General features: G+C 45.0%; 2 protein-coding genes across 5 annotated transcripts in view; both read left to right on the top strand.

The window, feature by feature from the left end:
- LOC110531046 (ankyrin repeat domain-containing protein 12) overlaps positions 1 to 19,642 on the top strand; it is a 60,048-nt gene extending 40,406 nt beyond the window's left edge. For all 4 annotated transcript variants that reach the window (XM_090182936.1, XM_036986658.2, XM_036986656.2 and 1 more), the window contains 10 exons: positions 394 to 540; positions 796 to 999; positions 1,447 to 1,589; positions 2,586 to 2,733; positions 5,910 to 10,447; positions 11,028 to 11,261; positions 11,658 to 11,756; positions 14,236 to 14,412; positions 14,704 to 14,802; positions 16,502 to 19,642. In XM_090182936.1, coding sequence (XP_090039062.1) covers positions 394 to 540; positions 796 to 999; positions 1,447 to 1,589; positions 2,586 to 2,733; positions 5,910 to 10,447; positions 11,028 to 11,261; positions 11,658 to 11,756; positions 14,236 to 14,412; positions 14,704 to 14,802; positions 16,502 to 16,687 — 5,975 coding nt within the window. In that variant the 3' untranslated portion in view covers positions 16,688 to 19,642. The remainder of the gene's footprint in view (positions 1 to 393; positions 541 to 795; positions 1,000 to 1,446; positions 1,590 to 2,585; positions 2,734 to 5,909; positions 10,448 to 11,027; positions 11,262 to 11,657; positions 11,757 to 14,235; positions 14,413 to 14,703; positions 14,803 to 16,501) is intronic.
- A 13,480-nt stretch (positions 19,643 to 33,122) lies between these two features.
- Positions 33,123 to 70,326, top strand: LOC110530873 (twisted gastrulation protein homolog 1-A-like). Its single transcript, XM_036986655.2, has 5 exons — positions 33,123 to 33,470; positions 35,276 to 35,499; positions 50,967 to 51,066; positions 64,027 to 64,287; positions 67,281 to 70,326. Exons 2-5 carry the CDS (start codon positions 35,359 to 35,361, stop codon positions 67,460 to 67,462), a joined length of 684 nt encoding a protein of 227 aa, XP_036842550.2. The 5' UTR covers positions 33,123 to 33,470; positions 35,276 to 35,358; the 3' UTR covers positions 67,463 to 70,326.
- Positions 70,327 to 72,089: the final 1,763 nt, after the last annotated feature.

The raw sequence follows: 72,089 nt of genomic DNA, 5'->3' as shown, positions 1-72,089 counted from the left end.
GGTGTTATGAGCGATGCGTTGGTTTCACCAACCTTACACACTGTGCTGGCCCCCCTTTAAGAACGCTGTGCTCGTTAACCTTTTTTTTGGGGGGGGGGGCGGCGTGTCGTGATCGAGAGGTACGGTGCAAAAAATGGGGGGGGCACATCATCACCTTATTGCATTACCCTTGTTGTTGATCATCTTGGATGCATCCCAAATGGCACTCTGTCTCCTATATTGTGTGCTCTTTTTGACTATGGTCCATAGAGACTATGCTATATAGGGAATAAGATGCATTTTGGGATTCACACCATGCTCATTTGGCAGAATTTTAGGCGTGTGTGTGTGTGTTTTTTTGGGGGGGGGGTTTCTAAGTCTAACCCTGTTTCTTGTCCTACCTCTTGTTTGTAGATAAAGATGGCCCGGATAAGAAGAAAGTCAAGAAGGAGTCTGGGGGGAGTAAGAAGGCCCCGGTTAATCTCCTGTTTGGCTACCCGCTGTCGGAACGCAAGCAGATGGCCCTCCTGATGCAGATGACCGCAAGGGACAACAGCCCAGGTTAGTCAGAACACATTCCTGCCCTGTCTCCTCTCCCTCTCATAACCTCTTAGAGATGTGGATGGTTAATATATTTATCAGGATTCAGAGTCATAATGCCTTGTTGATAACGGGCCTCCCGGTACAACGGCCTTGTTGATAACGGGCCTCCCGGTACAACGGCCTTGTTGACAACGGGCCTCCCGGTACAACGGCCTTGTTGACAACGGGCCTCCCAGTTATTTCTCTCTCCCCTCCCTCCCTCCTCCCCCTCAGACTCGACACCTAGCCACCCGTCCCAGGCCCCCCCTGTGCAGAAGAAGCTCCCCAGCAGCACGGCCTCCAGAGCGAGGGACAAGGTGAACAAGAGGAACGAGCGTGGCGAGACGCCGCTACACATGGCCGCCATACGAGGCGATGCCAAGCATGTCAAGGAGATCATCAGCCTGGGAGCTGATGTCAACGTCAAAGACTTCGCAGGTAAAGGAACACCTGACCAATCGTTATAAACTAGAAAGATCAGAGTCACTTTTTAAAGATGTACATACACATTTAAATCATTGACCAGGCACTTTTATCCAAAGTGGCTTGCTAATAACACCTAAACCCACACACACATTTCACATCACCTTACCGTGGAATGCTTACTTTACAAGCCTTAACCAACAGTGCATTTCAAGAAAAATAATGTAAGAAAATATTTAAATGAATAAATAAATATAAAAATAACACAAGAAATTGATGTAAATATAACGAGGCTATATGCAGGTACTCGGTGTGCAGGTGCTCTTATCCAGAATGGCTTGCTGTAATGCTTAAACCCACATTCTCACTCCTCTCCCTGTGGACCCATAAGGGCTGCAACTCGTTAGGCGCTGAACTGTTCCAGTTTCCCCTTCAAAAGACAATTTCTTCCTTTCCCGTTAGGCTGGACCCCTCTTCACGAGGCATGTAACCTCGGTTACTACGACGTGGCCAAGGTTCTGATCGCGGCCGGCGCAGAAGTCAACACCCAGGGTCTGGACGACGACACGCCGCTCCACGATGCCTCCAGTAGTGGACATACAGATGTAGGTTGACCTCCCCGGCCTGACCTCCCCGGCCTGACCTCCCCGGCCTCACCTCCCCGGCCTGACCTCCCCGGCCTGGCCTCACCTCCCCGGCCTGGCCTCACCTCCCCGGCCTGGCCTCACCTCCCCGGCCTGGCCTCACTTCCCCGGCCTGGCCTCACCTCACCTCCCCGGCCTCACCTCACCCGGCCTCACCTCACCTCCCCGGCCTCACCTCCCCGGCCTCACCTCCCTGGCCTCACCTCCCCGGCCTCACCTCCCCGGCCTGACCTCCCAACGTACCGCCTTGGGTTCTCTTAACATGGGAGTCCTGCTTAGATTGAAACTTACTTCACCTTTTTATTGACTTTATTCAGGAATTATCTGGGATACTTGAGCTCTTGGAGATCAGAGACGATCAACGTTTTTTTTTAATTAATCACACTGACATTAATATTCACAAAGACGAACAAGCTGGACCTTGAGAGAGAGATATAATCACCTGTCCTATCCCTAAGAGAAAGATTATCACCTGTCCTATCCCCCGAGAGAGAGAGATTATCACCTGTCCTATCCCCCGAGAGAGATTATCACCTGTCCTATCCCTGAGAGAGATAATCACCTGTCCTATCCCCCGAGAGAGAGAGAATATCACCTATCCTATCCCCCGAGAGAGAGAGATTATCACTTGTCCTATCCCCGAGAGAGAGAGATTATCACTTGTCCTATCCCCGAGAGAGAGATTATCACCTGTCCTATCCCCGAGAGAGAGATTATCACCTGTCCTATCCCCGAGAGAGAGATTATCACCTGTCCTATCCCCGAGAGAGAGATTATCACCTGTCCTATCCCCGAGAGAGAGATTAGCACCTGTCCTATCCCCCGAGAGAGAGATTATCACCTGTCCTATCCCCCGAGAGAGAGATAAGCACCTGTCCTATCCCCCGAGAGAGAGATAAGCACCTGTCCTATCCCCCGAGAGAGAGATAATCACCTGTCCTATCCCCCTTCGTATAGATTGTGAAGCTGCTGCTGAGACATGGAGGCAATGCGTTCCAGGCCAACAAGAGAGGGGAGCGGCCCGTGGACATCGCTGATTCCCACGAGCTGGAGCTCCTCCTAAAGGGAGAGGTGCCCCTCTCAGACCCAGAGGACAGCTCCTCAGGTAGGTTGTCTTGTAGAGGACAGCTCCTCGGGTAGGTTGTCTTGTAGAGGACAGCTCCTCAGGTAGGTTGTCTTGTAGAGGACAGCTCCTCGGGTAGGTTGTCTTGTAGAGGACAGCTCCTCGGGTAGGTTGTCTTGTAGAGGACAGCTCCTCGGGTAGGTTGCCTTGTAGAGGACAGCTCCTCGGGTAGGGTGTCTTGTAGAGGACAGCTCCTCGGGTAGGTTGTCTTGTAGAGGACAGCTCCTCGGGTAGGTTGTCTTGTAGAGGACAGCTCCTCGGGTAGGGTGTCTTGTAGAGGACAGCTCCTCGGGTAGGGTGTCTTGTAGAGGACAGCTCCTCGGGTAGGGTGTCTTGTAGAGGACAGCTCCTCGGGTAGGGTGTCCTGTAGAGGACAGCTCCTCGGGTAGGGTGTCTTGTAGAGGACAGCTCCTCGGGTAGGGTGTCTTGTAGAGGACAGCTCCTCGGGTAGGGTGTCCTGTAGAGGACAGCTCCTCGGGTAGGGTGTCCTGTAGAGGACAGCTCCTCGGGTAGGGTGTCCTGTAGAGGACAGCTCCTCGGGTAGGGTGTCCAGTAGAGGATAAGAGTTTTTTTTGAGCGAGAATAAAGACGACTTTTGAGTAGTAAGACATGTATAAAAGCAACAGATACCGTTAATAAGAAGGGGCTAGAAACGTCTTATATGGTGAGCTACCAAGTAGACTAGTGGTTAGTGTTGGGGAGGCAGGTATTCTAGTGGTTAGAGTGTAGGGGGGGCAGGTAGCCTAGTGGTTAGAGTGTAGGGGTGGCAGGTAGCCTAGTGGTTAGAGTGTTGGGGGAGGCAGGTAGCCTAGTGGTTAGAGTGTAGGGGTGGCAGGTAGGCTACTGGTTAGAGCGTAGGGACGGCAGGTAGCCTAGTGGTTAGAATGTAGGGGAGGCAGGTAGCCTAGTGGTTAGAGTGTAGGGGAGGCAGGTAGCCTAGTGGTTAGAGTAGGGGAGGCAGGTAGCCTAGTGGTTAGAGTGTAGGGGAGGCAGGTAGCCTAGTGGTTAGAGTGTAGGGGTGGCAGGTAGCCTAGTGGTTAGAGTGTAGGGGAGGCAGGTAGCCTAGTGGTTAGAGTGTACGGGAGGCAGGTAGACTAGTGGTTAGAGTGTAGGGGTGGCAGGTAGGCTAGTGGTTAGAGTGTAGGGGTGGCAGGTAGCCTAGTGGTTAGAGGGGAGGGGCGGCAGGTAGACTAGTGGTTAGAGTGTAGGGACGGCAGGTAGACTAGTGGTTAGAGTGTAGGGCTAGTAACCGAAAGGTTGAGAGTTCGAATCCCCGAGCTGACAAGGTACAAATCTGTCGTTCTGCCCCTGAACAAGGCAGTTAACCCCACTGTTCCTAAACCCGTCATTGAAAATAAGAATTTGTTCTTAGCTGACTTGCCTAGTTAAATAAAGGTAAAATAAATCTGGATGGAGTTATTATAGGGGACAGAGAGCACAGCAAAATATCCTCAATTAGTTTGCGATCGTTTTAACGAACTTACACTACATGGCCACTGCTCGTCCAACTTCTCATTCCAAAATAATCTGCATTAATATGGAGTTGGTCCCCCCTTTGCTGCTATAACAGCCTCCACTCTTCTGGGAAGGCTTTCCACTAGATGTTGGAACATTTCTGCTATAACATCCTCTACTCTTCTGGGAAGGCTTTCCACTAGATGTTGGAACATTGCTGCTATTACAGCCTCCACTCTTCTGGGAAGGCTTTCCACTAGATGTTGGAACATTGCTGCAGGAATTGCTTCAATTCAGCCACAAGAGCATTAGTGAGGTCGGACACTGATGTTGGGAGATTTAGGTTTGTCTCGCAGTCGGCGTTCCAATTCATCCCAAAGTTGTTGGATGGGGTTGCACAGAATCGTCTAGAATTTAATTGTATGCTGTAGCGTTAAGATTCCCTTTCACTGGAACTAAGGGGCTTTGCCATGAACCATGAAAAACATCCCCAGTCCATTATTCCTCCTCCACCAAACTTTACAGTTGACACTATGCATTGGGGCAAGTAGCGTTCTCCTGGCATCCGCCAAACCCAGATTCCTCCGTCAGACTGCCAGAGGGTGAAGCGTGATTCATCACTCCAGAGAACGTGTTTCCACTGCTCCAGAGTCCAATGGCGGCGAGCTTCACACCACTCCAGCCGATACTTGGCATTGCGCATGGTGATCTTAGGCTTGTGTGCGGCTGCTCAACCATGGAAACTCATTTCATGAAGCTCCCAACGAACATTGTTGTTGTGCTGAAATTGCTTCCACAGGCAGTTTGGATTTCGGTAGTGAGAGTTTGCAACCGAGGACATACTATTTTTAATCGCTACGTGCTTCAGCACTCTGCGTTCTGTGAGCTTGTGTGGCCTACCACTTTGCGCCTGAGCCGTTGTTGCTCCTAGACGTTTCCACTACACAATAGCAGCACTTACAGATGACCAGGGCAGAAATTTGAACGTCTAACTTGTTGAAAGGGTGCCAATCATATGACTGTGCCACATGTACAGTAAGGCCATTGTACTATCGATGTTTGTCTATGGAGATTGCATGGATTTTATAAACCTGTCGGCCACGGGGTGTGGCTGAAATAGTCGAACCCACTCATTTGAAGTTTTGTCCACATACTTTTGGCAATGTAGTGTTGCTGGCAAGTCTCGCTAACTAGCTTATTTACATCAATTTGATGCAGCCAAGACCGACACTACCAGATGAGATTACCTATCGCAGGTACAAGTTTGTCTAACTTACTCCAGTTGGTTTGGCCACTTTCTCTCTCTGAAATCCAATTGTATTCGTCACCTTACCGTGAAATGCTTTCTTACAAGCCCTTAACCAACAATGCCGTTTTAAGAAAATATTTACTAAATTAACTAAAGTTAAAAAAAATAGTAACACAATAAAATTACAATAGAGGCTGTATACAGGTTGTCGAGGTAATTTGTACATGTAGGTAGGGGTAAAGTGAGTAGGGCTTTTCCCCACATGTCAGAGTACAAGCTTCCTGAGCCACCACGTGAGCAAGCTCGACAATCCGGACATCTGGAAAAAAATATTATATTATTCGAATTGTGAAATCAATTCAAGTGCCCGTCCCTACTTGTAATCAAACTTGATTAGAAAACAAGGCTTTTTATTCTGTTTATAAGATTGTAATTATTCTCTTTTCCTCTACAGAGTCTGAAGACCCTCCGTCGGTTAACCCCTCAAGTGTGGATGATGACAACATGGATGACTCGGACATGGAGAAAGTCTCTGAAGGCAAACGGAGCACCGTGAAGGCCTCACCCCCCATGTCTGGCCTGGACGAGTATGAGTTCAAAGACGAGGAGGAAGAAGAAGACCTGAGTAAAGCCCTGAACGACAGACACATCCTCCGGAGAGAGCTGAGGCAGGAAGAGAAGGATCATTTGGCCGTGAAGCAGAGCGGTGAAGGGGACGGGAGCGGCTCAGTCCAGTCCTCTAAGTCTAAGAAGACGAAGACGTCGTCCCGCGTCCTGTATTGCACCTCGGATAGTTCCAGTGATGAGATGGAGATGCCGTCAGAGAGAAGGAGCTCTCCGACCTGTTCCCACGGCTCGGAGGGACACAAGGCGTCTGACGCCAGCAGGACTAAGAAAGAGAACCTCACGACTTCCGAAAAGAAAGACAAAGGCAGCAAAGTAAAGAAGAAGAACAAGAGCAAGAGTAAGAACAAGGAGAACCAGGAGGACGGGAAGGAAAACAGCAAAGCTCTGGTGTTCTCCGTAGCCACCGTGTCTGTGTCGGAGACACACACGGACAAGAACAGCCGGGGACTCTGTGGGGACGAAGACTCGTTCAAGATGTCCTTCAGTCCCAAGGATGACTCGTCCGTCCACCTCTTCCATCTGTCTGCCACAGTCAAGTCCCCCAAGCTCAACCACGGCCTGGCCGACAAGCAGCCGTCCTCCAACCCGCTGAAACAGGAGAACGCCAAGACGTGCGTCTCGATTGCCGAAGGCCCCTGTCTGCCGGATGGTGTCAAGTACAACCACTACAAACCAGAGTCTGAGTTCTGCACGGAGAGCTCCAGTAGTAAAGGCTGCAAGCACAAGGAGAAGAGCAAGCACCACCAGAATGACTTCATCATGGACGCGGGGGGAGAAGATGGAGGCTCCAGTCCGTATAATAAAGATGGCGGCGTGGACATCTCTGAAGGTGGTGCCTTACGGAAGACGGATAAGGACGGCAAGGTGGTAAAGAAGCACAAGTTAAAACACAAGGTGAAGGACAAGCCCAGGAGGGAGTATGAGCCAGAGAGGAACCGCCACCGGCAGAAGGAGGGCGGCAGAAAGGACGGCCACAGGAACCTGGAATTCGACCGGGAGTTCTGGAAAGAGAACTTCTTCAACGATGACGAACCTTTGCCTCCAGGGAAAATGGAGAGGGAGGACTGTGGATCTCCTCAGAATACCTCAACGTCGGGCAGCTCTCCTGTGAAGGAAGAGAGAAAAGAGACGAAAGAAAAACACCCCTCTAGCATCAGCAGCAAGGAGAAAAGGCCGAGAAGAGAAGAGGAACGCTTGAAGAAGGAGAGGAAAGAGACCTCAGCTGTCTGTAAAGAGGAGAGGGGGGGTAAGGATGGGAAGCTCAGTGAGCGTGAGGAAAGGACTGAGTGCCTAAGCTCTGTACGGGTTTCGGTTCCTGAGGAGACGCAGTGTAACTCCACCAGTGTGAATGACGAACCGGAGGAGAAACCGGTAACGGGGACCACGTCTACAGCTGATTCAGACCAGCTGGATGCCTCTGAGAAATGCCGGCGGGACAAATACGACAGGAGGCCTTCTGTAAAGGAACGTGAGGTTGACAAGACGGATAAAAAGCATCCCGACAGAGAAAAGAAAGTCAAGATTGAGCACCCTGAGAAATCAGAGAATTCACAGAATTCCATGGATCGCTGGAAAGAGAGGGAGAAGGAAAGGATGGCATCCCCTGGTGACAAGAACCACAAAGAGATCGAGAAGCTCAGAGCCTTGTCCTCGACTAAAAAATACGAGGAGAGCAAGGACAAGAAGAGCAAAGACAAGCCAGATAAGAGGAGTGACAGGGAGAGGCAGGAGAGGGAATACAACGCGGGAGAACACAAAGACAGGACGAGCTTTGATAAGAAAGGAAAACCAACTTTAGAGAAATCCATGGACCACAGTAAATCCGATCGCTCTAAGGAAAAGGAGAAAGACAAAGACTGCGATAAGAAGAAAAGGGAAAAATCTAAAGACAGTGCTTTCTCATCTTCCTCCTCCTCTTCTAACCTGAAGCTCCTTTTGGAGGAGAAGGGCTATGTGTCTGAAAGTTGCAAGACATTACCAGCAAAACTACTAAAGACAGAGGACCTCCCAAAGACGCCAGAGAAAGACCGAGACAGGAGAGACAGAGAATCCAGAGACTCGGACAAGCACCGAGATCGGGACAAAGACCGTTCCAAGGACCGTTCCAAGGAGGGTAGCAAGGCCAGTAAGACCAAACTCAATGAGACAGAGACTGACCGAGACAACCGGTCCAAAGCTAAAGCCTCGCCTGCCACCCGGGAAGAGCAGAAGCCCAAAGAGAAACGTCTGGTCAATGAAGACCTGAGGCAGACCAGCTTCGAACGCATGCTGAGTCTGAAGGACCAGGAGATTGAACAGTGGCACCGGAAACACCTAGAAAAGATCAAACAGAAGGAGCGGGAGAGGATGAAACAACGGCCTTCCTCTACGACGACAGACACAGGGAAGCTCAAAAGCAAAGCCAAAGCCAAGACTACGTCCTCGTCTTCTGGAGAACTGTGCTTGAGCAAAGAATTGCTTCGCTCCAAGAGCTCTGAAGGCTCCTCCGACGTTCACTGTCGGGACAGAGACAAACCCCTTAAGGACAGCACCAGCTCCAGGACCATGTCTCTGGACGGGAAGACACTCTCCTGCCTCAGTGGGAAGCTGATGGCTGGTATGGAGAACAGCTTGAGCAGGTCACCCAGGCCAGAAAGCGAGCGGTCGGGTCTTATGTCCAGGTCTGTGTCTATGATCTCTGTGGCCAGCTCTGAAGACTCCTGTCAGGCTACATTGCTGACACCGAGACCTATTGAGTACGACTCTGATATGACCCTGGAAACCTCCCAGGACTTTCAGCTGCCTTTCCTCCTGTCTTCCTTCCTCTCATATCCTGCCGTTCACGACAAAGACGACAACAGTCTTCTAGAAGAGCCGGGGCAAGGTGGCCAGACTCCGCTGCAGAGCAGACACGCTTCCCCCTGCCTTAGGGCTATTCTGGACGAAGACGCTAACTGTGCGACGGCGTCTGAGTGCAAACCTTTCGAAACTCTGTCCAAGGTCGCCGTGGTGCCTGCTGCTCAACCCAGTGAAGAGTCCACAAGTGTTCAGCCTTTAGAAACCTGTGCGGATCCGGAGGAGAGCCAGAGTCAAAGTGATCCAATTCAGATGCTTCCGAATCTTCCTAATGCAAGAACCGATGCAGATCTCAACACTGAGAGCGAAGGGAACACCGCTTCGGGTGTCTATCGCCCACCTCAAGCGTCCAACACCAGAGATCCTCACGTAAAGGACTCCTCAACACTTCAACAGGCTAGTGTCCAACAGCTAGCTTCGCCAGAACAGAGAGGGTTTTCTTCCACCTCTGATCCTCTCCTAATACGGGACGTCCAGTGTATCCCTGTGGAGACTTCCAGTGCGGCGCCCGAATGTAGCATGAAAGACCTGCCCTCTGAGGACATGACGCCACTGGTGACATTATCTTCTCTATCCTGTCAACTGCCGTTCTCCAGCACCGAAACCACCTCATCTCTCTCTGCTAGCCAGTCACGGGAAACCTTTCCAAACACCAGTACTGTGACCTCACAGCAGACGAAGACAGAGATTGATGGAGATCTGGTTCTTGATTCTAAAGATAAAACTCCAGTTGAGAGTGGAGCTAGCAGCGCTGAAAACAGAGCAGCTGTAGAGAGCCTTCAGAGTGCGTTAGGAGCGTCTAGACCCGGATGGGTGGACAACCCAGTAGCCTCCACCAGCAAACACCCACCACCCAGCGCTAGCTCAGAGGACTCCACGATGACCACCAGCAAACCCAAGGACTCTCAAGAGGAGATGGACTCTGACGGGAACAGTAAAGACTGTAAGAAATCCAGATTCTCCAGTGACATTGTGGGTCCTAGCGATCCTCAGCCGGACAAAAACTATCCTACTGGCCAGCTTACATCATCCACTGTGTCGCGCTGCTCGAGCCCTGAACACAAGGAAGAAGAAGAAGCTTCTGACGCTCCTGAGAAGTGGAGAGGTCTTGAGGCCATGTCAACAGAAAAGGCTAGCTGTTGGTCTTCATCAGAGGGCAGTAGTATGGTCACCATCCCCGAGGTGAAGTCAGAGCCACGCCACGATCCTACCTCCGAGGAGAGACCAGAAGGACAGACTCCCTCGATTGTTGGATCAGACCAGACCCAGAGTGTTTCTGGACAAAGTTGTAACTTCCAGCAGGGCTCCCGGACAGACCAGAGTGGTAGTAGTGGTAGTTACAGCTGCAGTGGGTTCTCTGCTAGCTCTTCCCCCCAGTCTGGGGACAGAGACTCTGACTCCTCCGGGGCTAAGGCCAAGGTCCTCTCCTTAACCATGGAAGAGGACCAGGACTTCCAGCAGACCCACCCCAGGAAGAGAAAGATGCCCAGGTTGTCTACCTCCAACCAGGCTGGAGGCAGCATGCAGCAGGTGGGCTCTTCTGGTAGATAGGAAAAGGGAGAGGGAAAAGGGTACGTTTCGGAAAGGGTGAGGAGATGTTTTTAGGAGGGAAGGATAGAGGAAAGGGAAAGGAAGGAGGGAAGGATAGAGGAAAGGAATAGGAATGAGAAAGGATAGAGGTAAGGGAAAGGAAAGGAAGGAGGGAAGGATAGAGGTAAGGGAAAGGAAAGGAAGGAGGGAAGGATAGAGGTAAGGGAAAGGAAAGGAAGGAGGGAAGGATAGAGGAAAGGAATAGGAATGAGGAAGGAAGGAGGAAAGGAATAGGAATGAGAAAGTAAGGAGGGAAGGGAAAGGAAGTAGTGAAGGATAGAGGAAAGGAATAGGAATGAGGAGGGAAGGAGAGAGGAAAGGGAAAGGAAGTAGAGGAGTATTGATGTTTTGAAGAGAAGGGGGAGAGAGGGTAGGTGAAAGGGAGGAGGGACAGGGATAAGGAGAGGTCGGTCTAGTTGTAAGAGTGGACATTCGGGACAACATATCTTACCTTGGGGGACAGTAAAGTTATCTCCTCTGCCTTACCTTACCGTATTTCTCTTCTCTCCTACCTCATCAGGAGTCTCTGGCGTCCATCGTTGACTCTCTGAAGCTGGAGGAGATTCAACCGTACCAGACGGAGAGGGCCAACCCTTACTACGAGTTCCTGCACATCCGCAAGAAGATCGAGGAGAAGCGTAAAGTGCTGCTGAGCGTCATCCCCCAGCCGCCGCAGTATTACGACGAATACGTGACTTTTACCGGATCGTACCTGCTAGACGGGAACCCGCTCAGCAAACTCTGTATTCCAACTGTGAGTCTGGAGTTCTAAAAAATGTGTTTTAATCAACTGTCATTTAGTCGTCTCCTCTTATATGAGTCAGGGTTCAGTCTCCAGGACTTATTCATTTTGCTCTTTGACTAGAAAGCTCTACGGACACTTGAGTGCATCTCCACTCTTCTGTCCTTTTCTTTTGTGCCCGGGGTTTCTTTTCCCTGTGTCGTTTTCTTGTTGTTTCCTCCATTTAAAAAAAAATAAAAAAAATATATATATATAAGTATAGCTAGTATAGTTCTGGGAAATGTTTTATTTTAATTGCCCAAGTCCTTCGACTCAAGACATCAGCCTTAAAAAGGGTTTTATTAAACAAATCTTAAAAGCTTCACGATGTTGAACTTATTTGTCGTGTTTATTTGTCTCTCTTAACAGATAACTCCCCCTCCGTCTCTACCGGACCAACTGAAGGAGATGTTTAAACAACAGGAAGTCGTTCGTATGAAGCTACGCTTGCAACACAGCATTGAACGGGTATGTGGAGTGATTCAACTCAAAAGCCTATTCAATCTTCCTGTACAGCTTTGATCTACAGTCGGGTCCAACATGATTGTGTTTCTTGATTTTAAAAACGAGCAAAAGGGACAAAGAAATAACACAAATACTGAGCTACATGACCAACAGTATATGGACATCTGCTCGTCCAACTTCTCATTCCAAAATCATCTGCATTAATATGGAGTTGGTCCCCCCTTTGCTGCTATAACAGCCTCCACTCTTCTGGGAAGGCTTTCCACTAGATGTAGGAACATTGCTGCTATAACAGCCTCCACTCTTCTGGGAAGGCTTTCCACTAGATGTAGGAACATTGCTGCTATAACAGCCTCCACTCTTCTGGGAAGGCTTTCCACTAGATGTTGGAACATTGCTGCTATAACAGCCTCCACTCTTCTGGGAAGGCTTTCCACTAGATGTAGGAACATTGCTGCTATAACAGCCTCCACTCTTCTGGGGAAGGCTTTCCACTAGATGTTGGAACATTGCTGCTATAACACCCTCCACTCTTCTGGGAAGGCTTTCCACTAGATGTTGGAACATTGCTGCTATAACAGCCTCCACTCTTCTGGGAAGGCTTTCCACTAGATGTTGGAACATTTCTGCTATAACATCCTCCACTCTTCTGGGAAGGCTTTCCACTAGATGTTGGAACATTGTTGCTATAACATCCTCCACTCTTCTGGGAAGACTTTCCACTAGATGTTGGAACATTGTTGCTATAACAGCCTCCACTCTTCTGGGAAGGCTTTCCACTAGATGTTGGAACATTGTTGCTATAACAGCCTCCACTCTTCTGGGAAATCTTTCCACTAGATGTTGGAACATTGTTGCTATAACAGCCTCCACTCTTCTGGGAAGGCTTTCCACTAGATGTTGGAACATTGCTGCTATAACAGCCTCCACTCTTCTGGGAAGACTTTCCACTAGATGTTGGAACATTGTTGCTATAACAGCCTCCACTCTTCTGGGAAGCCACTAGATGTTGGAACATTGCTGCTATAACAGCCTCCACTCTTCTGGGAAGACTTTCCACTAGATGTTGGAACATTGCTGCTATAACAGCCTCCACTCTTCTGGGAAGACTTTCCACTAGATGTTGGAACATTGCTGCTATAACAGCCTCCACTCTTCTGGGAAGGATTTCCACTAGATGTTGGAACATTGTTGCTATAACAGCCTCCACTCTTCTGGCTTTCCACTAGATGTGGGAACATTGCTGCTATAACAGCCTCCACTCTTCTGGGAAGGCTTTCCACTAGTTGTAACATTGCTGCCATAACATCTCTTCTGGGAAGGCTTTCCACTAGATGTTGGAACATTGCTGCTATAACAGCCTCCACTCTTCTGGGAAGGCTTTCCACTAGATGTTGGAACATTGCTGCTATAACAGCCTCCACTCTTCTGGGAAGGCTTTCCACTAGATGTTGTAACATTGCTGCTATAACAGCCTCCACTCTTCTGGGAAGGCTTTCCACTAGTTGTTGTAACATTACTGCTATAACAGCCTCCACTCTTCTGGGAAGGCTTTCCACTAGATGTTGGAACATTGCTGCTATAACAGCCTCCACTCTTCTGGGAAGGCTTTCCACTAGTTGTTGTAACATTGCTGCTATAACATCTCTTCTGGGAAGGCTTTCCACTAGATGTTGGAACATTGCTGCTATAACAGCCTCCACTCTTCTGGGAAGGCTTTCCACTAGATGTAACATTGTTGTTATAACAGCCTCCACTCTTCTGGGAAGGTTTTCCACTAGATGTTGGAACATTGTTGCTATAACAGCCTCCACTCTTCTGGGAAGGTTTTCCACTAGATGTTGGAACATTGTTGCTATAACAGCCTCCACTCTTCTGGGAAGGCTTTCCACTAGATGTTGGAACATTGTTGCTATAACAGCCTCCACTCTTCTGGGAAGGTTTTCCACTAGAGGTAGGAACATTGCTGCTATAACAGCCTCCACTCTTCTGGGAAGGCTTTCCACTAGATGTTGGAACATTGCTGCTATAACAGCCTCCACTCTCCTGGGAAGGCTTTCCACTAGATGTAGGAACATTGCTGCTATAACAGCCTCCACTCTTCTGGGAAGGCTTTCCACTAGAGGTAGGAACATTGCTGCTATAACAGCCTCCACTCTTCTGGGAAGGCTTTCCACTAGATGTTGGAACATTGCTGCTATAACAGCCTCCACTCTCCTGGGAAGGCTTTCCACTAGATGTAGGATCATTGCTGCTATAACAGCCTCCACTCTTCTGGGAAGGCTTTCCACTAGATGTTGGAACATTGCAGTTATAACAGCCTCCACTCTTCTGGGAAGGCTTTCCGCTAGATGTTGGCTGCTTTTCCTTCACTCTGCTGTCTAACTCATCCCAAACCATCATTCTGTCTCAACTATTAAACCCAACTCATTCATTCCTTATTCTAGTCTTAACTTAACTCCCTCTTTTTTTTTTCCTTCAGGAAAAGTTGATCGTTTCCAACGAGCAGGAAGTGTTACGAGTCCACTACCGGGCCGCCAGAACGCTAGCCAATCAGACGCTCCCGTTCAGTGCATGCACCGTGCTATTGGACGCGGAAGTGTATAACATGCCTCAGGATGCCCAGGCAAGTGGCATGATGTCACGCGCCGTAGAATCAGTAAGTTTGGCATCAATCACATTTATTCCGAATTGATAATGTACTGTAGAATGGATAAGTTGGCCACAATCAACTAATCAAATTTATTTTTTAAATTATTTTGACAACAGCAGTTAGGTTTCCATTTGAGGCCTTTCGCTTTCATTCAGAGAGACTTACTTGTTGACACAAAGTGCTTTTTACAACAAGTGGTTTTAAACCATGATGGGTTTTAACAGAACTCGAACGACAGTTCTGAGTAACGTTGTACTAATGATGTTTACGTTTGTGTGTTTTTGTTTTGGTTTCCAGGGTGACCAAGATGGCAAGACGTCGGTGCGGGATCGTTTCAACGCCCGCCAGTTCATGTCCTGGTTACAAGATGTGGACGACAAGTTTGATAAACTCAAGGTAAGATTTCTCTGAAAAACAATATCCGTAGTACCTGCAATCTGGAAATATATTTTTGAGCCAATGGATCATTCATCCTGTATAACCACATGAGTTTTAAGATGATTTGAACCGTCAATATTTCAGAAACAACCTCAAATTTGCGAATCAAACATATCCAGTGTCATCCAATTGTTTAATATTTGATGTATTCTCTCTCTCGCTGTCTCTCTCGCTGTCTCTCGCTGTCTCTCGCTGTCTCTCGCTGTCTCTCGCTCTCTCTCGCTGTCTCTCTCGCTGTCTCTCTCGCTGTCTCTCTCGCTGTCTCTCTCGCTGTCTCTCGCTGTCTCTCTCGCTGTCTCTCGCTGTCTCTCGCTGTCTCTCGCTGTCTCTCGCTGTCTCTCGCTGTCTCTCGCTGTCTCTCTCTGTCTCTCTCGCTGTCTCTCTCGCTGTCTCTCTCGCTGTCTCTCTCGCTGTCTCTCTCGCTGTCTCTCTCGCTGTCTCTCGCTGTCTCTCTCGCTGTCTCTCGCTGTCTCTCTCGCTGTCTCTCTCGCTGTCTCTCGCTGTCTCTCGCTGTCTCTCTCGCTGTCTCTCTCGCTGTCTCTCTCGCTGTCTCTCGCTGTCTCTCGCTGTCTCTCGCTCTCTCTCGCTCTCTCTCGCTGTCTCTCTCGCTGTCTCTCTCGCTGTCTCTCTCTCTCTCGCTGTCTCTCTCTCTCTCGCTGTCTCTCTCTCTCTCTCTCTCGCTGTCTCTCTCTCTCTCTCTCTCGCTGTCTCTCTCTCTCTCTCTCTCGCTGTCTCTCTCGCTGTCTCTCTCGCTGTCTCTCTCTCTCTCGCTGTCTCTCTCGCTGTCTCTCGCTGTCTCTCGCTGTCTCTCGCTGTCTCTCGCTGTCTCTCTCGCTGTCTCTCTCGCTGTCTCTCTCGCTGTCTCTCTCGCTGTCTCTCTCGCTGTCTCTCTCTCGCTGTCTCTCGCGGTCTCTCTCTCGCTGTCTCTCTCTCTCTCTCTCTCGCTGTCTCTCTCGCTGTCTCTCTCGCTGTCTCTCTCGCTGTCTCTCTCGCTGTCTCTCTCGCTGTCTCTCTCTCTCTCGCTGTCTCTCTCGCTGTCTCTCGCTGTCTCTCGCTGTCTCTCTCGCTGTCTCTCTCGCTGTCTCTCTCGCTGTCTCTCGCTGTCTCTCGCTGTCTCTCTCGCTGTCTCTCTCGCTGTCTCTCTCGCTGTCTCTCTCGCTGTCTCTCTCGCTGTCTCTCTCGCTGTCTCTCTCGCTGTCTCTCTCGCTGTCTCTCTCTCTCGCTGTCTCTCTCGCTGTCTCTCTCTCTCGCTGTCTCTCTCTCTCGCTGTCTCTCTCTCTCGCTGTCTCTCTCTCTCGCTGTCTCTCTCTCTCGCTGTCTCTCTCTCTCGCTGTCTCTCTCTCTCGCTGTCTCTCTCTCTCGCTGTCTCTCTCTCTCGCTGTCTCTCTCGCTGTCTCTCTCGCTGTCTCTCTCGCTGTCTCTCTCGCTGTCTCTCTCGCTGTCTCTCTCGCTGTCTCTCTCGCTGTCTCTCTCGCTGTCTCTCTCTCTCTCGCTGTCTCTCTCTCTCTCGCTGTCTCTCTCTCTCTCGCTGTCTCTCTCTCTCTCGCTGTCTCTCTCTCTCTCGCTGTCGCTGTCTCTCTCGCTGTCTCTCTCGCTGTCTCTCTCGCTGTCTCTCTCGCTCTCGCTCTCTCTCTCGCTGTCCCCCCCCCCCCCCCAGACGTGTCTTCTGATGAGGCAGCAGCACGAAGCAGCAGCTCTTAATGCTGTCCAGCGTCTCCATTGGCAGCTGAAACTCCAGGAGCTGGATCCAGTCGTGTACAAGTCCACCTCCATCTTTGAGATATCCGAGTTCTACATCCCCCTGGTAGAGGTCAACGACGACTTTGACCTCACGCCCATATGACCCGTGACCTTTAGGCTCGGACCGGCAGTCAGGGGACCGATGATTAGGAAGGATCATCTAGTGGCCCATCTACCGGTGATGAAGAGATGAAGGGATGGAAACCGTGAGGCACTTGGAACATAGATATGTGTAGAGAGCACCACTATTGTGTGTGTGTGTGTGTGTGTGTGTGTGTGTGTGTGTGTGTGTGTGTGTGTGTGAGCAGCACTTCTCGACATGTGGCTGTTTTACCACTGAGCTCCTATGGTAGACACCACAGACCTCCCTCCCTCCTACACCAAGAGGCCTGGCCTTATCCTCCCTAGTGGCACACTGACTGCTTATTCTGTTCTGGACAGGCCTGGAGCTCCACCAAGGCTCGGGGGCCCAGACCATTCACTCACCCCAGGGGCCAGGGCCCGAGGCTGGGTAAAGGTTGGGGCAGCGCCAGGTGCTGCTGTCTGCTAAGAGGAGAGCGCGCCAGAGAGAGACCAAGCATGGATACTATTCCCTATATAGGGCACTATGTGAAGTGTATAGAAAATAGGGTGCCATTTCTGATGTTCCTTATGGAGTCGACCATATCTCTGCACCTCCTGATGTTTCCCTATGGAGTCGACCATCTCTCTGCACCTCCTGATGTTCCCCTATGGAGTCGACCATCTCTCTACACCTCCTGATGTTCCCCTATGGAGTCGACCATCTCTCTGCACCTCCTGATGTTCCCTATGGAGTCGACCATCTCTCTGCCCTCTACACCTCCTGATGTTCCCTATGGAGTCGACCATCTCTCTGCCCTCTACACCTCCTGATGTTCCCCTATGGAGTCGACCATCTCTCTACACCTCCTGATGTTCCCTATGGAGTCGACCATCTCTCTGCCCTCTACACCTCCTGATGTTCCCTATGGAGTCGACCATCTCTCTGCCCTCTACACCTCCTGATGTTCCCTATGGAGTCGACCATCACTCTGCCCTCTACACCTCCTGATGTTTCCCTATGGAGTCGACCATCTCTCTGCCCTCTACACCTCCTGATGTTCCCCTATGGAGTCGACCATCTCTCTGCCCTCTACACCTCCTGATGTTCCCCTATGGAGTCGACCATCTCTCTGCCCTCTACACCTCCTGATGTTCCCCTATGGAGTCGACCATCTCTCTGCCCTCTACACCTCCTGATGTTCCCTATGGAGTCGACCATCTCTCTGCCCTCTACACCTCCTGATGTTTCCCTATGGAGTCGACCATCACTCTGCCCTCTACACCTCCTGATGCTCCCTATCGAGTTGACCATCCCTCTGCCCTCTACACCTCCTGATGTTCCCTATGGAGTCGACCATATCTCTGCACCTCCTGATGTTCCCCTATGGAGTCGACCATCACTCTGCCCTCTACACCTCCTGATGTTCCCTATGGAGTCGACCATCTCTCTGCCCTCTACACCTCCTGATGTTCCCTATGGAGTCGACCATCACTCTGCCCTCTACACCTCCTGATGTTCCCTATGGAGTCGACCATCTCTCTGCCCTCTACACCTCCTGATGTTTCCCTATGGAGTCGACCATCTCTCTGCCCTCTACACCTCCTGATGTTCCCCTATGGAGTCGACCATCACTCTGCCCTCTACACCTCCTGATGTTCCCTATGGAGTCGACCATCTCTCTGCCCTCTACACCTCCTGATGTTTCCCTATGGAGTCGACCATCTCTCTGCCCTCTACACCTCCTGATGTTCCCTATGGAGTCGACCATCTCTCTGCCCTCTACACCTCCTGATGTTCCCCTATGGAGTCGACCATCTCTCTGCCCTCTACACCTCCTGATGTTCCCCTATGGAGTCGACCATCTCTCTGCCCTCTACACCTCCTGATGTTCCCTATGGAGTCGACCATCTCTCTGCCCTCTACACCTCCTGATGTTTCCCTATGGAGTCGACCATCTCTCTGCCCTCTACACCTCCTGATGTTTCCCTATGGAGTCGACCATCTCTCTGCCCTCTACACCTCCGGATGTTCCCCTATGGAGTCGACCATATCTCTGCACCTCCTGATGTTCCCCTATGGAGTCGACCATCTCTCTGCCCTCTACACCTCCTGATGTTCCCTATGGAGTCGACCATCTCTCTGCCCTCTACACCTCCTGATGTTCCCCTATGGAGTCGACCATCTCTCTGCCCTCTACACCTCCTGATGTTCCCTATGGAGTCGACCATCTCTCTGCCCTCTACACCTCCTGATGTTTCCCTATGGAGTCGACCATCTCTCTGCCCTCTACACCTCCTGATGTTTCCCTATGGAGTCGACCATCTCTCTGCCCTCTACACCTCCTGATGTTTCCCTATGGAGTCGACCATCTCTCTGCCCTCTACACCTCCTGATGTTCCCTATGGAGTCGACCATCTCTCTGCCCTCTACACCTCCTGATGTTTCCCTATGGAGTCGACCATCTCTCTGCCCTCTACACCTCCTGATGTTTCCCTATGGAGTCGACCATCTCTCTGCCCTCTACACCTCCTGATGTTTCCCTATGGAGTCGACCATCTCTCTGCCCTCTACACCTCCGGATGTTCCCCTATGGAGTCGACCATATCTCTACACCTCCTGATGTTCCCTATGGAGTCGACCATCTCTCTACACCTCCGGATGTTCCCCTATGGAGTCGACCATATCTCTACACCTCCTGATGTTCCCTATGGAGTCGACCATCTCTCTACACCTCCTGATGTTCCCTATGGAGTCACCCATTCCTCTGCACCTCCCTCGTCGAGCAGGGTTACAAAACAACAGGAGAAGGAGAAGGAAAAAAAAAAACATTTCAATTCCACTTTTGTTTTTAAGTGTTTATTACATCGTACACAGACTTTCTTTTTTAACTTATTTTCTACAGACAGATTGTGCATTTGTAAATAACCCATGTAATGATGGTTTGAAACTTGTACAGAAAAAAATTGCTAATAAATATTTTGATTGTAAAAAAAATCTTTTTTTTTTTTTTAAGAAGTTTTCGTCTGTTTTAATGGACCGAAGTTTATTTTAAATTTTGTATCGAGTCCGTCTTTCTCTCTGTCAAGGTCCTTGTTGTTGTTACTGTTGTTGAAATCAATGTTGTTGGCGTAACTCTTTGAGAATGTCGGGGTCAGATTCTGTTGTTCCTTTTTTGGTTCTATCATTTTTGTTTAGTTTTTTTTGCTTTTTATTCCCATCTGGAGTTGGATCCACGCAACCAACATCAACGTGTTATGTCTTTGACTGGTGATTTGGATGCTGTGCATGCTGTTGCCGTTTGTAGCTCTTATTTCCTGATCCCAGAAGAAGCTTCTACCGTGGACTGTTGTGATGGAGGTTTAACTGAAGTCACTCAGATCTTTCCCTTTCGTTTTGTTCTGTCCTTTCACAAACAAAGTTTGTGTCTAAAATGGTACCCGTTTCCCTATATAGTGCACTACTTTAGACCAGAGCCCTATGGTACCCGTTTCCCTATATAGTGAACTACTTTAGACCAGGGCCCTAACCCGTTTCCCTACATAGTGCACTACTTTAGACCAGAGCCCTATGGATCCCTATTCCCTATATAGTGAACTACTTTAGACCAGAGCCCTATGGAACCCTATTCCCTATGTAGTGCACTACTTTAGACCAGAGTCCTATGGGGCCCTATTCCCTATATATAGTGCACTACTTTACACCAGAGCCCTATGGGAACCCTATTCCCTACATAGTGAACTACTTTAGACCAGGGCCCTATGCAGGCTCTTGTCAAAAAGTATTGCAGACCTGCCAACCTGCGTGCAGTTTGCGTAACATAGTCCAAAGTACTCTGGTATGAAAAACAACCTCAAAATACATATGAACAGGCTTCTAGTTGGCAGAATTAGTGTGGTTTTTTTGTTGACTCGACTGTCTGACGTTGGAGCTGAGCCAATCAGGGGACTTGGGCGAATAGAACAGATTTTTAGCTTTCCCCCCTCCAGCAAGATGGCAGCTCTCCACTTGGTCTGTTGATATCACTGATGGATGAGGGAAAAAAACGGTATGAAAACATTTCCCGAAATTGTATGGTGTTAGTCAAGCACGTAACTATTATTTTGTAGTTGGCTCCTTCGCTAAGGGCTCACTACGGCGAAGATAGTTAGCTCCTTCGCTAAGGGGTCACTACGGCGAAGGTAGTTAGCTACAGCGTTTAGTCAACTAAGCGAGAACACTTTCTTGCCTGGACATTTTGATTTCCGTCATGGTAGTAGGTCGGGAGCACATTAACGAGAAAAGGGGAACGTGCGGTGTTGCTGAAGTTCAGCGCGCGTCGCTGTGTGGATGGAAACAGACATGGCAGAGAGCTGCTGTTTCCCCGCTGATACCGTCCTTCGTAGAAAGTTATGTCAGACTGTTAAACATTAGCAGGCATTATGTTAACGACTACATTGCATCCAGTAATTTCATTATTCTGAATTTTCTCCACAAACAAAATGAAGAAGCCCGTTTACATTTGAGTGACTATGGACATAAAGACAGTTATTTGTTAGAATAGTCGTTACTGGGGTGGCGCAGTGTAAATGGTCTTAAGGCTGTGCCACCAGAGATTCTGGGTTCAAATCCAGACTGTCACTGCCGGCTGTGACCAGGAGACCCATGGGGCTGCGCACAATTGGCCCAGCGTCGTCCGGGTTAGGGGAGGGGTTTGGCCGGGCAGGGATGTCCTTGTCCCATCGCGCTCTAGCGGCTCCTCTGGCAGACCGGGCGCAGTGCACGCTGACACGGTCGCCAGGTGTACGGCGTTTCCTCCGACACATTGGTGCGGTTTGGCTTCCGGGTTAAGTGGGCGTTGTGCCAAGAAGCGGTGCGGCTTGGTTGTGTTTCGGAGGACGCACGGCTCTCAACCTTCGCCTCTCCCGAGTCCGTACGGGAGTTGCAGGGATGAGACTGTAAACTACCAAACGACTGTCATTACCCCTAAATTGAACCTAGAAAAATGTGTTATTGAGACCACCACAATTTAATTTAAGAGCAAACACAATACTTCTTGTTTGATTATAATTTAAGACTAGGTTTCAGGAGATGAGTTACAGGTTTTTCAAAAAATGCTCCAATTTCCTGAGGGGGAAGTTGACAGACCCCCCCCCCCCCACCACCCCAACCTTAGTCCTACATCAGCCCCACCTTGTCAGAAAGCCCTGATTTTGTACATTTTAAATGTATTTCTAGTTGGCTAGTGAAAGAAAAACAGCTAATTACCAAGTACCCATAGCTGGCTATCGCCTACAATTCCTCTTGAGGCATCCAACATCATTGTTAGGCTAAAATCGGATTTGTTAGGCCTATGATTTGAGCAGTCTGGGTGCCGTTGGGGTCTAGAGTGTCGCCACAGCGCTGAAGTGGTACTCATTTAAAAAAAAATAATAAAAATATTCAGTTGTAGTGAACTATGCGGGCCCTGGTCTAAACTATATAGGGACTAGGGTACTGTTTTGGACACATCACTGTACAGTTCCTCAACCTCCTGTGTGTTGTTCTTTTTAGGTGGTGTGTCGCACACATTAAAAGAATAACCATTTTGTTGTGGCAAAATTCTTCTATAGAAATAGGAGATGGGGGAAAAAAAAAAAAAAGCTAAACTTTTACAGTTTCGATGTGAGATCACAACAACAAAAAAACTATTTTTTCAACATATTGCCTTTTCAACGATCGTTCTAAAAAAAATGTCTATTTTAATATTTTACTTATTACATGACATGTACATATTTGTAATATATAATTAAATACATTTTATTGGTTGTGAATTAAAATAATGTCTTGCTGGTTTTTTTTTGTGTGTCATCTCAACCTTTTTTTTTTTTTAGTGTCGTACTTCCAAACCGTTGCTACGTAGCGTTTTTATTAATTGCTACACTTACGCACTTTCCTCTACAAATACTTATATCACCCAGGCAGTTTACCCTTCAATGGATTCTTCCAGGTTAATTCTGAAATCCATCTGTATAACACGAGACGTTGTGAAAACCTTCACACTGCTGCACCTCACGCGGTCAATTCTCTTATCAGATACAGAGGTACCATTCTTATCTTCATATTGCCAAAACCTCAATAACTTCAAGCAAAGACTGGAGGTCAGCCTGATGACCCAAACTACTCAGTAATATCCTCCATGGAGACTGGGGGTCAGCCTGATGAACCATGAAGACTGGGGGTCAGCCTGATGAACCAAACTACTCAGTAATCTCCTCCATGGAGACTGGGGGTCAGCCTGATGAACCAAACTACTCAGTAATCTCCATGGAGACTGGGGGTCAGCCTGATGAACCATGAAGACTGGGGGTCAGCCTGATGAACCAAACTACTCAGTAATCTCCTCCATGTAGACTGGGGGTCAGTCTGATGACCCAAACTACTCAGTAATCTCCTCCATGAAGACTGGGGGTCAGCCTGATGAACCAAACTACTCAGTAATCTGATCCATGAAGACTGGAGGTCAGCCTGATGAACCATGAAGACTGGAGGTCAGCCTGATGAACCATGAAGACTGGGGGTCAGCCTGATGAACCAAACTACCCAATATTCCCCTCCATATAGCCTGATTTACACACTCCCACACACACACACATAATCAAACATGTTTTTTCTTGTATACTAAAGTAATGTACAATTTTATAATGAATATGATTTGTTTAACTGACTGAACAAACCTTTGTTTATTTTTTATTTTTTTGTACTTCTGGTCTTCCAACCTGCACACTGTTTTACGACATATCTGCTGTTTTGTCTTTTGCGAATAAATAAACCCTCAAATCTCCGTGCAATAAACGCTAGTGGGCGTGGCGTTTGGCCGCAGCGATGTTGACGAGTCGTCCGGCTGGTGTTTTATGTGTTCGGAGAAGGAGTGTTTATTCTTTTGAGCAAAATCTCTGCCGGTGGCAGAACTGTGTCTTTCCAGTAGGTGGCGACATACACAAATCATTCCACTAATGACGTCCCAAAATCTAGCTACTGTTCAAATCAAGTTGTATTTGTTTACGTGAGCCCGAATACAACAGGTGTAGTAGACCTTACAGTGAAATGCTGAATACAACAGGTGTAGTAGACTTCGCAGTGAAATGCTGAATACAACAGGTGTAGTAGACCTCACAGTAAAATGCTGAATACAACAGGTGTAGTAGACCTTACAGTGAAATGCTGAATACAACAGGTGTAGTAGACCTTACAGTGAAATGCTGAATACAACAGGTGTAGTAGACCTCACAGTGAAATGCTGAATACAACAGGTGTAGTAGACCTTACAGTGAAATGCTGAATACAACAGGTGTAGTAGACCTCACAGTGAAATGCTGAATACAACAGGTGTAGTAGACCTTACAGTGAAATGCTGAATACAACAGGTGTAGTAGACTTCGCAGTGAAATGCTGAATACAACAGGTGTAGTAGACCTCACAGTGAAATGCCGAATACAACAGGTGTAGTAGACCTCACAGTGAAATGCTGAATGCAACAGGTGTAGTAGACCTTACAGTGAAATGCTGAATGCAACAGGTGTAGTAGACCTTACAGTGAAATGCTGAATGCAACAGGTGTAGTAGACCTTACAGTGAAATGCTGAATGCAACAGGTGTAGTAGACCTTACAGTGAAATGCTGAATGCAACAGGTGTAGTAGACCGTACAGTGAAATGCTGAATACAACAGTTGTAGTAGACCTAACAGTGAAATGCTGAATGCAACAGGTGTAGTAGACCTTACAGTGAAATGCTGAATACAACAGGTGTAGTAGACCTCACAGTGAAATGCTGAATGCAACAGGTGTAGTAGACCTTACAGTGAAATGCTGAATGCAACAGGTGTAGTAGACCTTACAGTGAAATGCTGAATGCAACAGGTGTAGTAGACCTTACAGTGAAATGCTGAATACAACAGGTGTAGTAGACCTCACAGTGAAATGCTGAATACAACAGGTGTAGTAGACCTCACAGTGAAATGCTGAATACAGCAGGTGTAGTAGACCTCACAGTGAAATGCTGAATACAACAGGTGTAGTAGACCTTACAGTGAAATGCTGAATACAACAGGTGTAGTAGACCTTACAGTGAAATGCTGAATGCAACAGGTGTAGTAGACCTTACAGTGAAATGCTGAATACAACAGGTGTAGTAGACCTTACAGTGAAATGCTGAATACAGCAGGTGTAGTAGACCTCACAGTGAAATGCTGAATACAACAGGTGTAGTATACCTTACAGTGAAATGCTGAATACAACAGGTGTAGTAGACCTTACAGTGAAATGCTGAATGCAACAGGTGTAGTAGACCTTACAGTGAAATGCTGAATGCAACAGGTGTAGTAGACCTTACAGTGAAATGCTGAATACAACAGGTGTAGTAGACCTTACAGTGAAATGCTGAATGCAACAGGTGTAGTAGACCTTACAGTGAAATGCTGAATGCAACAGGTGTAGTAGACCTTACAGTGAAATGCTAAATACAACAGGTGTAGTAGACCTCACAGTGAAATGCTGAATGCAACAGGTGTAGTAGACCTTACAGTGAAATGCTGAATGCAACAGGTGTAGTAGACCTTACAGTGAAATGCTGAATGCAACAGGTGTAGTAGACCTTACAGTGAAATGCTGAATACAACAGGTGTAGTAGACCTCACAGTGAAATGCTGAATACAACAGGTGTAGTATACCTTACAGTGAAATGCTGAATACAACAGGTGTAGTATACCTCACAGTGAAATGCTGAATACAGCAGGTGTAGTAGACCTCACAGTGAAATGCTGAATACAACAGGTGTAGTATACCTTACAGTGAAATGCTGAATACAACAGGTGTAGTAGACCTCACAGTGAAATGCTGAATACAACAGGTGTAGTAGACCTTACAGTGAAATGCTGAATACAACAGGTGTAGTAGACATTACAGTGAAATGCTGAATACAACAGGTGTAGTAGACCTCACAGTGAGATACTGAATACAACAGGTGTAGTAGACCTTACAGTGAAATGCTGAATACAACAGGTGTAGGTAGACCTTACAGTGAAATGCTGAATACAACAGGTATAGTAGACCTCACAGTGAAATGCTGAATACAACAGGTGTAGGTAGACCTTACAGTGAAATGCTGAATACAACAGGTATAGTAGACATCACAGTGAAATGCTGAATACAACAGGTGTAGTAGACCTTACAGTGAAATGCTGAATACAACAGGTGTAGTAGACCTCACAGTAAAATGCTGAATACAACAGGTGTAGTAGACCTCACAGTGAAATGCTGAATACAACAGGTGTAGTAGACCTCACAGTGAAATGCTGAATACAACAGGTGTAGTAGACCTCACAGTGAAATGCTGAATACAACAGGTGTAGTAGACCTCACAGTAAAATGCTGAATACAACAGGTGTAGTAGACCTCACAGTGAAATGCTGAATACAACAGGTGTAGTAGACCTTACAGTGAAATGCTGAATACAACAGGTGTAGTAGACCTCACAGTGAAATGCTGAATACAACAGGTGTAGTAGACCTTACAGTGAAATGCTGAATACAACAGGTGTAGTAGACCTCACAGTGAAATGCTGAATACAACAGGTGTAGTAGACCTTACAGTGAAATGCTGAATACAACAGGTGTAGTAGACTTCGCAGTGAAATGCTGAATACAACAGGTGTAGTAGACCTCACAGTGAAATGCTGAATACAACAGGTGTAGTAGACCTCACAGTGAAATGCTGAATGCAACAGGTGTAGTAGACCTTACAGTGAAATGCTGAATGCAACAGGTGTAGTAGACCTTACAGTGAAATGCTGAATGCAACAGGTGTAGTAGACCTTACAGTGAAATGCTGAATGCAACAGGTGTAGTAGACCTTACAGTGAAATGCTGAATGCAACAGGTGTAGTAGACCGTACAGTGAAATGCTGAATACAACAGTTGTAGTAGATCTTACAGTGAAATGCTGAATGCAACAGGTGTAGTAGACCTTACAGTGAAATGCTGAATACAACAGGTGTAGTAGACCTCACAGTGAAATGCTGAATGCAACAGGTGTAGTAGACCTTACAGTGAAATGCTGAATGCAACAGGTGTAGTAGACCTTACAGTGAAATGCTGAATACAACAGGTGTAGTAGACCTCACAGTGAAATGCTGAATACAACAGGTGTAGTAGACCTCACAGTAAAATGCTGAATACAACAGGTGTAGTAGACCTCACAGTGAAATGCTGAATACAACAGGTGTAGTAGACCTTACAGTGAAATGCTGAATACAACAGGTGTAGTAGACCTCACAGTGAAATGCTGAATACAACAGGTGTAGTAGACCTTACAGTGAAATGCTGAATACAACAGGTGTAGTAGACCTCACAGTGAAATGCTGAATACAACAGGTGTAGTAGACCTTACAGTGAAATGCTGAATACAACAGGTGTAGTAGACTTCGCAGTGAAATGCTGAATACAACAGGTGTAGTAGACCTCACAGTGAAATGCTGAATACAACAGGTGTAGTAGACCTCACAGTGAAATGCTGAATGCAACAGGTGTAGTAGACCTTACAGTGAAATGCTGAATGCAACAGGTGTAGTAGACCTTACAGTGAAATGCTGAATGCAACAGGTGTAGTAGACCTTACAGTGAAATGCTGAATGCAACAGGTGTAGTAGACCTTACAGTGAAATGCTGAATGCAACAGGTGTAGTAGACCGTACAGTGAAATGCTGAATACAACAGTTGTAGTAGATCTTACAGTGAAATGCTGAATGCAACAGGTGTAGTAGACCTTACAGTGAAATGCTGAATACAACAGGTGTAGTAGACCTCACAGTGAAATGCTGAATGCAACAGGTGTAGTAGACCTTACAGTGAAATGCTGAATGCAACAGGTGTAGTAGACCTTACAGTGAAATGCTGAATGCAACAGGTGTAGTAGACCTTACAGTGAAATGCTGAATACAACAGGTGTAGTAGACCTCACAGTGAAATGCTGAATACAACAGGTGTAGTAGACCTCACAGTGAAATGCTGAATACAGCAGGTGTAGTAGACCTCACAGTGAAATGCTGAATACAACAGGTGTAGTAGACCTTACAGTGAAATGCTGAATACAACAGGTGTAGTAGACCTTACAGTGAAATGCTGAATGCAACAGGTGTAGTAGACCTTACAGTGAAATGCTGAATACAACAGGTGTAGTAGACCTTACAGTGAAATGCTGAATACAGCAGGTGTAGTAGACCTCACAGTGAAATGCTGAATACAACAGGTGTAGTATACCTTACAGTGAAATGCTGAATACAACAGGTGTAGTAGACCTTACAGTGAAATGCTGAATGCAACAGGTGTAGTAGACCTTACAGTGAAATGCTGAATGCAACAGGTGTAGTAGACCTTACAGTGAAATGCTGAATACAACAGGTGTAGTAGACCTTACAGTGAAATGCTGAATGCAACAGGTGTAGTAGACCTTACAGTGAAATGCTGAATGCAACAGGTGTAGTAGACCTTACAGTGAAATGCTAAATACAACAGGTGTAGTAGACCTCACAGTGAAATGCTGAATGCAACAGGTGTAGTAGACCTTACAGTGAAATGCTGAATGCAACAGGTGTAGTAGACCTTACAGTGAAATGCTGAATGCAACAGGTGTAGTAGACCTTACAGTGAAATGCTGAATACAACAGGTGTAGTAGACCTCACAGTGAAATGCTGAATACAACAGGTGTAGTATACCTTACAGTGAAATGCTGAATACAACAGGTGTAGTATACCTCACAGTGAAATGCTGAATACAGCAGGTGTAGTAGACCTCACAGTGAAATGCTGAATACAACAGGTGTAGTATACCTTACAGTGAAATGCTGAATACAACAGGTGTAGTAGACCTCACAGTGAAATGCTGAATACAACAGGTGTAGTAGACCTTACAGTGAAATGCTGAATACAACAGGTGTAGTAGACATTACAGTGAAATGCTGAATACAACAGGTGTAGTAGACCTCACAGTGAGATACTGAATACAACAGGTGTAGTAGACCTTACAGTGAAATGCTGAATACAACAGGTGTAGGTAGACCTTACAGTGAAATGCTGAATACAACAGGTATAGTAGACCTCACAGTGAAATGCTGAATACAACAGGTGTAGGTAGACCTTACAGTGAAATGCTGAATACAACAGGTATAGTAGACATCACAGTGAAATGCTGAATACAACAGGTGTAGTAGACCTTACAGTGAAATGCTGAATACAACAGGTGTAGTAGACCTCACAGTAAAATGCTGAATACAACAGGTGTAGTAGACCTCACAGTGAAATGCTGAATACAACAGGTGTAGTAGACCTCACAGTGAAATGCTGAATACAACAGGTGTAGTAGACCTTACAGTGAAATGCTGAATACAACAGGTGTAGTAGACCTTACAGTGAAATGCTGAATACAACAGGTGTAGTAGACCTCACAGTGAAATGCTGAATACAACAGGTGTAGTAGACCTCACAGTGAAATGTTGAATACAACAGGTGTAGTAGACCTCACAGTGAAATGCTGAATACAACAGGTGTAGTAGACCTCACAGTGAAATGCTGAATACAACAGGTGTAGTAGACCTTACAGTGAAATGCTGAATACAACAGGTGTAGTAGACCTTACAGTGAAATGCTGAATACAACAGGTGTAGTAGACCTTACAGTGAAATGTTGAATACAACAGGTGTAGTAGACCTCACAGTGAAATGCTGAATACAACAGGTGTAGTAGACCTTACAGTGAAATGCTGAATACAACAGGTGTAGTAGACCTTACAGTGAAATGCTGAATACAACAGGTGTAGTAGACCTTACAGTGAAATGTTGAATACAACAGGTGTAGTAGACCTCACAGTGAAATGCTGAATACAACAGGTGTAGTAGACCTCACAGTGAAATGCTGAATACAACAGGTGTAGGTAGACCTTATAGTTAAATGCTGAATACAACAGGTGTAGTAGACCTCACAGTGAAATGCTGAATACAACAGGTGTAGGTAGACCTCACAGTGAAATGCTGAATACAACAGGTGTAGTAGACCTTACAGTGAAATGCTGAATACAACAGGTGTAGTAGACCTCACAGTGAAATGCTGAATACAACCGGTGTAGTAGACCTCACAGTGAAATGTTGAATACAACAGGTGTAGTAGACCTTACAGTTAAATGCTTACTTACAAGCCCTTAACCATCAATGCAGTTTTAAGAAAATACCTAAAAAATATATATTAAAAGAAAAAGTAAGAAAAACAATAAAAACAAATAATTAAAGAGCAGCAGTAAATAACAATAGCTAAATAAAATCATCAAATCACATTTATTTAAATAGCCCTTCTTACATCAGCTGATATCTCAAAGTGCTGTACAGAAACCCAGCCTAAAACCCCAAACAGCAAGCAATGCAGATGTAGAAGCACAGTGGCTAGGAAAAACTCCCTAGAAAGGCCAAAACCTAGGAATAAACCTAGAGGAACCAGGCTATGAGGGGTGGCCAGTCCTCTTCTGGCTGTGCCGGGTGGAGATTATAACAGAACGTGGCCAAGATGTTCAAATGTTCATAGATGACCAGCAGGTCAAATAATAGTAATCACAGTGAACAGGTCAGGGTTCCATAGCCGCAGGCAGAACAGTTGAAACCGGAGCAGCAGCACGGCCAGGTGAACTGGGGACAACAAGGAGTCATCATGCCAGGTAGTTCTGAGGCATGGTCCTAGGGCTCAGGTCCTCAGAGAGAGAGAAAGAAAGAAAGAGAGAATTAGCGAGAGCATACTTAAATTCACACAGGACACAATGTGGAGGCTATATACAAGGGGTACCGGTTCAGAGTCAATGTGGAGGCTATATACAGGGGGTACCAGTACAGAGTCAATGTGGAGGCTATATACAGGGGGTACCGGTACAGAGTCAATGTGGAGGCTATATACAGGGGGTACCGGTACAGAGTCAATGTGGAGGCTATATACAGGGGGTACCAGTACAGAGTCAATGTGGAGGCTATATACAGGGTATTACGGTACAGAGTCAATGTGGAGGCTATATACAGGGGGTACCGGTACAGAGTCAATGTGGAGGCTATATACAGGGGGTACCGGTACAGAGTCAATGTGGAGGCTATATACAGGGGGTACCGGTACAGAGTCAATGTGGAGGCTATATACAGGGTATTACGGTACAGAGTCAATGTGGAGGCTATATACAGGGGGTACCGGTACAGAGTCAATGTGGAGGCTATATACAGGGGGTACCGGTACAGAGTCAATGTGGAGGCTATATACAGGGGGTACCGGTACAGAGTCAATGTGCGGGGGCACCGGTTAGTCGTGGTAATTGAGATAATATGTACATGCACTTAGGGTTGTTAATGTGGCTATGCATAGATAATAACAGAGACTAGTAGCAGTGTAGGGTGGGTGGGGCCTTCCTCTGACACCGCCTGGTCCTGGATGGCAGGAAGCTTTTTTATTTTATTTTATTTCACCTTTATTTAACCATACAGGCAATAATACAGTATAAACAAGTCTATATACGATGTGAGCAAATGAGGTGAGATAAGGGAGGTAAAGGCAAAAAGGCCATGGTGGCAAAGTAGATACAATATAGCAAGTAAAACACTGGAATGGTAGATTTGCAGTGGGAGAATGTGCAAAGTAGAGAGAAATAATTGGGTGCAAAGGAGCTAAATAAATACATACAGTAGGGAAAGAGGTAGTTGTTTGGGCTAAATTAATAGATGGGCTATGTACAGGTGCAGTAATCTGTGAGCTGCTCTGACAGTTGGTGCTTAAAGCTAGTGAGGGGGATAAGTGTTTCCAGTTTCCAAGATTTTTGCAGTTCGTTCCAGTCATTGGCAGCAGAGAACTGGAAGGCGAGGCGGCCAAAGTAAGAATTGGTTTTGGGGGTGACCAGAGAGATATACCTGCTGGAGCACGTGCTACAGGTGGGTGCTGCTATGGTGACCAGCGAGGTGAGATAAGGGAGGACTTTACCTAGCAGCGTCTTGTAGATGACCTGGAGCCAGTGGGTTTGGCGACGAGTATGAAGCGAGGGCCAGCCAACGAGAGCGTACAGGTCGCAGTGGTGGGTAGCTTGGCCCTGGTATTGTACTGGGCCGTAAGCACTACCCTCTGTAGTGCCTTGCGGTCGGAGGCAAAGCAGTTGCCATACCAGGCAGTGATGCAACCAAGCTCTCGATGGTGCAGCTGTTGAACCTCTTGAGGTTCTCAGGACCCATGCCAAATCTTTTCAGTCTCCTGATGGGGAATAGGTTTTGTTGTGCTCTCTTCACGACTGTCTTGGTGTGTTTGGACCATGATATTTTGTTGGTGATGTGGACACCAAGGAACTTGAAGCTCTCAACCTGCTCCACTACAGCCCCGTCCCTGAGAATGGGGGGCGTGCTCGGTCCTCTTTTTTCCCTGTAGTCCACAATCATCTCCTGTTATAAATTATGTTAAGGTAATTTATTTATTTATTTATTTATTTTTATTTTTTTTCACCTTTATTTAACCAGGAAGGCCATTTGGAGAACAAGTTGATTGCTGTTATAAGTGGGTTCAACCAGACGTTGCTGTTATAAGTGGGTTCAACCAGACGTTGCTGTTATAAGTGGGTTCAACCAGACGTTGCTGTTATAAGTGGGTTCAACCAGACGTTGCTGTTATAAGTGGGTTCAACCAGACGTTGCTGTTATAAGTGGGTTCAACCAGACGTTGCTGTTATAAGTGGGTTCAACCAGACGTTGTTGTTATAAGTGGGTTCAACCAGATGTTGCTGTTATAAGTGGGTTCAACCAGACGTTGCTGTTATAGTGGGTTCAACCAGACGTTGTTGTTATAAGTGGGTTCAACCAGACGTTGCTGTTATAGTGGGTTCAACCAGACGTTGTTGTTATAAGTGGGTTCAACCAGACGTTGTGCTCCTGGATGGATCTGTCATATACCGAGTTGTTAGATTGCCTACCTTCCCCTACAATAGAAACCCTGGTTCGAATCCAGGCTGTATCACAACCGGCTGTGATTGGGAGTCCCATAGGGCGGTGCATAATTGGCCTAGCGTTGTCCGGTTTTGGCCGGTCTAGGCCGTCATAGCCTATACCGCTACTTGATGGCTTCTGGCCCTTTCACACCTAAAGAGCACCGTAGGCTGGAACTGCTCACTATGACGACTACAATAACAAATGGCTGCCTAATGGGGAGTTTTATGGCTGGGGGAAAGGTTTGTGTCAGGCTTGACAATGGTTAAGATTTGACTATTAGAAGTCCGTGAGGACATTGGGGAATGATTATTTTATCAATTCAAAGTTGCCCACATTATCTGTACTCTGACTTGACAATATTGTTGATCAAGACAGGAGTGTTTCGAACACATTCACCTTCATGCATCGGGTTTTTAACGGTATCGTAAGGGGAGTCTATATTTCTCCTCCTCCTGACCCCTGAGTGGCTGGTTTCTGTTATCTTGAAGAGCTGCCCAGCCCCGCCACGCCTCACTGATTTGTGTCTCTTCGTTCTGCCTAAGCTACTGGTCCAGCCAGCCGTCTCCAGTCCAGCCAGCCGTCTCCAGTCCAGCCAGCCGTCTCCAGTCCAACTAACTGCTTAGTTCCTGGATCATGTTAAAACGGACGCGGTATCTGTAAGGCGCCCGACTGTCTGCGGCGTTGTGGCTGAGAAACTGACGCCCTCCGACTGCACGGTTATTATAGACGGCATAGTTTCATCCTGGACCTTGTGAGGAAAGCGGCGGTGTTGGATTTAAAGGGGGTACAGCCGTCAATCAAACGGAAGGATTCGAACCATTGTAACGGTAAATATGAATCATCTCGTTTTGACTCTTGTGGCGTATGCTACTTGATGAATCGGTGTTGTGTGTGTGTGTGTGTGCGAGGAAAACGTTAGGTAGCGGTTTTAAGGGAGCGTTTTTGTGCCGAGGTAGAGAAAGGTAGGTTAAATCTACTGTTAGTGCAGTGTAATTAACGAAATGACTCTTAACTTGTGGGTTTCAGTGAAATTAACGGAATGACTATAACATGTGGGTTTTCAGTGTAATTAACACAATTTCTAACTTGTGGTTTTCAACAACGGTCTTTTCCTCTGTCCGTTGTGACAAAAAATGACTACCGTTAGTCAAACAACTCCTGTTAGAAAATAATGCATGTCAACTTAGGACAAATGTTTTCCTGTAGGCAACTACAATGTATTGAAATGATGAAAACACAACATATTTGAGGTCATCACAGCTAAGACATTATTATTTGTTACATATGATACAGGCAACATTATTATCAATGTGTTGCAGCACGATTTGGATTTCAAAACAATCCTGTTTGAGTTATTGAATTGATATAACCTTTATCTTTCCCCTATAAAGGTTGTCATAGATAATTTCTTTCATATCACATTTTTTTTGTCCCTTGTTATAGAAAATTCAAATTCACCACGTTATTTTAGCACCATCAAAGCTGTCTGTGTTCTGTCTGTAAGTCCAATGTGCCTTCAGACTGTTCTATATTCTGTCTAACTGTACACCCCCCTGTCTGTCTGGTATATGTCTATAGACCCCCCTGTCTGTCTAGTATATGTCTATAGACCCCCCTGTCTGTCTAGTATATGTCTATAGACCCCCCTGTCTGTCTAGTATATGTCTATAGACCCCCCTGTCTGTCTAGTATATGTCTATAGACCCCCCTGTCTGTCTAGTATATGTCTATAGACCCCCCTGTCTGTCTAGTATATGTCTATAGACCCCCCTGTCTGTCTAGTATATGTCTATAGACCCCCCTGTCTGTCTAGTATATGTCTATAGACCCCCCTGTCTGTCTAGTATATGTCTATAGACCCCCCTGTCTGTCTAGTATATGTCTATAGACCCCCCTGTCTGTCTAGTATATGTCTATAGACCCCCCTGTCTGTCTGGTATATGTCTATAGACCTCCCTGTCTGTCTAGTATATGTCTATAGACCCCCCTGTCTGTCTAGTATATGTCTATAGACCCCCCTGTCTGTCTAGTATATGTCTATAGACCCCCCTGTCTGTCTAGTATATGTCTATAGACCCCCCTGTCTGTCTAGTATATGTCTATAGACCCCCCTGTCTGTCTGGTATATGTCTATAGACCTCCCTGTCTGTCTGGTATATGTCTATAGACCTCCCTGTCTGTCTGGTCTATAGACCTGTCTGTCTGGTATATGTCTATAGACCCCCGTGTCTGTCTGGTATATGTCTATAGACCTGTCTGTCTGGTAGATGTCTATAGACCTGTCTGTCTGGTATATGTTTATAGACCTGTCTGTCTGTCTGGTATATGTCTATAGACCCCCCTGTCTGTCTAGTATATGTCTATAGACCTGTCTGTCTGGTATGTCTATAGACTCCCCTGTCTGTCTGGTATATGTCTATAGACCTGTCTATCTGGTTTATGTCTATAGACCCCCTTGTCTGTCTGGTATATGTCTATAGACCTGTCTATCTGGTTTATGTCTATAGACCCCCTTGTCTGTCTGGTATATGTCTATAGACCTGCTTGTGTTTATTGATTTAAACACACACACACACCTCCACACGCATCCCACCTCCCAGCACTGACACCATTTTTTCTTACGTTGACCCAGGTGGACAGACAGTGTGTTGCTGTGTGTGTGGAGACAACCGGACCACCAGGTGTGTGTGTCCAGCCTACTAGCTGACTGTCAGGATGAGGCCTGGTCAGCTGTATGTTCTGGTTCCAGCCTCCGCTGCCCTCCTCCTCCTCCTCATGGTCCTATCAGAACCGTCTCAGACCAGCGCCTGCAACAAGGCGCTCTGCGCCTCGGATGTCAGCAAGTGTCTCATACAGGTAAAGTGTGTCCTTGTCCATGTCCATGTCCTTGTCCTTGTCCTTGTCCTTGTCCTTGTGTGTGTGTGTGCAGGGGCGGACTGGGACAAAAACTCTGCCCCGGCATTTTAGCCACACCAACCAACATTGTGATACAGCCTGGAATCGAACCAGGATCTGTAGTGACGCCTCTAGCACTGAGATGCAGTGCCTTAGACCGCTGCGCTACTCAGGAGCCCAAATTGGTGTCCAACTGTGGTAAATTCAATTGATTGAGAATGATTTGGAAAGGCACACAGCTGTCTATATAAAGGTCCACAAGTTGACGGTGCATGTCAGAGAAAAAACCAAGCCATGAGGTCGAAGGAATTGTCCGTAGAGCTTCGAGACAGGATTGTGTCGAGGCACAGATCTGGGGAAGGGTACAAAAACATGTCTGCAGCGTTGAAGGTCCCCAAGAACATAGTGGCCCCCATCATTCTTAAATGGAAGAAGTTTGGAATCACCAAGACTCTTTCTAGAGCTGGCCGCCTGGCTAAACTGAGCAATCGGGGGAGAAGGGCCTTGGTCAGGGAGCTGATAAGAACCTGATGGTCACTCTGATAGAGCTCCAGAGGCCCTCTGTGGAGATGGGAGAACCTTCCAGAAGGACAACCATCACTGCAGCACTCCACCAATTAGGCCTTTATGGTAGAGTGGCTGCTTGGAGTTTTCCAAAAGTCACCTAAAGACTCTCAGACCATGAGAAACAAGATTCTCTGGTGTGATGAAATCAAGCGTCACGTCTGGAGGAAACCGGACACCGTCCCTACGGTGAAGCATGGTGGAGGCATCATCATGCTGTGCTGATGTTTTTCAGGAGCAGGGACTGGGAGACTAGTCAGGATTGAGGGAGAGTTGAACAGAGCAAAGAACAGAGAGATCGTTGGTGAAAAACTGCTCCAGAGCCCTCAGGACCTCAGACTGGGGCGAAGGTACACCTTCCAACAGGACAACAACCCTAAGCACACAGCCAATACATTGCAGGAGTGGCTTCAGGACAAGTGTCTGAATGTCCTTGAGTGGCCCAGCCAGAGCCCGGACTTGAACCCAATCAAACATCTCTAGAGAGACCTGAAAATAGCTGTGCAGCGATGCTCCCCATCCAACCTGAGGGGCTTGAGAGGATCTGCAGAGAAGAATGGGAGAAACTCCCCAAATACAGGTCCCCAAGCTTGTAGTGTCATACCCAAGAAGACTGGAGGCTGTAATCACTGCCAAAGGTGCTTCAACAAAGTACTGAGTAAAGGGTCTGAATACTTATGTACATGTGATATTTAAGTTTCAGATTTTTAATACATTTGCTAAAATTAAAAAAAAATAAACAGTTTTTGCTTTGTCATTATGGGGTATCGTGTGTAGATTGAGGGAGGGGGGTGGGGGGGACAATTTAATCAATTTTAGAAAAAAGCTGTAACGTAACAAAATGTTTAAAAAGTCAAGGGGTCTGAATACTTTACAAATGCACTGTTTGTTAACGTTGCCAAAGCAAGTGGAAAAAAAATAATAAACAAATGTGAAATGAACAATAAAATATTAACAGGAAACATTACAGTTCCTAAAGGAATAGAGGCGTTTCAAATGTCATATTATTTCTATATACGGTGTTGTAACGATGTACAAATAGTTAAAGTACAAATGGGGGAAAATAAATAAACATAAATATGGGTTGTATTTACAATGGTGTTTGTTCTTCACTGGTTGCCCTTGTGGCCCTTGTGGCAACAGATCTTGCAGCTGTGATGGCACACTGTGGAATTTCACCTAATACATTTCTGAATTGGATTTGTTTTCAAATTCCTTTTTGGGTCTGTGTAATCTGAGGGAAATATGTGTCTCTAACAATATTAGATGAGTCCATTATGCATGATGATGTATGATGTAAGATAGTCTAGCGTTAGCTAGCTACATTTTCAGATATTATTTTTGACAGAAAGTGGTTTCATTTCAAGCTAAAGTGTACTGTTAGCCAGCTAGCTATATGTCTTAAGCTAAAGTGTACTGTTAGCTAGCTAGCTATATGTCTTAAGCTAAAGTGTACTGTTAGCTAGCTAGCTATATGTCTTAAGCTAAAGTGTACTGTTAGCTAGCTAGCTATATGTCTTAAGCTAAAGTGCACTGTTAGCTAGCTAGCTATATGTCTTAAGCTAAAGTGTACTGTTAGCTAGCTAGCTATATGTCTTAAGCTAAAGTGTACTGTTAGCTAGCTAATGTTAGCTGGCTGGCTCCCGAGCTGATGTTATTGTTTGTTTCCTAGAGCCGTGTGCTGTTCTAGTTAGAGTCTAATATTAGCTAGCTAACATTGAACCTGGATGGTTAGCGCCCAGCATATTCATGCAGGGTAGTAACGGCATGATTTGGCACTATTATCAATGTTATTTAACTAGCTAAAGTTAGCTGGCTGGTTCATTAGCTAACGTTATGTGACGTGTGTGATCTTACACCTTATTTACCTAGCTAGGTTCATTGTTTACTTAGCTAGGTTCATTGTTTACTTAGCTAGGTTCATTGTTTACCTAGCTAGGTTCATTGTTTACTTAGCTAGGTTCATTGTTTACTTAGCTAGGTTCATTGTTTACTTAGCTAGGTTCATTGTTTACTTAGCTAGGTTCATTGTTTACTTAGCTAGGTTCATTGTTTACTTAGCTAGGTTCATTGTTTACCTAGCTAGGTTCATTGTTTACCTAGCTAGGTTCATTGTTTACCTAGCTAGGTTCATTGTTTACCTAGCTAGGTTCATTGTTTACCTAGCTAGGTTCATTGTTTACCTAGCTAGGTTCATTGTTTACCTAGCTAGGTTCATTGTTTACCTAGCTAGGTTCATTGTTTACCTAGCTAGATTCATTGTTTACCTAGCTAGATTCATTGTTTTCTTAGCTAGGTTCATTGTTTACCTAGCTAGCTAGCTACATGTCTTAAGCTAAAGTGTACAACACCTTTTGAATATGGCCGGTGTCAGTAAACATCGGCAAAGAAGCATAATGAAATTGTTGCCAGCAGAGCTGGATGTAGACAAAGAAGAGCTCATCACTAGATACCAAAACATTCAAAGGCCATTTTCTCAAAACTGAGCTTACAAGCTTATCAACTTTCAAAGCAGAATTACTTTCCCATTGTTCCTCAACTGTAACTATACCCCTTTCTAGCTCTGAGTCTCTACTTTTATCCAATGTAAAAAAATTTTTTTTAAAAACACAATTTCAAATGGCTACATAAGACCGAATCCAGGTGGTGAGTCTAATATGGTCATACATTTGGCAGGAAGTTAGGAAGTGCAGCTCAGTTTCCACCTCATTTTGTGGGCAGTGAGCCTGTCTTCTCTTGAGAGCCATGTCTGCCTACGACGGCCTTTCTCAATAGCAAGGCTATGCTCACTGAGTCTGTACACAGAAACCTACCTAGAAAATAACTAGCTATATAATTGGTAGCTATATTGGTTACTAGTCCAACGATCTATTTTACAGTTTAAGAAGAGACTCAGCAACTGTTATCTTCATCTTTCCTCCTCAATGGCTTCACATGGTTACTGGACGTACAAGCATTAGTTTTCCCACTGATTGCAGTGATTTTCATTATGAGAGGCAACACCTTCATTATACAAGGTCTTTCTGTAGCCTGTCTAGCTAGTAATAGTACTAGAATAAATAGTGTTTTAGTCATTACACATTGAGACTTACTGTATTTTATCAGAGAACAGTGCTTTAGTCGTTGAGTTACTGTATTTCATCAGAGAACAGTGCTTTAGTCATTACACATTGAAACTTACTGTATTTTATCAGAGAACAGGGCTTTAGTCATTACACGTTGAGACTTACTGTATTTTATCAGAGAATAGGGCTTTAGTCATTACACATTGAGGCTTACTGTATTTTATCAGAGAACAGGGCTTTACACGTTGAGACTTACTGTATTTTATCAGAGAACAGTACTTTAGTCATTACACATTGAGACTTACTGTATTTTATCAGAGAACAGGGCTTTACACATTGAGACTTGCTGTATTTCATCAGAGAACATGGCTTTAGTCGTTGAGACTTACTGTATTTCATCAGAGAACAGTGCTTTAGTCGTTGAGACTTACTGTATTTCATCAGAGAACAGGGCTTTAGTCGTTGAGACTTACTGTATTTCATCAGAGAACAGTGCTTTACACATTGAGACTTACTGTATTTCATCAGAGAACAGTGCTTTAGTCGTTGAGACTTACTGTATTTCATCAGAGAACAGGGCTTTAGTCATTGAGACTTGCTGTATTTCATCAGAGAACAGGGCTTTAGTCGTTGAGACTTGCTGTATTTCATCAGAGAACAGGGCTTTAGTCATTGAGACTTACTGTATTTCATCAGAGAACAGGGCTTTAGTCGTTGAGACTTGCTGTATTTCATCAGAGAACAGGGCTTTAGTCATTGAGACTTGCTGTATTTCATCAGAGAACAGTGCTTTAGTCGTTGAGACTTACTGTATTTCATCAGACATAATCAGTTTTCCTCCCTGTTGGATCCATGTGTTTTTACTGGACATTCAGTCGTAACAAACACTCACATGATGAGATCAGTGTGAGAGTCCCGGAGGTGGAGAGAGCAGCAGTGTGTGAGAGTCCCGGAGGTGGAGAGAGCAGCACTGTGAGAGTCCCGGAGGTGGAGAGAGCAGCACTGTGAGAGTCCCGGAGGTGGAGAGAGCAGCAGTGTGTGAGAGTCCCGGAGGTGGAGAGAGCAGCAGTGTGTGAGAGTCCCGGAGGTGGAGAGAGCAGCACTGTGAGAGTCCCGGAGGTGGAGAGAGCAGCACTGTGAGAGTCCCGGAGGTGGAGAGAGCAGCAGTGTGTGAGAGTCCCGGAGGTGGAGAGAGCAGCAGTGTGTGAGAGTCCCGGAGGTGGAGAGAGCAGCACTGTGTGAGAGTCCCGGAGGTGGAGAGAGCAGCAGTGTGTGAGAGTCCCGGAGGTGGAGAGAGCAGCAGTGTGTGTGTGTGTAGGCGGAGGTGGAGAGAGCAGCAGTGTGTGAGAGTCCCGGAGGTGGAGAGCGTGTGTGTGTGTGTGTGTTTGTGTGTGTAAACCGCAGTGTGTTAACGCTGTACAATGTCACACTGTTGAGTCAGAGATAGACCTCTGTGGCTTTTCTCTGTTTATACTTAGCAGGAGAGATGGTTTCTCCTCCTAGGACAGGACACAAAGAGAGAGAGAGAGAGAGAAACAGGAGAGATGGTTTCTTCTCCGAGGACAGGACACAAAGGGAGAGAGAGAGAGAAACAGGAGAGATGGTTTCTCCTCCGAGGACAGGGCACAAAGAGAGAGAGAGAGAAACGGTTGAGATGGTTTCTTCCCACGAGGACAGGACACAAAGGGAGAGAGAGAGAGAAACAGGAGAGATGGTTTCTCCTCCGAGGACAGGGCACAAAGAGAGAGAGAGAGAAACGGTTGAGATGGTTTCTTCCCACGAGGACAGGACACAAAGGGAGAGAGAGAAACACATAGAGAGAAAGAAAATGGAGGGAGAGAAAAGGTTTCACTGTAATAGTGAAGGTGTAAACTTGTCAGGAGAAAACCTAAACAGGATATTTGACCTCTCAGCTTCCCTATCAAATCAAGCAGACAACCTAAGAAAATGAACATCAATGACAAATGGTTTGATGAAGAATGCAAAAAACCGAAGAAAGAAATTGAGAATCCTGTAGAACCAAAAACATAGACCCAGAGAGTCTACGCCTTCATTATAGTGAATCACTAAAACAATACAGAAATACACTACGGAAAAAGAAGGAACAGCACGTCAGAAATCAGCTCAATGTAATTGAAGAATCCATAGACTCTAACCACTTCTGGCAAAATTGGAAAACACTAAACAAACAACAACACGAAGAATGATCTATCCAAAATGGAGATGTATGGGTAAACCACTTCTCCAATCTTTTTGGCTCTATAACAAAGAATAAAGAGCAAAAACATATACATGATCAAATACAAATCTTGGAATCAATTATTAAAGACTACCAGAACCCACTGGATTCCAGAACCCACTGGATTCCAGAACCCACTGGATTCTCCAATTACCTTGAATGAACTACAGGACACAATGCAAACCCTCCAACCCAAACAGTCCTGTGGTGTTGATGGTATCCTCAATGAAATGATCAAATATACAGACAACAAATTCCAATTGGCTATACTAAAACTCTTCATCATCCTCAGCTCTGGCATTTTCCCCAATATTTAGAACCAAGGACTGATCACCCCAATCCACCTATCGCCATAGACCTCAGCTCTTAAATCCCACCCCCTCAGCCACTCTCAGCCCATCTCACCTATCGCCATAGACCTCAGCTCTTTAATCCCGCCCCTCAGCCACTCTCAGCCCATCCCACCTATCACCATAGACCTCAGCTCTTTAATCCCACCCCTCAGCCCATCCCACCTATCACCATAGACCTCAGCTCTTTAATCCCACCCCTCAGCCCATCCCACCTATCACCATAGACCTCAGCTCTTTAATCCCACCCCTCAGCCCATCCCACCTATCACCATAGACCTCAGCTCTTTAATCCCACCCCCTCAGCCCATCCCACCTATCACCATAGACCTCAGCTCTTTAATCCCACCAGCTCAGCCTCCCTCAGCCTCTCTCAGCCTTGCATGAACATATGTTTCCCATGTCAGTAAAGCCCTTCAATTGAAATTGAATTGAGAGGGGAATGGGGGTAATTAAAGCACAGAAAAAAATGTTGTTCTCTCTCTCGGGATGGGAAACATACCGTTCCCTCGGAATGTATTCAGACCCCTTTGACATTTTCACGTATTGTTACATTACAGCCTTATTCTAAAATTAACTAAATGGTTCTTTTTTTTACACACAATACCCCACAATGACATCACAATACCCTATAATGACATCACAATGCTCCAAAATGACGAAGCAAAAAAAAAAAAACTTCAATATCACATTTACATAAGTATTCAGACCCTTTACTCAGTACTTTGTTGAAGAACCTTTGGCAGCGATTACAGCATCGAGTTTTCTTGGGTATGACCCTACAAGCTTGGCACACCTGTATTTGGGGAGTTTCTCCCATTCTTCTCTGCAGATCCTCTCAAGCTCTGTCAGGTTGGATGGGGAGCGTTGCTGCACAGCTATTTTCAGGTCTCTCCAGAGATTTTCAATCGGGTTCATGTCTGGGCTCTGGCTGGGCCACTCAAGGACATTCAGAGACTTGTCCCGAAGCCACTCCTTCGTTGTCTTGGCTGTGTGCTTAGGGTCGTTGTCCTGTTGGAAGGTGAACCTTCACCCTGTCTGAGGTCCTGAGCGCTCTGGAGCAGGTTTTCAAGGATCTCTCTGTACTCCATTCATCTTTCCCTCGATCCTGACTAGTCTCCCAGTCCCTGCCGCTGAAAAACATCCCCACAGCATGATGCTGCCACCACCATGCTTCACGGTAGGGATGGTGCCAGGTTTCCTCTAGACTCGACGCTTGGAATTCAGGCCAAAGAGTTCAATCTTGGTTTCATCAGACCAGAGAATGTTGTTTCTCATGATCTGAGAGTTTGTCTGCGTTATTTGGTGTTTTACGTTGTACACGGAGGATATTTTGCAGAATTCTGCATGCGGAGTCTCAATTTGTTTTTTGGCCCATTTTGTGAATTCTTGGTCAGTGAGCGTACTTCAGACCTCACAACCATGAGGGTCAATGGGTTCTATAACTGATTCAATAATATTTTGCCAGATCCTAATTGGTATCAAAATTGTATGTTATTTTTGATGGTGTAGAAGGCCCTTCTTGCCTTGTCTCTCAGATCGTTCACAGCTTTGTGGAAGATACCTGTGGCGCTGATGTGTAGGCCGAGGTATGTGTCGTTTTTTGTGTGCTCTTGGGCAACGGTGTCTAGATGGAATTTGTATTCGGGCAACTGGACCTTTTTTGGAACACATTTTCATTTTTATCTTACTGAGATTTACTGTCCGAGGTCTGACAGAATCTGTGTAGAATATCTAGGTGCTGCTGTAGGCTCTTCTTGGTTGGGGACAGAAGCACCTCACTCTTTCTCTCCATCTCACTTTCTCTTTCACTTTCTCTCTCTCTGTCTCTCTCTCTTTCGCTCTCTCTATCTCCCTGTTCCTCTCTCTCTCCCTCTCTCTCTCACTCACTCACTCACTCACTCACTCACTCGCTCTCTCTCTCTCTTGCTCTCTCTTTCTCTCTCCCTCTCCCTCTCTCTCTCGCTCTCTCTTTCCCTCTCCCTCCCTCTCTTTCTCTCTCCCCCTCTCTTTCTCTCTCTCTCCCTCTCCCTCCCTCTCTCGCTCTCTCTCTCTTTCTCTCGTTCTCTCTCCATCGCCCTCACTCTCTCCCTCTCTCTTTCTCTTTCTCTCTCTCCCTCCCCTCCTTCACGGCTTTGACCTTGACTTTGTGGAATGTGCTCTCTGTTCTGTTGTGTGTCAGGAGAAGGCAGGGAGTGAGAGGGAGAGACAGAGTGAGAAAGAGAGGAGGTAATAATACAGTGAGAAACACCATGCCAGTCCAACTCCCCGTCGACCAAACGACTTAGTCTCCCCTCTCCGTACCCTACCATTGGGGCTTTAGTGTGCTGCCAAAATGTGTTTTCACTTTGTTGAAAGAATGTGAATGTCTCTTTAGGTTTTGTTTCAATTGCTGCCTTTTGATTGTTGGTGCATTCCAAGACTTTAAAAAGACTGAACTAACTCATACAGTGAACTTTCTTCAGGTTCACAATCGAGTTTGGTTTCATGTAGATAAATACAGTTGCTTGTGTGTTCTGAACTTCGTACATGTCCGAACATGTACATACATACAGTATCACGTGTTTATGTTCCCTTCCTGACCAGAAATGAAGCGTCCATGTCCATGTCCTACTGTGGCAACATTCTTCTGATATACATAAAAAAGTATGTTGAGTTTTACTATTCACAAGAAGCAGTGCCTGATGTGAACCATGCCTCGAACAAAAGAGATCTCAGAAGACCTAAGATTAAGAAAGGGTTACAAAATTATCTCTGTCATTATGAGGTATTGTGTGCAGATTGCTGATGTTAAATCAAATATTTTATTCAATTTTAGAATAAGGCTGTAACGTAAGAAAGTGTGGAAAAAGTGAAGGGGTCTGAATACTTTCCGAAGGCTGTGTGTGTGTGTGTGTGTGTGTGTGTGTGTGTGTGTGTGTGTGTGTGTGTGTGTGTGTGTGTAACATACAGTGCCTTCAGAAAGTATTCATACCCCTTGACCTATTCCACATTTTGTTGTTGGGTAAGTCTCTGAGAGCTGTGAGTCTTTCTGGGTAAGTCTCTGAGAGCTGTGAGTCTTTCTGGGTAAGTCTCCGAGAGCTGTGAGTCTTTAAGAACTTTGCACATCTGGATCATTCAATATTTGCACGTTATTATTGTTTAAATTCTTCAATCTCTGTCAAGTTCATTGTTGATCATTGCTAGACAGCCATTTTCAAGTCTTGCCATAGATTGTCGAGCCGATTTAAGACCACTGTAACTAGGCCAAATTCAACGTCATCTTGGTAGGCAACTCCAGTGTATATTTGGCTTTGTGTTTTAGGTTATTGTCCTGCTGAAAGGTGAATTTGTCTCCCAGTGTCTGTTGGAAAGCAGACTGTACCAGGTTTTCCTCTAGGACTTTGCCTAGCTCTATTCCGTTTAATTTCAACTTAGAAAAAAACTCCCCAGTCCTTGCCGATGACAAGCATGCCCATAACATGATGCAGCCACCACACCATACTTTTAAATATGAGTAGTGGTACTCAGTGATGTATTCAGGATATAAGGTACATTTCTTTGCAACATTTATTGCAGTTTGACTTTATTGTGCCTTATTGCAAACAGGATGCATGTTTGGGAATATTTTTATTCTGAACATGTTTCCTTCTTTTCACAGTGCTGTGGGTCCATCAGTTTTCTCCTATCACAGCCATTAAACTCTAACTGTTTTAAAGTCACCATTGGCCTCCTGGTAAATTGTCTAAGCGGTTTCCTTCCTCTCTGGCAACTGAGTTAGGAAGGGCGCCTGTATCTTTGTAGTGACTGGGTGTATTGATACACCATCCAAAGTGTAATGAATAACTTCACCATGCTCAAAGGGATATTCAGTGTCTGCTTTTTATTTTTTTTTACCCATCGACCAATAGGTACCTTTCTTTGTGAGGCATTGGAAAACCTCCCTGGTCTTTGTGGCTGAATCTGTGTTTTAAATTCACTGCTTCGACTGAGGGACCTTACAGATAATTGTATGTGTGGGGGTACAGAGATGAGGGACCTTACAGATAATTGTATGTGTGGGGGTACAGAGATGAGGGACCTTACAGATAATTGTATGTGTGGGGGTACAGAGATGAGGGACCTTACAGATAATTGTATGTGTGTGGGTACAGAGATGAGGTAGTCGTTCAAAAATCATGTTAAACTCTATTATTGCACACAGAGTGAGTCCATGCAACTTATTATGTGACTAGTTATGAACATTTTACTCTTGAACTTATTTAGGCTCGACATAACAAAGGGGTCGAATACTTATTGACTCAAGATATTTCAGCTGTTTATTTTTTAAATTAATTTGTAAACATTTTTAAAAGCATAGTTCCACATTGACATTACAAGTCAAGAGGTGTGAATACTTACTGTAAGCCCTGTAGTCATTATAGCCAGTATGTATGACTGTAGTCATTATAGCCAGAATGTATGACTGTAGTCATTATAGCCAGTATGTATGACTGTAGTCATTATAACCAGTATGTATGACTGTAGTCATTATAACCAGTATGTATGACTGTAGTCATTATAACCAGTATGTATGACTGTAGTCATTATAACCAGTATGTATGACTGTAGTCATTATAACCAGTATGTATGACTGTAGTCATTATAACCAGTATGTATGACTGTAGTCATTATAACCAGTATGTATGACTGTAGTCATTATAACCAGTATGTATGACTGTAGTCATTATAACCAGTATGTATGACTGTAGTCATTATAACCAGTATGTAACAGTCATTATAGCCAGAATGTATGACTGTAGTCATTATAACCAGTATGTATGACTGTAGTCATTATAACCAGTATGTATGACTGTAGTCATTATAGCCAGAATGTATGACTGTAGTCATTATAACCAGTCCTGACTGTAGTCATTATAGCCAGAATGTATGACTGTAGTCATTATAACCAGTCCTGACTGTAGTCATTATAGCCAGAATGTATGACTGTAGTCATTATAACCAGTCCTGACTGTAGTCATTATAGCCAGAATGTATGACTGTAGTCATTATAACCAGTCCTGACTGTAGTCATTATAACCAGTATGTATGACTGTATGTATGACTGTAACATAGTGCTGTTTCCTGTGTGTGTTGGTGTGTTCTGTCTACACTGGGCCTGGTCTCTGTAGTGACAGAGACAGTCACAGTCACCACAACCAGTCCTACATAACCTACATAACCAGTCCTACATAACCTACATAACCAGTCCTACATAACCTACATAACCAGTCCTACATAACCTACATAACTAGTCCTACATAACCTACATAACCAGTCCTACATAACCTACATAGCCAGTCCTACACAACCAGTCCTACATAACCTACATAACCAGTCCTACATAACCTACATAGCCAGTCCTACACAACCAGTCCTACATAACCTACATAACCAGTCCTACATAACCTACATAACCAGTCCTACATAACCTACACAACCAGTCCTACATAACCTACATAACCAGTCCTACATAACCTACATAACCAGTCCTACATAACCTACATAACCAGTCCTACACGACCAGTCCTACATAACCTACATAACAAGTCCTACATAACCTACATAACCAGTCCTACATAACCAGTCATACATAACCAGTCATACATAACCTACATAACCAGTACTACATAACCAGTCCTAAATAACCAGTCCTAAATAACCAGCCCTACATAACCAGTCATACATAACCTACATAACCAGTCCTACATAACCTACATACCCAGTCCTACATAACCATTCCTACATAAGCTACATAACCAGTCCTACATAACCAGTCATACATAACCTACATAACCATTCCTACATAACCTACATAACCAGTCCTACATAACCAGTCATACATAACCTACATAACCAGTCCTACATAACCAGTCATACATAACCTACATAACCATTCCTACATAACCTACATAACCAGTCCTACATAACCTACACAACCAGTCCTACATAACCTACATAACCAGTCCTACATAACCTACATAACCAGTCCTACATAACCTACATAACCAGTCCTACACAACCAGTCCTACATAACCTACATAACAAGTCCTACATAACCTACATAACCAGTCCTACATAACCAGGCTTACATAACCAGTCATACATAACCAGTCCTACATAACCTAAATAACCAGTCCTACATAACCAGTACTACATAACCAGTCCTAAATAACCAGTCCTAAATAACCAGCCCTACATAACCAGTCATACATAACCTACATACCCAGTCCTACATAACCATTCCTACATAATCTACATAACCAGTCCTACATAACCAGTCATACATAACCTACATAACCAGTCCTACATAACCAGTCATACATAACCTACATAACCAGTCCTACATAACCAGTCATACATAACCTACATAACCAGTCCTACATAACCTACATACCCAGTCCTACATAACCATTCCTACATAACCTACATAACCAGTCCTACATAACCAGTCATACATAACCTACATAACCATTCCTACATAACCTACATAACCAGTCCTACATAACCAGTCATACATAATCTACATAACCAGTCCTACATAACCTACATACCCAGTCCTACATAACCATTCCTACATAATCTACATACCCAGTACTACATATCCTACATAACCAGTCCTACATAACCAGTCATACATAACCAGTCATACATAACCTACATAACCAGTCATACATAACCTACATAACCAGTCCTACATAACCAGTCCTACATAACCAGTCCTACATAACCAGTCATACATAACCTACATAACAAGTCCTACATAACCTACATAGCCTGTCCTACATAACCAGTCCTACATAACCTACATAACCAGTCCTACATAACCAGTCCTACATAACCTACATAACCAGTCCTACATAACCAGTCCTACATAACCTACATAACCAGTCCTACATAACCAGTCCTACATAACCTACATAACCAGTCCTACATAACCTACATAACCAGTCCTACATAACCTACATAACCAGTCCTACATAGCCTACATAACCAGTCCTACATAACCAGTCCTACATAACCAGTACTACATAACCAGTCCTACATAACCTACATAACCAGTCCTACATAACCAGTCCTACATAACCAGTCATACATAACCTACATAACCAGTCATACATAACCTACATAACAAGTCCTACACAACCAGTCCTACATATCCTACACAACCAGTCCTACATAACCAGTCCTACATAACCAGTCATACATAACCAGTCATACATAACCTACATAACAAGTCCTACATAACCTACATAGCCAGTCCTACATAACCAGTCCTACATAACCTACATAACCAGTCCTACACAACCAGTCCTACATAACCTACATAACCAGTCCTACATAGCCAGTCCTACATAACCAGTCCTACATAACCAGTCCTACACAACCAGTCCTACATAACCAGTCCTACATAACCAGTCCTACATAACCTACACAACCAGTCCTACATAACCAGTCATACATAACCAGTCATACATAACCAGTCATACATAACCTACATAACAAGTCCTACATAACCTACATAGCCAGTCCTACATAACCAGTCCTACATAACCTACATAACCAGTCCTACATAACCAGTCCTACATAACCAGTCCTACACAACCAGTCCTACATAACCAGTCCTACATAACCAGTCCTACATAACCTACACAACCAGTCCTACATAACCAGTCATACATAACCAGTCCTACATAACCAGTCATACATAACCAGTCATACACAACCAGTCCTACATAACCTACATAACCAGTCCTACATAACCAGTCCTACACAACCAGTCCTACATAACCAGTCCTACATAACCTACACAACCAGTCCTACATAACCAGTACTACATAACCAGTCATACATAACCAGTCCTACATAACCAGTCATACATAACCAGTCATACATAACCAGTCCTACATAACCTACACAACCAGTCATACATAACCTACATAACAAGTCCTACATATCCTACATAACCAGTCCTACATAACCAGTCCTACATAACCTACATAACCAGTCCTACATAACCTACATAACTAGTCCTACATAACCTACATAACCAGTCCTACATAACCAGTCCTACATAACCTACATAACCAGTCCTACATAACCAGTCCTACATAACCAGTCCTACATAACCAGTCCTACATAACCTACATAACCAGTCCTACATAACCTACATAACAAGTCCTACATAACCTACATAACCAGTCCTACATAACCTACATAACAAGTCCTACATAACCTACATAACAAGTACTACATAACCAGTACTACATAACCAGTACTACATAACCAGTACTACATAACCAGTCCTACATAACCAGTCATACATAACCAGTCCTACATAACCAGTCCTACATAACCTACATAACCAGTCCTACATAACCAGTACTACATAACCAGTCCTACATAACCAGTCCTACATAACCAGTCATACATAACCAGTCCTACATAACCTACATAACCAGTCCTACATAACCAGTCCTACATAACCAGTCCTACATAACCAGTCCTACATAACCAGTCCTACATAACCTACATAACCAGTACTACATAACCAGTACTACATAACCAGTCCTACATAACCAGTCCTACATAACCAGTCCTACATAACCAGTCCTACATAACCAGTCCTACATAACCTACATAACCAGTACTACATAACCAGTCCTACATAACCAGTCCTACATAACCAGTCCTACATAACCAGTCCTACATAACCAGTACTACATAACCAGTCCTACATAACCAGTCCTACATAACCAGTCATACATAACCAGTCATACATAACCAGTCATACATAACCAGTCCTACATAACCAGTCATACATAACCAGTCCTACATATCCTACATAACCAGTCCTACATAACCAGTCCTACATAACCAGTCATACATAACCAGTCATACATAACCAGTCCTACATAACCAGTCATACATAACCAGTCCTACATATCCTACATAACCAGTCCTACATAACCAGTCCTACATAACCAGTCATACATAACCAGTCATACATAACCAGTCCTACATAACCAGTCCTACATAACCAGTCCTACATAACCAGTCCTACATAGCCAAACTAGGAAAACCTCTGAGGCCAGTATATCTTGTAGCTAGTCTATTCAATTGAGTTGATTGTGTGTCTGTGTGTCTGTGTGTGTGTGTGTGTGTGTGTGTGTGTGTGTGTGTGTGTTGCAGGAGCTGTGTCAGTGTCGTCCGTCCGATGGGAACTGTTCATGCTGTAAAGAGTGTATGCTCTGCCTGGGGACACTGTGGGAGGAATGCTGTGACTGTGTCGGTGAGTACCATGTACACAATGGTTTAAGATGAGGTGGTGTGTGTGTGTGTCTGCTGTAAGGTGTGTGTGCTGTGACTGTGTCGGTGAGTACCATGTACACGATGGTTAAAGATGAGGTGGTGTGTGTGTGTGTGTGTGTGTGTGTCTGCTGTGAGGTGTGTGTGTGCTGTGACTGTGTCGGTAAGTACAATATGTGTGTATTCATAGATGCCAAGGGAAGCCTGGCTTCCCCAAATACCAATAAAAATAATAATTACAATAAGAAAATAATTTATCTTTTGTCTTTTTGCATAATTTTCAGTCAATTCGAAAGTGGCTGAATCTCACCAGAGAAAGGGAAACAGCGCCCCTCTGTGTCTCTATGTGTAGCCTATGTATCTGATTCTGTGTGGACCAAAAGAGTATGACATGTTGCCGCGTAGCATTTATTATTTTAACCGGGCAAGTCAGTTAAGATTAAGAACAAACTCTTATTTACAATGAAGGCCTAGTGGGTTAACTGCCTTGTTCAGCGGCCGAACGACCAATTTTTACCTTGTCAACTCGGGGATTTGATCTTGCATCCTTTCGGTTACAAGTCCAACGCTCTAAACCACTAGGCTACCTGCCGCCCCTCCCCTCTAACCACTAGGCTACCTGCCGCCCCTCCCCTCTAACCACTAGGCTACCTGCCGCCCCTCCCCTCTAACCACTAGGCTACCTGCCGCCCCTCCACTCTAACCACTAGGCTACCTGCCTCCCCTACACTCTAACCACTAGGTTACCTGCCGCCCCTCCACTCTAACCACTAGGCTACCTGCCACCCCTCCCCTCTAACCACTAGGCTACCTGCCGCCCCTCCACTCTAACCACTAGTCTACCTGCCGACCCTACACTCTAACCACTAGGCTACCTGCCGTCCCTACACTCTATCCTCTAGGCTACCTGCCGCCCCTCCCCTCTAACCACTAGGCTACCTGCCGCCCCTACACTCTAACCACTAGGCTACCTGCCACCCCTCCCCTCTAACCACTAGGCTACCTGCCGCCCCTCCCCTCTAACCACTAGGCTACCTGCCGCCCCTCCCCTCTAACCACTAGGCTACCTGCCGCCCCTCCCCTCTGACCACTAGGCTACCTGCCGCCCCTCCCCTCTAACCACTAGGCTACCTGCCGCCCCTCCCCTCTGACCACTAGGCTACCTGCCGCCCCTCCCCTCTGACCACTAGGCTACCTGCCGCCCCTCCCCTCTAACCACTAGGCTACCTGCCGCCCCTCCCCTCTGACCACTAGGCTACCTGCCGCCCCTCCCCTCTAACCACTAGGCTACCTGCCGCCCCTCCCCTCTGACCACTAGGCTACCTGCCGCCCCTCCCCTCTGACCACTAGGCTACCTGCCGCCCCTCCCCTCTAACCACTAGGCTACCTGCCGCCCCTCCCCTCTGACCACTAGGCTACCTGCCGCCCCTCCCCTCTAACCACTAGGCTACCTGCCACCCCATTTGATTGATTGACGCCAAACAAGCATTTGGCCTTCCTTGATAATTAAAAAATAATATTAATATTAATTAGCCAATTAGCATTGAGCTGAACTCAACTGTGGGTGGTCCTGGCACTGTAAAAACATCCCTTGTTTTTTTGCAATCTTTAAGTTTGTTTTCAGTGTATTAAACTATGCATGCATATATATATATATATATATATATATATATAGCCTTGTTGGTGTGATGAGGTTTAAATGTTTCGGTTGAAATGGTGCTGGAATAGCGGCTCCTGTTATCTCTGTTCTGACCTGCGGTAACTCCTGTTATCTCTGTTCTGACCTGCGGTAACTCCTGTTATCTCTGTTCTGACCTGCGGTAACTCCTGTTATCTCTGTTCTGACCTGCGGTAACTCCTGTTATCTCTGTTCTGACCTGCGGTAACTCCTGTTATCTCTGTTCTGACCTGCGGTAACTCCTGTTATCTCTGTTCTGACCTGCGGTAACTCCTGTTATCTCTGTTCTGACCTGCGGTAACTCCTGTTATCTCTGTTCTGACCTGCGGTAACTCCTGTTATCTCTGTTCTGACCTGCGGTAACTCCTGTTATCTCTGTTCTGACCTGCGGTAACTCCTGTTATCTCTGTTCTGACCTGCGGTAACTCCTGTTATCTCTGTTCTGACCTGCGGTAACTCCTGTTATCTCTGTTCTGACCTGCGGTAACTCCTGTTATCTCTGTTCTGACCTGCGGTAACTCCTGTTATCTCTGTTCTGACCTGCGGTAACTCCTGTTATCTCTGTTCTGACCTGCGGTAACTCCTGTTATCTCTGTTCTGACCTGCGGTAACTCCTGTTATCTCTGTTCTGACCTGCGGTAACTCCTGTTATCTCTGTTCTGACCTGCGGTAACTCCTGTTATCTCTGTTCTGACCTGCGGTAACTCCTGTTATCTCTGTTCTGACCTGCGGTAACTCCTGTTATCTCTGTTCTGACCTGCGGTAACTCCTGTTATCTCTGTTCTGACCTGCGGTAACTCCTGTTATCTCTGTTCTGACCTGCGGTAACTCCCGTCGTTCTAAATCACTAGTTGCTCAGTAAAAACCGTTGAAAACATGAACTTGCTTGACCGTGCTGCAGGTCATATAACCGTTTACATTACCATCCATACATTACCATCCATACATTACCATCCATACATTACCATCCATACATTACCGTCCATACATTACCGTCCATACATTACCGTCCATACATTACCATCCATACATTACCGTCCATACATTACCGTCCATACATTACCGTCCATACATTACCGTCCATACATTACCACTGTTTGCTTTGCGGATTTCTACCAGACAGATGTTGTTCTCCAGTTTTGTGATGAAACAAACATTTATGTAGTTGAATTTATTCTGCCACTGTTGTCTTTTTTGTTGTCGCGGCTGTATTGTTTATCACGGTGTCGTATGAACTAATGGATTTTAGAGCAAACAGCGCAATTATCACAATGTACACTACATGACCAAAAGTATGTGAGCTCCTGCACGTCAAACATCTCAGGGAAGTTGTTCCCCCCTTTGCTGCTATAACAGCCTCCACTCTTCTGGGAAGGCTTTCCACTAGATGTTGGAACATTGCTGCTATAACAGCCTCCACTCTTCTGGGAAGGTTTTCCACTAGAGGTAGGAACATTGCTGCTATAACAGCCTCCACTCTTCTGGGAAGGCTTTCCACTAGATGTTGGAACATTGCTGCTATAACAGCCTCCACTCTTCTGGGAAGGCTTTCCACTAGATGAAGGAACATTGCTGCTATAACAGCCACCACTCTTCTGGGAAGGCTTTCCACTAGAGGTAGGAACATTGCTGCTATAACACCCTCCACTCTTCTGGGAAGGCTTTCCACTAGATGTTGAAACATTGCTGCTATAACAGCCTCCACTCTTCTGGGAAGGCTTTCCACTAGATGTTGGAACATTGCTGCTATAACAGCCTCCACTCTTCTGGGAAGGTTTTCCACTAGAGGTAGGAACATTGCTGCTATAACAGCCTCCACTCTTCTGGGAAGGCTTTCCACTAGATGCTGGAACATTGCTGCTATAACAGCCTCCACTCTTCTGGGAAGGCTTTCCACTAGATGTTGGAACATTGCTGCTATAACAGCCTCCACTCTTCTGGGAAGGCTTTCCACTAGATGTTGGAACATTGTGACAACACTGACTGTGCTAGTGGCAGACTCCACTAAGCTGGCAGGCTGGCTAACAGGATCCTTCAACACAACACTTTACACTACTTCAACACAACACTGTAGGATCCTTCAAAACAACACTGTAGGATACTTCAACACTGTAGACTACTTCAACACAACACTGTAGGTTACTTCAACACTGTAGGTTACTTCAACACTGTAGGATACTTCAACACTGTAGGATACTTCAACACTGTAGACTACTTCAACACTGTAGGATACTTCAACACTGTAGGCTACTTCAACACTGTAGGATACTTCAACACTGTAGGATACTTCAACACTGTAGGATACTTCAACACTGTAGGATACTTCAACACTGTAGGTTACTTCAACACTGTAGACTACTTCAACACTGTAGACTACTTCAACACTATAGGTTACTTCAACACTGTAGGTTACTTCAACACTGTAGGATACTTCAACACTGTAGGTTACTTCAACACTGTAGGATACTTCAACACTGTAGACTACTTCAACACTGTAGGATACTTCAACACTGTAGGCTACTTCAACACTGTAGGATACTTCAACACTGTAGGCTACTTCAACACTGTAGGATACTTCAACACTGTAGGATACTTCAACACTGTAGACTACTTCAACACTGTAGACTACTTCAACACTGTAGGCTACTTCAACACAACACTGTAGGCTACTTCAACACAACACTGTAGGATCCTTCAACACAACACTGTAGGATACTTCAACACAACACTGTAGGTTACTTCAACACTGTAGACTACTTCAACACTGTAGGTTACTTCAACACTGTAGGATACTTCAACACTGTAGGATACTTCAACACTGTAGACTACTTCAACACTGTAGGATACTTCAACACTGTAGGCTACTTCAACACTGTAGGATACTTCAACACTGTAGACTACTTCAACACTGTAGGATACTTCAACACTGTAGGATACTTCAACACTGTAGGTTACTTCAACACTGTAGACTACTTCAACACTGTAGACTACTTCAACACTATAGGTTACTTCAACACTGTAGGTTACTTCAACACTGTAGGATACTTCAACACTGTAGGTTACTTCAACACTGTAGGATACTTCAACACTGTAGACTACTTCAACACTGTAGGATACTTCAACACTGTAGGCTACTTCAACACTGTAGGATACTTCAACACTGTAGGCTACTTCAACACTGTAGGATACTTCAACACTGTAGGATACTTCAACACTGTAGACTACTTCAACACTGTAGACTACTTCAACACTGTAGGCTACTTCAACACAACACTGTAGGCTACTTCAACACAACACTGTAGGATCCTTCAACACAACACTGTAGGATCCTTCAACACAACACTGTAGGTTACTTCAACACTGTAGACTACTTCAACACTGTAGACTACTTCAACACTGTAGACTACTTCAACACTGTAGACTACTTCAACACTGTAGGATACTTCAACACTGTAGACTACTTCAACACTGTAGGATACTTCAACACTGTAGGATACTTCAACACTGTAGGATACTTCAACACTGTAGGATACTTCAACACTGTAGGTTACTTCAACACTGTAGACTACTTCAACACTGTAGACTACTTCAACACTGTAGGATACTTCAACACTGTAGGTTACTTCAACACTGTAGGTTACTTAAACACTGTAGGATACTTCAACACTGTAGACTACTTCAACACTGTAGGATACTTCAACACTGTAGACTACTTCAACACTGTAGGATACTTCAACACTGTAGGATACTTCAACACTGTAGACTACTTCAACACTATAGGTTACTTCAACACTGTAGGATACTTCAACACTGTAGACTACTTCAACACTGTAGGATCCTTCAACACAACACTGTAGGATCCTTCAACACAACACTGTAGGCTACTTCAACACAACACTGTAGGCTACTTCAACACAACACTGTAGGCTACTTCAACACAACACTGTAGACTACTTCAACACTATAGGTTACTTCAACACTGTAGGTTACTTCAACACTGTAGACTACTTCAACACTGTAGACTACTTCAACACTGTAGGATACTTCAACACTGTAGGATACTTCAACACTGTAGGATACTTCAACACTGTAGACTACTTCAACACTATAGGTTACTTCAACACTATAGGTTACTTCAACACTGTAGGATACTTCAACACTGTAGGATACTTCAACACTGTAGGATACTTCAACACTGTAGGATACTTCAACACTGTAGGCTACTTCAACACTGTAGGAACCTTCAACACTGTAGACTACTTCAACACTATAGGTTACTTCAACACTGTAGGATACTTCAACACTGTAGGATACTTCAACACTGTAGGATACTTCAACACTGTAGGATACTTCAACACTGTAGGATACTTCAACACTGTAGACTACTTCAACACTGTAGACTACTTCAACACTGTAGACTACTTCAACACAACACTGTAGGCTACTTCAACACAACACTGTAGGCTACTTCAACACAACACTGTAGGATACTTCAACACTATAGGTTACTTCAACACTGTAGGATACTTCAACACTGTAGGATACTTCAACACTGTAGACTACTTCAACACAACACTGTAGGCTACTTCAACACAACACTGTAGGATACTTCAACACTATAGGTTACTTCAACACTGTAGGTTACTTCAACACTGTAGGATACTTCAACACTGTAGGATACTTCAACACTGTAGGATACTTCAACACTGTAGGATACTTCAACACTGTAGGATACTTCAACACTGTAGGTTACTTCAACACTGTAGACTACTTCAACACTGTAGACTACTTCAACACAACACTGTAGGATACTTCAACACTGTAGACTACTTCAACACAACACTGTAGGATACTTCAACACTGTAGACTACTTCAACACTGTAGACTACTTCAACACAACACTGTAGGATACTTCAACACTGTAGACTACTTCAACACTGTAGACTACTTCAACACAACACTGTAGGATACTTCAACACTGTAGACTACTTCAACACTGTAGACTACTTCAACACTGTAGGATACTTCAACACAACACTGTAGGATACTTCAACACTGTAGACTACTTCAACACTGTAGACTACTTCAACACAACACTGTAGGATACTTCAACACTGTAGACTACTTCAACACTGTAGGATACTTCAACACTGTAGGATACTTCAACACTGTAGGATACTTCAACACTGTAGGATACTTCAACACTGTAGACTACTTCAACACTGTAGACTACTTCAACACTGTAGGATACTTCAACACTGTAGACTACTTCAACACTGTAGGATACTTCAACACTGTAGGATACTTCAACACTGTAGACTACTTCAACACTGTAGGATACTTCAACACTGTAGGATACTTCAACACTGTAGGTTACTTCAACACTGTAGGATACTTCAACACTGTAGGATACTTCAACACTGTAGACTACTTCAACACTGTAGGATACTTCAACACTGTAGGATACTTCAACACTGTAGACTACTTCAACACTGTAGGATACTTCAACACTGTAGGTTACTTCAACACTGTAGGATACTTCAACACTGTAGGATACTTCAACACTGTAGGTTACTTCAACACTGTAGGATACTTCAACACTGTAGGATACTTCAACACTGTAGGATACTTCAACACTGTAGGATACTTCAACACTGTAGGTTACTTCAACACTGTAGGATACTTCAACACTGTAGACTACTTCAACACTGTAGACTACTTCAACACTGTAGGATACTTCAACACTGTAGGTTACTTCAACACTGTAGGTTACTTCAACACTGTAGGATACTTCAACACTGTAGGATACTTCAACACTGTAGACTACTTCAACACTGTAGGATACTTCAACACTGTAGGATACTTCAACACTGTAGACTACTTCAACACTGTAGGTTACTTCAACACTGTAGGATACTTCAACACTGTAGGTTACTTCAACACTGTAGGATACTTCAACACTGTAGGATACTTCAACACTGTAGACTACTTCAACACTGTAGGCTACTTCAACACTGTAGGATACTTCAACACTGTAGGTTACTTCAACACTGTAGGATACTTCAACACTGTAGGATACTTCAACACTGTAGACTACTTCACCACTGTAGGATACTTCAACACTGTAGACTACTTCAACACTGTAGACTACTTCAACACTGTAGACTACTTCAACACTGTAGGATACTTCAACACTGTAGGATACTTCAACACTGTAGACTACTTCAACACTGTAGGATACTTCAACACTGTAGGTTACTTCACCACTGTAGGATACTTCAACACTGTAGACTACTTCAACACTGTAGACTACTTCAACACTGTAGACTACTTCAACACTGTAGACTACTTCAACACTGTAGGATACTTCAACACTGTAGACTACTTCAACACTGTAGGATACTTCAACACTGTAGACTACTTCAACACTGTAGACTACTTCAACACTGTAGACTACTTCAACACTGTAGACTACTTCAACACTGTAGGCTACTTCAACACTGTAGGATACTTCAACACTGTAGGATACTTCAACACTGTAGGATACTTCAACACTGTAGGATACTTCAACACTGTAGGTTACTTCAACACTGTAGGATACTTCAACACTGTAGGATACTTCAACACTGTAGGATACTTCAACACTGTAGGTTACTTCAACACTGTGTAGCTCGACAACATCTGAATGCATATCCATGAAACTGATTGGTTCATTTGTTTTGAAGAACGATCACAGACGATTGGATGCGGTGTTGTTTTGTCTTACAGTATTATGTTGTGTTATGTAGAACATTGTGGTCGTAATGTGCTCTTGCAGACGTTAGTTGAGCTTTAATCACTAAACAACAACCATTTTTACTAAACAACAACCATTGCCCTCAGTAGCCTGCTCTCTGTGAGTAAAGTAGAGAATTCGCATTGTATCATTGTATCATTGTATCATTGTATCATTGTATCATTGTATCATTGTATCATCTGCACATGAGCAGATGTTTCAGGAAGCTCCAGATTGTTTAGTGTGGTGGACTAAATATCCCGAAAAGGTCAGATCCGCAGCCACTCTGATAAAGTAAACTAGATATACTGCCATATACTCCCGTAGAGAGCTGTTTTGTCTTTTGCCAGGAGACATATATTACTGTATGTGTTGACAGCCCACCAGACCAAAGCTAGCCAGGCCAGCTGTAAGCTCCCTCTCTGACCCCCTTTTATGTGGGAGACAGATCCAAGATGAAGCATGTGACAGAGGATGTAATGTATCCAGGCTGCTACAGCTAGGACTCAAACCCACCCACACACACACACACACACACACACACACACACACACACACACACACACACACATACATATATATATATATCCACACTTCTACACACACACACATACAGTTGATGTCGGAAGTTTACATACACTTAGGTTAGAGTCATTAAAACTCGTTTTTCCAACCACTCCACACATTTCTTGTTAACAAACTATAGTTTTGGCAAGTCGGTTAGGACATCTACTTTGTGCATGACACAAGTCATTTTTCCAACAATTGTTTACAGACAGATTTTTCCACTTATAATTCACTGTATCACAATTCCAGTGGGTCAGAAGTTTACATACACTAAGTTGACTGTGCCTTTAAACAGCCTTTAAACAGCTTGGAAAATTCCAGAAAATGATGTCATGGCTTTAGAAGCTTCTGATAGGCTAATTGACATCATTTGAGTCAATTGGAGGTGTACCTGTGGATGTATTTCAAGGCCTACCTTCAAACTCAGTGCCTCTTTGCTTGACATCATGGGAAAATCTAAATAAATCAGCCAACACCTCAGAAAAATAATTGTAGACCTCCACAAGTCTGGTACATCCTTGGTAGCAATTTCCAAACGCCTGAAGGTACCACGTTCATCTGTACAAACAATAGTATGCAAGGTTAAACACCACACAGCTGTCATACCGCTCAGGAAGTAGACGCGTTCTGTGTCCTAGAGATAAACGTACTTTGGTGCGAAAAGTGCAAATCAATCCCTGAACAACAGCAAAGGACCTTGTGAAGATGCTGGAGGAAACAGGTACAAAAGTATCTAACTGAAAAAGCGTGTGAGAGCAAGGAGGCCTACAAACCTGACTCAGTTACACCAGCTCTGTCAGGAGGAATGGGCCAAAATTTACCCAACTTATTGTGTGAAACTTGTGGAAGGCTACCCGAAACGTTTGACCCAAGTTAAACAATTTATTGGCAATGCTACCAAATACTAATTGAGTGTATGTAAACTTCTAACCCACTGGGAATGTGATGAAAGAAATAAAAGCTGAAATAAATCATTCTCTCTGCTATTATTCTGACATTTCACATTCTTAAAATAAAGTGGTGATCCTAACTGACCTAAGACAGGGAATTTTTACAAGGATTAAATGTCAGGAATTGTGAAAAACTGAGTTTAAATGTATTTGGCTAAGGTGTATGTAAACTTCCGACTTCAACTGTGTGTATATATATATATATATATATATATATATATATATATATAAATATACGCAGCACTCACGTGCGCATATACGCATGCACACACACGCACACATGCATGTAACTCACATGCACACACACACTCATGTACACAGATGTCTTGTTGATGTTGCAGCTATGGCTTTAGGGTGGACCTGTTTAACAGTGTTACAATACACTGTGGAGGACTGAGGAGGATAGCCCTGTAGTTTAACAGTGTTACAATACACTGTGGAGGACTGAGGAGGATAGCCCTGTAGTTTAACAGTGTTACAATACTGTTGTGTCGTCTGCAAACTTAATGATGGTGTTGGAGTCGTGCCTGGCCGTGCAGTCATGAGTGAACAGGGAGTACAGGAAGGGACTGAGCACGCACCCCTGTGTTGAGGATCAGCGTGGCAGATGTGTTGTTACCTACCCTTACCACCTGGGGGCGGCCCATCAGGAAGTCCAGGATCCAGTTGCAGAGGGAGGTGTTGAATCCCAGGGTCCTTAGCTTAGTGATGAGCTTTGAGGGCACTATGGTGTTGAACGCTGAGCTGTTGTCAATGAATAGCATTCTCACGTAGGTGTTCCTTTTGTACAGGTGGGAAAGGGCAGTGTGGAGTGCAATAGAGATTGCATCATCTGTGGATCTGTTAGGGCGGTATGCAAACTGGAGTGGGTATAGGGTTTCTGGGATGACAGTGTTGATGTGAGCCATGACCAGCCTTTCAAAGCACTTCATGGCTACAGACGTGAGTGCTATGGGTCGGTAGTAATTTATACAGGTTACCTTAGTGTTCCTGGTAATCCGTCTGGCCCTGCGGCCTTGTGAATGTTGACCTGTTCAAAGGTCTTACTCACATTGGCTGTCTTCCAGAACAGCTGGTGCTCTCATGCATGTTTCAGTGTTATTTGCCTCGAAGCGAGCATAGAAGTAGTTTAGCTCATCTGGTAGGCTTGTGTCACTGGGCAGCTCTCGGCTGTGCTTCCCTTTGTAGTCTGTAATGGTTTGCCACATCCAACAAGCGTCAGAGCCGGGGTAATACGATTTGATCTTAGTCCTGTGAGAGCATTGCTGTGTGTGTGAGAGAGAGAGAGAGAGAGAGAGAGAGAGAGATTATGATGGGTTCACTTGCTTTACATATGTTTCCCATGCTAATAGATAAAATCCCTTGGAGGGAGGGAGGGATCTAGAGAGGGGGAGGGGAGAGAGAGAGAGAGAGAGAGAGAGAGAGAGGGAGGGATGCGTGTGACAGTGTCTGTGAGTGGTTTGGGTTGACTGACGAGGGGGAGGTAGAGGGGAAGCAAAGTTGGTATTTGGGATGGAGGGAGGAGTGGAGGGAGGAGGGAGGGAGGAGTGGAGGGAGGAGGGAGGGAGGAGGGAGGAGTGAAGGGAGGAGTAGAGGGAGGAGGGAGGAGTGGAGGGAGGGAGGAGGGAGGAGTGAAGGGAGGAGGGAGGGAGGGAGGGATGGAGGGAGGGGTGGAGGGAGGAGTGGAGGGAGGGAGGGAGGGAGGAGTGGATGGATGGAGGGAGGAGTGGATGGATGGAGGGAGGAGTGGAGGGAGGAGGGAGGGAGGGAGGAGTGGATGGATGGAGGGAGGAGTGGAGGGAGGATGGGAGGGGGGAGGGTGGAGGGAGGGAGGGAGGGAGGAGTGGAGGGAGGGAGAGTGGAGGAGGGAGGGAGGGAGGGAGAGTGGAGGGAGGGAGGGAGGAGTGGAGGGAGGGAGGGAGGAGGGAAGGAGAGTGGAAGGAGGGAGGATGGAGGGAGGAGTGGAGGGAGGGAGAGTGGAGGGAGGGAGGGAGGAGTGGAGGGAGGGAGGAGGAAGGGAGAGTGGAGGGAGGGAGAGGGAGGGAGGGAGGGAGGGAGGGAGAGTTGGCCAATGTGTATGGTGGTTTATCTGAAACAGCTGTCTTGGCTCTGTTTTTAGCATTGGTTGGTTTGTAATCCAATATTCCTCCGTCAAACTTTGCTGCTCATTAAATGATTTATCTAATTCACTTAGACTCATTACAATGTTAGGCTAATCATATCTGATGTTTCTCTGAAGTAACAGCTACTCTATATCATAAAGAATAAACAATTGTAATTTTAATCAAATCATTTTGGTCAGAACTACTTGTATAGAAACCACTAAACCTTTTAAAATATATTATCATCTCTCTCTCTCTGTCTGTCTTTCTCTCTCTACCTCTCCCTCCCTCCCTCCCCCCCTTTCTCTCTCCTCCCTCCCTCTTCCTCTGTCTCTCTCTCTCTCCCCCTCCCTCCCTCTTTCTCTCTCTCTCTCTCTCTCTCTCTCTCTCCCTTTCTCTCTCCTCCCTCCCTCTTTCTCTGTCTCTCTTTCTCTCTCCTCCCTCCCTCTGTCTCTCTCTCTCCCCCTCCCTCCCTTTCTCTCTCCTCCCTCCCTCTTTCTCTGTATCTCTTTCTCTCTCCTCCCTCCCTCCCTCTCTCTCTCTCCCTCCCTCCCTCCATCCCTCTCTCCCCCTCCCTTTCTCTCTCTGTCTCTCTCTCTCTCCCCCTCCCTTTCTCTCTCTGTCTCTCTCTCTCTCCCTCTCTCTCTCTCTCTCCCCCTCCCTCCCTTTCTCTCCCTCTGTCTCTCTCTCTCCCCTCCCTCCCTTTCTCTCTCCGTCTCTCTCTCTCCCCCTTCCTCCCAACCTCCCTCTCTCTCCCCCTCCCCCCCTCTCTCTCTCTCTCCCTCTGTCTCTCTCTCTCCCCCTCCCTCCCTTTCTCTCTGTCTCGCTCTCTCTCCCCCTCCCTCCCTTTCTCTCTCTGTCTCTCTCTCAGGGATGTGTAACCCTAAGAACTACAGCGATACTCCAGCCACCTCTAAGAGCACAGTGGAGGAACTCCATCGACCAATCCCCTCGTTGTTCCGAGCCCTCACGGAGGGCGACGCCCCTATCAACATGATGGTGGTGTCCTTCCCCGTTGCCGAGGAACTATCTCACCACGAGAACCTGGTCTCCTTCCTGGAGACGCTTGACGACCAGCATCAGAACATGTCAATCCCCGGCAACAGCATTCACGCAAGATACGACACTCAAGGTAGAGGAACCGTAGAAATAGAAAGATTAGACTGGGGTACCATAGAAATAGATTGATTAGACTGTGGAACCACAGAAATAGAATGATTAGACTGTGGAACCACAGAAACAGATTGATTAGACTGTGGAACCATAGAAATAGATTGATTAGACTGTGGTACCATAGAAATAGAATGATTAGACTGTGGAACCACAGAAACAGATTGATTAGACTGTGGAACCATAGAAACAGATTGATTAGACTGTGGAACCACATAAACAGATTGATTAGACTGTGGAACCACAGAAACAGATTGATTAGACTGTGGAACCACAGAAACAGATTGATTAGACTGTGGAACCACAGAAACAGATTGATTAGACTGTGGTACCATAAAAATAGAATGATTAGACTGTGGAACCACAGAAACAGATTGATTAGACTGTAGAACCATAGAAACAGATTGATTAGACTGTGGAACCACATAAATAGATTGATTAGACTGTGGAACCACAGAAATATCTTACTACGACTGTAGAACCACATGACTAGAATAGTATGACATAACAGAGGCGGCTGGTGTTCCTTTCAGTGGGAGATTCAAGGAGAGACGTATATGTCAAAGATCAACTATCTGTTTAGACCCAGATGTACCTGTGCTAGTAAAACACAGGTTAAATAGAAGAGCTGTTACTTCTATACTATAGAACTGCTTTTTCTATACTATAGAACCGCTGTCTGATACAGCGGATGGTGTGTTCAGTCTGTGGTGATGGTGGTAACCTTCTCTCTCTCCTCCTTTTCTGACTGCCGTGGGTTAATTGAAAGTGTATATTTTCTCTCTCTCTCTCTAGCAACTGAGATATATATATATATACACACACACACACACACACACACACACACACACACACACACACACACACACACACACACACACACACCAGAGTGGGTGGCATTGTCCTCAGTAATGAAAACATTGAGGGTTAAATATGACTGCTTTTTGCAGGTAGTTACTAACTACGGCTTTAAATATGTCTACATGGGATTACTGGAACGGCTTTAAATATGTCTACATGGGATTACTGGAACGGCTTTAAATATGTCTACATGGTATTACTGGAACAGCTTTAAATATGTCTACATGGGATTACTGGAACGGCTTTAAATATGTCTATATGGGATTACTGGAACGGCTTTAAATATGTCTACATGGGATTACTGGAACAGCTTTAAATATGTCTACATGGGATTACTGGAACGGCTTTAAATATGTCTATATGGGATTACTGGAACGGCTTTAAATATGTCTACATGGGATTACTGGAACAGCTTTAAATATGTCTATATGGGATTACTGGAACTGCTTTAAATATGTCTATATGGGATTACTGGAACGGCTTTAAATATGTCTATATGGGATTACTGGAACGGCTTTAAATATGTCTATATGGGATTACTGGAACTGCTTTAAATATGTCTACATGGGATTACTGGAACGGCTTTAAATATGTCTATATGGGTTTACTGGAACGGCTTTAAATATGTCTACATGGGATTACTGGAACGGCTTTAAATATGTCTATATGGGATTACTGGAACTGCTTTAAATATGTCTACATGGGATTACTGGAACGGCTTTAAATATGTCTATATGGGTTTACTGGAACGGCTTTAAATATGTCTATATGGGATTACTGGAACTGCTTTAAATATGTCTACATGGGATTACTGGAACGGCTTTAAATATGTCTACATGGGATTACTGGAACGGCTTTAAATATGTCTACTTGGGATTACTGGAACGGCTTTAAATATGTCTACATGGGATTACTGGAACAGCTTTAAATATGTCTACATGGGATTACTGGAACGGCTTTAAATATGTCTACATGGGATTACTGGAACGGCTTTAAATATGTCTACATGGGATTACTGGAACGGCTTTAAATATGTCTATATGGGATTACTGGAACGGCTTTAAATATGTCTACATGGGATTACTGGAACGGCTTTAAATATGTCTATATGGGATTACTGGAACGGCTTTAAATATGTCTACATGGGATTACTGGAACTGCTTTAAATATGTCTACATGGGATTACTGGAACGGCTTTAAATATGTCTATATGGGATTACTGGAACGGCTTTAAATATGTCTATTTGGGATTACTGGAACGTCTTTAAATAGGTCTACATGGGATTACTGGAACGGCTTTAAATATGTCTATATGGGATTACTGGAACGGCTTTAAATATGTCTACATGGGATTACTGGAACGGCTTTAAATATGTCTATATGGGTTTACTGGAACGGCTTTAAATATGTCTACATGGGATTACTGGAACGGCTTTAAATATGTCTATATGGGATTACTGGAACGGCTTTAAATATGTCTATATGGGATTACTGGAACGGCTTTAAATATGTCTACATGGGATTACTGGAACGGCTTTAAATATGTCTATATGGGATTACTGGAACGGCTTTAAATATGTCTATATGGGATTACTGGAACTGCTTTAAATATGTCTATATGGGATTACTGGAACGGCTTTAAATATGTCTATATGGGATTACTGGAACGGCTTTAAATATGTCTATATGGGATTACTGGAACTGCTTTAAATATGTCTACATGGGATTACTGGAACTGCTTTAAATATGTCTACATGGGATTACTGGAACGGCTTTAAATATGTCTATATGGGTTTACTGGAACGGCTTTAAATATGTCTACATGGGATTACTGGAACGGCTTTAAATATGTCTATATGGGATTACTGGAACTGCTTTAAATATGTCTACATGGGATTACTGGAACGGCTTTAAATATGTCTATATGGGATTACTGGAACGGCTTTAAATATGTCTACATGGGATTACTGGAACAGCTTTAAATAGGTCTACATGGGATTACTGGAATACTAGTTCTGTGTTAAACATGCTGTTACTAAGATAACTGACCTGTGCCCTATTTTCTCTCTGTATCCCTCCTCCCTTCTCCCCCAGATAACATGTGTACGGTGGTCTACTTTGACGACTGCGTATCCATCCGCCAGTGTAAACTATACTGTGAGTCGATGGGAGGGTCGAAGTACCGTTGGTTTCACAACGCCTGTTGTCAGTGCATCGGCCCGGAGTGTCTGGACTACGGCAGCAAGGCTGTGAAGTGCATGAACTGTCTGTTCTGAAGACTGGCGGTGGATAGATCCATGAACTGTCTGTTCTGGAGACTGGCGGTGGATAGATCCATGAACTGTCTGTTCTGGAGACTGACACCATATATATGGACCAAACGCATGGGCGGTTCGAGGGAGGGGCTAGACGATGTGGAAGCCTCCTCAACACCCCATTAGGAACTCCAAAAATATTTTATTAATATATGAATGCATTTACACCACACCGTGCCTTCGGAAAGTATTCAGACCCCTTGACTTTTTCCACATTTTGTTACGTTACAGCCTTATTCTAAAATGGATTAAATCATTTTTCCCCCCTCATCAATCTACACACAATACCCCATAATGACATCACAATACCCCATAATGACATCACAATACCCCATAATGACATCACAATACCCCATAATGACATCACAATATCCCATAATGACATCACAATACCCCATAATGACATCACAATACCCCATAATGACATCACAATACCCCATAATGACATCACAATACCCCATAATGACATCACAATACCCCATAATGACATCACAATACCCCATAATGACAAAGCGAAAACAGGTTTCTATACATTTTTGCAAAAACATAAAATATGTATGACAAAAAAACCAAAAAACTGAAATACCTAATTTACATAAGTATTCAGACCCTTTACTGTGAGACTTAAAATTGAGCTCAGGTGCATCCTGTTTCCATTGATCATCCTTGAAATGTTTCTACAACTTGATTGGAGTCCACCTGGTGGTAAATTCAATTGATTGGACATGATTTGGAAAGGCACACACCTGTCTATATAAGGTCCCACAGTTGACAGTGCATGTCAGAGCAAAAATCAAGCCATGAGGTTGAAGGAATTGTCCGTAGAGCTCCGAGACAGGATTGTGTCGAGGCACAGATCTGGGGAAGGGTACCAAAAAATGTCTGCAGCATTGAAGGTCCCCAAAATCACCATCATTCTTTTTTTCTTTTTTTACCCCCAAATCTCCCCAATTTCCTGGTTTCCAATTGGTAGTTACAGTCTTGTCTCATCGCTACAACTCCCGTACGGACTCGGGAGAAGTGAAGGTTGAGAGCCGTGCGTCCTCTGAAACACAACCCAACCAAGCCGCACTGCTTCTTGACACAATGCCCATCCAACCCAGAAGCCAACTGCACCAATGTGTCGGAGGAAACACCATACACCTGGCGACCTGGTCATCGTGCACTGCGCCCTGCCCGACACAGGAGTCACTAGTGCGCAATGAGACAAGGACATCCCTGCCGGCCAAACCCTCCCTAACCCGGACGACGCTAGGCCAATCGTGCGTCGCCCCATGGACCTCCCGGGCATCCGGCTGCGACAGAGCCTGGACTCGAACCCAGAATCTCTGGTGGCACAGCTGGCCTTAGAACACTGAGCCACCTGGGAGAACCGGCCTCCATTATTCTTAAACGGAAGAAGTTTGGAACCACCAAGACTCTTCCTAGAGCTGGACGTCCGGACAAACTGAACAATCGGGGGAAATAAGGGCCTTGGTCAGGGAGGTGACCAGGAACCTGATTGTCACTCTGACAGAGCTCCATAGTTCCTCTATGGAGATGGGAGAACCTTCCAGAAGGACAACCATCTCTGCAGCACTCCACCAATCAGGCCTTTATGGTAGAGTGGCCAGACGGAAGCCACTCCTCAGTAAAAAGCACATGACAGCCCGCTTGGAGTTTACCAAAAGGCACCTAAAGGACTCAGACCATGAGAAACAAGATTCTCTGATCTGATGAAACCGAGATGGAACTCATCTGGAGGAAACCGGGCACCATCCCTACGGTGAGACATGGTGGTGGCATCATCATGCTGTTGGTATGTTTTTCAGCGGCAGGGACTGGGAGACTAGTCAGGATCGAGGGAAAGATGAACGGAGCAAAGTACAGAGAGATTCGTGCTGAAAACCTACTCCAGAGCGCTCAGGACCTCAGACTGGGGCGAAGGTTCACCTTCCAACAGGACAATGACCCTAAGAACACAGCCAAGACAACGCAGGAGTGGCTTTGAGTGGCCTAGCCAGAGCCCGGACTTGAACCCGATCGAACATCTCTGGAGAAACCTCAAAATATCTGTGCAGCAACGCTCCCCATCCAACCTGACAGAGCTTGAGAGGATCTGCAGAGAAGCATGGGAGAAACTCCCCAAATACAGGTGTGCCAAGCTTGTAGGGTCATACCCAAGAAGACTGGAGGCTGTAATCACTGCCAAAGGTGCTTCAACAAAGTACTGAGTAAAGGGTCTGAATACTTATGTAATTGTGATATTGAAGTTTGCAAAAATGTCTAACAACCTGTCATTATGGGGTATTGTGATGTCATTATAGGGTATTGTGATGTCATTATAGGGTATTGTGATGTCATTATGGGGTATTGTGTGTAGATTGATGAGGGGGAAAACTATGTAATACATTTTACAATAAGGCTGTAACGTAACAAAATGTAGAAAATGTCAAAGGGGTCTGAATACTTTCTGAATGCTCTGTATATTACAAGCGCCACTGCACAACAACCTACCCCTTTAGCCACCTCAGTGGCTCGGTGTAAGTTGCTGGTGTCATCACTGACCAAACCTGACCGACTAGTTGGTCCAATATGTTAATGATTGTGCCTAGATTCCTCTCGGTCAGCTATGTGACTATCACTGATATGGGTCTCTTTCACGTGTCTCTGAATGTAACATATTTTCTTTCCACGGATTATTTTGTATTATTATTATTATTATTATTATTATTATTATTATTATTATTATTATATTGTGTTGCTACTGTATGTTTCATATTTACATATGTACTTTATATTGATGATGTATTTTTTACAACAATGGTCCACTTCCCATCATATTTGTTGTCTTGTGGTTATGTGAACCCTTTCTATTCTGACAATATGGAACATTTATAAGACAGCAGTAACCAAAATGGAGTTGTTTGGAATTGTCAGAACAACGCTTTGTACACAGTCCACTGTCAACATTATAAGTTCTTAACTTCTACTTCTCACTAAATTACACAACACCTATAATTAGGGGTGTAGTTCTGCCGGAGCACAGAGGAGCGAAGCTCCCTCACTATAACTTCTAAGTAAATTATATTTAAATGCTACTAAAATTCCATGGGGAAAAAAATGATAGAATGACAAACCAAATCAACATGTATAGCAGCAGCCAATAGATAAATGGTGGTTTCTTCCCTGTCTTCTCTCTGGTGGGGGACAGAATGAGAAACAACTTCATGGTTACTTGAAGTAAAATTCACCCTGTGTCTGCCTTGATGTTCATAACACTCCTCTTGCACAGTGGAACCCAGAACGACATGTGACCACTTGGTACGGCGACAGTTTTGCCAAGGACACCCAAATCAGAGTGACACTCTCTGGAAGTTGCTGTAGCCCTGCGTGGGATATTTAGCCAATATTGGCTATTGGTTGAGACGCAGGATCCATTCTAGCTCGGTATGTCAGGATGGGAAATTGGAAATGTGAATTGGGCCAAGTTGGAGGTAATGTATTGTGTTATAGTTAATATTGACATGCATTAATATACATCACCAAAAGCTTGATTTTTATGGCTGTTTTTTAAAAAAACGAATATATATCAAATTCCTGGTATCCAATTGTTGTAGTACCTTGTCTCATCGCTCCAACTCCCGTACGGGCTCGGGAGAGAAGAAGGTCGACGCACTGCTTCTAACACAGCGCGCATCCAACCCGCACCAATGTGTCAGAGGGGGCGACGCACAATTGGCCTAGCGTCGTCCGGGTTAGGGAGGGCTTGGTCGGTAGGGATCTCCTTGTCTCACCGTGCACCTGGCGACCTTGGTTAGCGCTCACTGCACGGCCCGCCACAGGAGTCGCAGGTGCGCGATGAGACAAGGAGATCCCTACCGACCAAGCCCTCCCTAACCCGGACGACGCTAGGCCAATTGTGCGTCGCCCCACTGACCTCCGTCGCGGCCGGTTACGACAGAGCCTGGGGGAGAACCCAGGGACTCTGAGTGGGACTCTGCAGTACAGCACCCTTAACCACCCGGGAGGCAGTGCAATTTTATGTTGTCATGATTTAGGTTTTACTACTTGATCAAGTGATTTGATAGCATGTTTTAATCTATGCAAATAAATTATATGAATTCGATGAATAGTTAACCTCTGTTTTCTTTTATTCTGTAATAGGGTATATGTGTTGAAGCTAATCAACTCAAAAGTGTATTTATGTGTAAACTATACAATGCAATGAAATACCTTCTCACAATAAAGCTCTCCTCGCATATGCTCTCCTGGTTAAGTTAGAGCATATGTATTAGTGTATACATTTAGGCTATAGTCTACAAAATATCTGTATCACATAGTCTTAGGTCTATTAGATTATAGGCCTACTGCAAATAATTGTTGTTTGGTCCTGAACTGGTCGAATGGCGGAACCATCCTTCAGCTGCCTATGTCTAATAGTCCTCTGTTCCTTCGTCTAATAGTCCTCCTTCCTTCGTCTAATAGTCCTCCTTCCTTCGTCTAATAGTCCTCCTCTGTTTCTACGTCTAATAGTCCTCCTCTGTTTCTACGTCTAATAGTCCTCCTCTGTTTCTACGTCTAATAGTCCTCCTCTGTTTCTACGTCT

Source organism: Oncorhynchus mykiss, chromosome 8, assembly GCF_057628025.1.
Source record: "Oncorhynchus mykiss isolate SJ-2025 chromosome 8, ASM5762802v1, whole genome shotgun sequence".
NCBI classification, from domain to species: domain Eukaryota; kingdom Metazoa; phylum Chordata; class Actinopteri; order Salmoniformes; family Salmonidae; genus Oncorhynchus; species Oncorhynchus mykiss.
The sequence above is the reverse complement of the archived record's forward strand: the minus strand, read 5'-3'. Positions and strand labels throughout refer to the sequence as shown.

Coding starts and splice junctions, on each gene's coding strand:
- LOC110530873 (XM_036986655.2), top strand. CDS start 35,359: ATGAGGCCTGGTCAGCTGTATGTTCTGGTTCCAGCCTCCGCTGCCCTC. Junction 51,067..64,026: donor GGAATGCTGTGACTGTGTCG/GTGAGTACCATG, acceptor TCTCTCTCTCAG/GGATGTGTAACCCTAAGAAC. Junction 64,288..67,280: donor CGCAAGATACGACACTCAAG/GTAGAGGAACCG, acceptor CTTCTCCCCCAG/ATAACATGTGTACGGTGGTC.